Source organism: Macrosteles quadrilineatus, unplaced genomic scaffold (assembly GCF_028750875.1).
Source record: "Macrosteles quadrilineatus isolate MER2022 unplaced genomic scaffold, UCM_ALF_1.0 Scaffold_2__2_contigs__length_208266976, whole genome shotgun sequence".
NCBI lineage: Eukaryota > Metazoa > Arthropoda > Insecta > Hemiptera > Cicadellidae > Macrosteles > Macrosteles quadrilineatus.
Window position 1 is genome coordinate 17,924,630 of NW_026542595.1, and position 72,089 is coordinate 17,996,718.

General features: G+C 35.4%; 1 protein-coding gene across 1 annotated transcript; it reads left to right on the plus strand.

Moving 5' to 3' along the window:
* The first annotated feature begins 319 nt into the window (after positions 1-319).
* Positions 320-46,654, plus strand: LOC128985570 (heterogeneous nuclear ribonucleoprotein A1, A2/B1 homolog). The gene is made up of 6 exons (XM_054405180.1): positions 320-534; positions 13,343-13,488; positions 19,529-19,860; positions 36,590-36,754; positions 38,091-38,297; positions 46,199-46,654. The coding sequence occupies exons 1-6, from the start codon at positions 520-522 to the stop codon at positions 46,276-46,278; spliced, it is 945 nt and encodes a 314-aa protein (XP_054261155.1). The 5' UTR covers positions 320-519; the 3' UTR covers positions 46,279-46,654.
* Positions 46,655-72,089: the final 25,435 nt, after the last annotated feature.

Here is a 72,089-nt window from a genome sequence, read left to right on the forward strand (position 1 = left end):
AAACTCCAAATGATTAAAAAACTGTAACAGTAACAAAATATAATAGCATAGAATAAATAAACACCTTACATTACTTCATCTATGATAGAAATGTTTAAACAACTTTTAAAACATGATACAGATACGTCAAATCATAGTATGGAGAATTTATTCTGGTCAAATATAAAACTCGGGATTGAACAAAACAAAAATGCGGAATAAAACGGAATTTTTCACAATTTAAAAGCGGGATTAACCGGGATTTCTCGAACCAGTAAGCGGGATTATTTTTTGGTCGTGTGGACTGTGGAAAGGGTAACACTGCAGTGAAGCCAAGCAAGCAAGCAGTTCAAGTTGAAAGTTCAAGTCAGCCATTTTGTTTGGTACATTATTGTGGTGAGGTGAGATTCCGGCATTTTCAGTTTCAGTTGCCGTGCTCCCAATTTCTTTTTCTTTGCAAATTGAGGTGTTTAGTTGATTCAATCTACCTTAATTGCACAAAGTTAATTTATTGATAAAGTAAATTTTGAACTTCTAGACATGGGCACCGCAGATGTGAGTAATTTTTTATTTTAGTTCCAATTCGAACAAAACAATAGGCATGGTCAAGCGTGTGTTCAGTGAGTAAACTTAGACTGATTATTAGGCCAAGGCTTAGTTAGCCTAGGGATAAACTTTGCATTAGGCCTAAACGTAGTGGTAAATCGCTGCAAATGGTAGGCCCTAGTTACTTCAGTTAATAAAAATAATCAGGCATAGGCCTAGGCTAGTAACTTGAAGGATCAGAGCCTACACAAGCCGTATTTTGTAGGCTTACACAATGGTCTAACTTCTAAATAGGTAGGCATATGCTAAATGTATAGACTATGCTAAACCTTTTACAGGTTTGCCCGATTTCTAATTGTCGGCACTCTGGTGGACTAAGTTATTTGTTATAACCATTAAGTATTTAATCCTTTGAGATTGGTGTGAACCTGGCAATAACTCCAGCAATAAGTAGTGCGCGCGCCCTATAAAATCTATTCCTGGCCGTTTTGCGGGAAAATACGGTCGCGTACTATATTACCAATGATGTCACCAGATAGAGGACACTAACAGACACGTCAGTATCAATATCATGTACCTGGGGGGGTAAGTTAGGGGTGTAAAGTCAGCAATAAGTCGATAAAATCTATTGCTGGCCGTTTAGCGGAAAATACGGCCGCGTAGGTTATTACCGAGAGTGTCAGCTCATAGAGCACACATTAACCCTCCGAGTGTTATTTGTCGCTGCAGCGACACATAACACACTTTGTGTAGTGTTTTGTGTCGCTGCAGCGACTCACAAACACTGTTTAAGTCGAAGGCTCTATGACTGACAAAATCGGATTGAACAGGATCGAGTAAGGTTTCGTTTTATTTGACAGATTCAGAGCTTTCTCCGGAGGTCTGTCTCTAAGCGCTATTCATTTTAGCTCCGAAAATATTGTAGCAGACAGCTGACGTGCGTATTTGTAAACAGCTTGGTTAACCTCGGACCGATGACTGATGTGTTTTATTATGTTTATCATTGTTTTAGTGTTAAAAATCAAAAGTAGTGATTTACGTGGTTTATTTTAAGAAGATTTAAGTGATTTTGAAGGGCTGGTTGATGATCCTGAAGAAGTAGGTAGTGATATTGATGTAAATTATCAGCCAGATTCCTAGCTAAGGTTAGGCTATGCATTCTTAGCTAAAGGCTATGTACTGAAATCTGTTTTTTGCCTATAACTTATTTATTTGCAATTCTACTTCCTAATATTATTATATATTTGTAATCCTCATAAAATTTAAACAAAGTGCTAAATTTTCAAATATTTATAGGCATGTAATTTATACAATTTCATTGAGCGCGAACTAATTTTTTTTTTTTAAATTTTCCAAAGTAGCCTAATCTTTTTTAACCTAAAAAATTTTTTTGAAACAAATGTTCCTTATGTTCTATGTATAATATTGAAGCCCATGATTTTCCAAACAAAATGGTAGGCCTATATATAGAACAGTATAATTAGCCTAACATTGTTTTCAAGCTTCTCAGATCCGTTTTAACCCTTTGAGTGCCAACGTCCGCGGAACCGGACGTTTTTAAAACGAGCCAAAAGTGCCAACGTCCGGCCGACCGGACGTTTCGTAATGATCGATCAGTTGTCATAACAACCGAATGGATAGGTACTCGGATTCTTTTAACCCATATATTAACATTGAGTCGAAAGTTACTAGATGCGATACATCGATTTTCGTTGGTCGAAATATCGAAAATTCGATTTTTACGAAATTTCAACCTAAAAATCGCCAGATCGCGCTCGGGATTTTTAGCGCGACCTTCGGGAAAAATCATCGGCATTTTTTGAGCGTTACTTTTATTTCTCGCCTGGCACTCTAAGGGTTAATAAAACCTTGCAAATGAGCAAAAAATAGGCAGACATTAAGGCCAAAACAAGGGTCACTCGGAGGGTTAACGGACACGACAGTATAAACATCATGTACCTGGGGGGTAAGTTAAGGGGGGTTAAGTCAGCAATAAGTAGTGCTCGCGCCCGAACAAATCTATGGCTGGCCATTTTACGGAAAAATATGGACGCGTAGGTTATTACCGAGAGTGTCAGCTGATAGAAGACACTTTTACGGACACGACAGTATCAATATCATGTACCTGTGGGGTAACTAAGGGGGGGTAAAGTTGGCAAAAAGCAGTGCTCGCGCCCGAAAAAATCTATCGCTGAACCTGGCAATAACTTGGCAATAAGTAGTGCGCGTGCCTTATAAAATCTATTGCTGGCCATTTTATGGAAAAATACGGCTGCGTAGGTTATTAACGAGAGTGTCAGCTGATAGAGGACACTTTTACGGACACGACAGTATCAATATCATGTAGCCTACCTGGGGGGTAAGTTAGGGGGGGTAAAGTCGGCAAAAAGCAGTGCTCGCGCCCGAAAAAATCTATCGCTGGCCATTTTACGTTTTACGTTAAGTTAGATTAATAATTTAGTAAGACATTTTTGTTTTTCTTAGTTTTAGTATATCCTGTATATGACTTTATGTCCTGTCAAAAAATGATGTAATGACATGTAGTAAATAAATAAATAAATAAATTTACGGAAAAATACGGCCGCGTAGGTTATTACCGAGAGTGTCAGCTGATAGATGACACATTACGGACACGACAGTATCAATATCATGTACCTGGGGACTAAGTTAGGGGGGTAAAGTCAGCAATAAGTAGTGCGCAACCCTTAAAAAATCTATTGCTGTCCGTTTTGTGGAAAAATACGGCCGAATACGTTATTACAGATAGAAGACACATTAACCGTGTGTCAATCATCACAACTGTGTGTTAGTAATATTAAAATATAACTAATATTTTGCTGAAAGTATAAATAATTCTATTAATTTAGTAGACTAGGCCTACTTCAAGTATTTTACTTAGTAGGTCTAGTCTTTCTGTTGTCTACTCTACTCGCGTCTACTAACCATGTTATTGAAATAGTAAATAATTCAAAACTAATAGGCATTGGTCTGCTCAAACAAAACTATCTATCTACAAACATATAAATTTACAATTTAAACCATGGCAAGAGCTACATTTTTAAATAATAACTCACAACTCGCAATTATGTTGATCGCAGTTGCGTTGAAGTAGGCCTAAACCAGTGGCGTAACAGAAGAGCTCGCAGGGCCGGCAATGCCGGGGGGCCCGGAACCTGAGGGGGCCCGCGAACCGGCGAGCGGGAAACGATGAGCAGAGAGGCCCGTGAGACGAGTGGGGCTGAAAAACTGGAGTTCACTCTTATTTAAATGTATTATCAATCATTCAATTATTCTAATGAACAAGTAATAACATTGATGTTATTCATAATATGTTATTATCAATTTCAATACAATACTGTATACTGTACTGCTACCTACTGACTGTGTTTGTAAACCCACTTATCTTATTTTACCTCACAATTAACCAATACTAAAGACATTTGTTTTAAGATGGTACGCTTAGGTACAACATAATAAGACGCTTGAAATCCATACAAAGATAAAATAAAAATTTTAATATAGGCTTTTTTAGCCTGTGATAAAAGTACGTCAATCTATTAAATTAACCAGCTTTTAGTGTATGAGTTAATTATTACCAAAGTATAAACTAACCTAATAAAGTAATGCTTTCTCATCCTTCAGTCATATTTGGATTAAAATACGCACATAGTGGCGTTCCCCTTAAATAATTGATTGATTGACTTTAATACTTTACTTTGAAATGGCGACCCTACCAATGTAGGTATTTTAAGCCAAGAATTAATGGAGATGAGTGTAGGATGAGTAGCCCAACCTTTTAGTTTTGAAAGGGACTAAGGCCGACATATTCCTTTGACAAAAATGTTTAATTAATAGCCAATACAGCAAAAGACAATTAAGGGGGTTAATAGGGGAATTCGAACCACATTTCTGCCTTGTAATTAACGAATTAGTCTAATTATCAGGGTAATAAAAGTTAATAAGATGTGTGATCAATTAAATGTAAAATTTTTAACCTCCTTGATATAAACATTCTGATAGACGGATGGAAACTAAGGTTTTTTTATTTGATTTCAACACTTTACAAACACTAATATTGATATAATGATGTAGTTATGTAACACTTTCATCAAACCACGACTGAAATACTTAACACACCCATAATAAATTGTGTACTACTTTTTGCCTACTTTACCCCCCTAACTTACCTCCTAACTTACCCCCCAGGTACATGATATTGATACTGTCGTGTCCGTAAAAGTGTCCTCTATCAGCTGACACTCTCGGTAATAACCTACGCGGCCGTATTTTTCCGTAAAATGGCCAGCAATAGATTTTTCGGGCGCGAGCACTACTTATTGCGGTCTTAACCCCCCTTAAGTTACCCCCCCAGTGCATACTATTAATACTGTCGTGTCCGTAAAAGTGTCCTCTATCAGCTGACACTCTCGGGAAAAACCTACGCAGCTGTATTTTTCCGTAAAATGGCCAGCTATAGATTTTTTCGGGCGCGATCACTACTTTCTGCCAACTTTACCCCCGTTAACTTACCCCTCAGGCATATGATATGGATACTGTCGTGTCCGTTAATGTGTCCTCTGTCAGGTGACACTATCGGTAATAACCTACGCGGCCATATTTTTACGCAAAACGGCCAGCAATAGATTTTATAAGGCGCGCGCACTACTTATTGCCAAGTTATTGCCAGGTTCACACAAGTTCCTTTGAGTGCTGCGGACCAGGGCAAGGCAATTTTATTAGGCCTTAAATACAGTGTTGCCAGATTGACCGGCGTAAATGATCGTACAAGCAGTGGCGGATTTACTACGGCGCCACCCCTAAGCCCGTTCGGCCGGCCGCCCCTTTGTGTTCTGCGACTGGGGAAAGGTTGCAGCGTAAAAGCAATATTAAACTTCCTGTTGTTGGCATGCTTATTAATGCATTTTCCAGGAAAAACATAGTCACTATATGAGTAGGGCCTACTTTATATTAAAGTTGTATTAATAGGTTTTAAGAAAAACATATATTTTGTTGTTGAGACAAGAATAAATATGAATATGAATAGCCTAAATTAATCGCCGAACGCATCGCCGTTCTTGACTAAATTCAATTCAAATGTATTCAGCTTAAATTGGTTTTTTTTTGTTTTTCTTATAATTTATATGAAATTATTAATACATATAAATAAATATTTGAATTTAGGTGTTCACGTAATAGGGCTGCTGATTATATTAAATTACAGTAGTAAAAGTACAACAGAGAACCCTAAAAATTATATTTATAGTAGATATATATTCTAGTTAGTGTTATTATATACAGGGTCTTTTTAAAAGAATGCCGGGATTTTAAATTATAATTGCTTGGGTAATATTCAAGGCAACTAAACGTTTTATACGTAATATTGAAACTAAAATAACTAAGTTTTGTTTCTCCTATAGCAAGGGAGGAAATTTTGACCTTGACATGCGCAAAACAGGTGTGCGGTGGTAGGCCAATATTGTGACCCATACGCCAGTCGCTAGTATGACGTTTTTGACGTGTACGGTACAACAGAAGACACAAATTGTAATCTGAGGCTTTTAAATCTACCACTTGCACGTCTGTTTCACAATTATCATTACTTTTAATTTCAATAGCAACGTTCGAACCATTCAACCATTATCTTTGTATTTGTCAGTATCAGAGATTTCAACTGTATTGACAGTTTGAACTTGAACACTATCATTGTCTGTCGTATTAGTTATCACACTCGTACTTGGGTTAACAGAGAACTCGTCGTGTTTGCTTTCATTTTCTTGTTGACTATTTTCATTTACTTGTTCTTTTTTACAAAAATAACTGTCCACTTTTTTCACAGATTTTAAAAGGGAAGTCTCTCTCTCACGCTTTTCCTTTGACTGTTTGCGGAATGCTGCTCCACTTAACTTTTTTTGTTTTTCACTCATTATTGTTATTTTCTTCATGCATATTTACGAAATTAAAATTACTAAAAAAGTAAAAAAAATCAAAAGCGCCTACACACAAAATTAGTTTTTTCTTTTAAATTGAAAAAATACCGGTAGGGCCTTTTATTAATAAAGTTTACATTTTATAGATTAAACTATACTAGATAACCTGTTGCTCGAAACCGAGCAAAACTGCAGGCTGTAATGAAAGAATAACCAGTAAAAAAAAACAGCAAGACTTAATCAAAGAGTCACTCTTAAGTACTCTGAATGATTATATAAATATGAAAATATAATGTTGTAAAAAGATTATAAAAGTAGTATACAATATTTAAATATAGGCCTAGATCCGCTCTCGTAATGCTTTGGCTATCCTATCTGTTATGTAGGCCTACTATAGGTGGGTGCCCTCTATGAGAACGTACAGATGTCAACCACACACTACACACTGTAGTGAGTTTTTAGACTTTTTGTAGCAAGCTAAATCGCTCTTAAAATTCATTTCCATTCTAGCTCCTGAGCTGTTGAATTCAACATAATAAATAGGTTACATACCTTATAAATCCAACAAACAGCACAAAATTTAGCTGTTTGTCAGATTTATAAGGTACTATTTATTATATTAAATCTCTCTCTTTCACCAACCAGTACGACACGTACTATAGCATTGTTAAATTATTTGTACTACCTATATGTTGTGTTTTTAGGCGTGTTTAAATTAGGGGTGCCAACGAAAGTCTCCGGTTGGGAAAATAAGAGGGTAAGCAAGTGGATCTAACGACGGATCTAGAACGGATTCGCGTTTAACATTATTAGTTTTTGGAAAAGACCTAAGATTTATTTGGCCAGGCTGTGCTCTTTTTCAGCTTTAAAAATAGCTGCGACATTTATTTAAGTAGCATAAGTAAGCACATGAATCTCACTGTACTCATCGGACCTCTCGTCCCTTCTAAAAATCCTCTAAAATTCTGCCATAATTTTAAAAGATTAGGCAAATAGGTTGGCAATGTGACCCTATTCCCGCATATATTTTCCTGGCATTTTTGTTTGAATTGTGTTTCAAGCGCTGTTGGGTTCCAGTGCCAACGTCGTACTCAACTATACATCTGTGCGGGTTCACGATGACCTTCTAAAGGTATTAGATTATTTACTCGGAGATAACTCGTGTCATGGATCTTTAAATTGTAGATCCCCTGTGTGATCCTCTCATCTAAATGAGCTTCAGAGCTGACCATTGCAAAGGTGAAATTGAATTGACGAATTTTAGATCTAAGCCTCGCAGCCCTGTTTACAGATTGGGAGTTTCCAATAACTTCCTGAAAGTATAGTGAATTCCGCAGATGAGGTAAACGGGTCTTTCATTTATGGTAACAATGAGTGAAAATTGAACTGCTTCGGTCTTTCCTTTGCTTAAAATGTAAGCCACTACAATGTAAACATTTAACGTTCGTTTGTCTGAGGAGATGTATCCATGATGTATCACCACGATGGTACTGCCACTCCATGTTCCATTGGTAGGTTCATAAAAGCGGTAACGTCTGCGTTTCCTCCAGCCACTCACAGTTCTTCATCTTACTGGTGGCTTAATTTTAAATTGAGATAAAAATACGTAAGTTAACCAAACAACAGAAAACACTACAACGGAATTTTGATATACATTGTAAATTACGTGGTACGGTAATGCAATGGGTAGGTAACTGCACTAAGAATAATCACTTTCAAACATTCACTTGTTCATCTCACCGAACTGTAACCAAAGCTACATGGTAATTCAGTAAAATAAGAAGCAAGTTAAATTAATTCAAATATTACGAACAATGTGTTATCAAGTTTTGCTAGGAAACTATTTTATGAACCAGACTTATTTAACAGACGTTTAAATGAAAATAATATCTATTCCAGCTTTGCTCTGGAAGATTTAAGTCCTGCAGTCTGTGGTTAACCTTAAAAACTATTTCAAACTACGTCCATATGTTATTTGTAAACAAAGGGAAATGAGTTTGATCTAATATCAACAGATAGCGCCTCCTCCCAAACTTTAGCCCTTAAGTGTACTTAAGTGGTGCCCTTTCTTAATATTCTGAGACGTATTTGCACATCTACGTGAAAATACCTTTAATTTGACACCTCAAATGTTAAAATCCGTCAAACCGTTATTGAGTTATGACTGTGAAAAGAAACCTGCTTGCGTATTAATATATAGATTACATTAATTCGATTAAATTATTTAGATTATATATTGTTATGCCAAAACAAAAATAATTTTAACTGACCTTTTCACGATTTTAACTGATTAGATTCCACGAATCCATTCAGTTATTTGTTATGGGCCTACTATTATAATTTATGCATTTAAATTAACTAGAGGACCCAATCTGCTCTGCAGAGTTTAAATAAATAGCAGTTACCCATGGGCTTCACCCGCTTGACTTGTATTGTGCTCGCTACTGCTACTCGCAGTCTATTATGTCTGCATCTGCACGTCGGGACATGAACGTGAGTCATCTTCACTGATCGATAATCACCTGGCGCCTGCCGCCCGTAGTCGCGCCGCCCGTCACGTTAACCCGCTGCCTGCCGCGGCCAGGCGCCCTATTTGGCGGGCGCCCCTCAACGGCTGGCGCCCCTAGGCGCGTGCCTAGTGTGCCTTATGGTAAAATTGCCACTGCGTACAAGCAGTTCAAAATTATCGTATTTGGGGAAAATCATCATACACACAATTAATTTTTATGTAGGACTAACTGTATTATGATGTAGAACAAGCATAAAGGCCGGTCTACACACAAGGATTTCGCGTATGTTTTAAGTGAACTTAGCCTACCTAGTCAAGTTATAACAAAGAAATGCGTCCACACGGGACAGGTGTCAGCACCAATTTTTTATGTAGTTTTGTGATAACTTACAGTGTATGTGCACGTAAGATCATGGAAGATGTGTTAATTGTGGTCAATTTTAGCAGTCTTGAGTTGCAAGAAAGCAAAGAAATAAGTCTGAGCGAAGACGACACTCACTATGGTCAATATATTGATTATTTAAAAGACAAACATTTTCATAATCGTTTCTCTGTTCACGTTTGAGTCTACTGCTTTTTATTTTTTTCAACAAGATTCTTAAGTCTGATTCTTCTTGAATCACAGTCACTATATTCCTTACCTTGACCTTCCAAAAACAAGGAAAACTTCTGTGAAGTTCGATGAATTTGTCAATAAACCCACAGGAATATTGGCAAAGATCTGCCATCTTAAAAACACACTTTTATTCCTCTGACAGCACTTGAAGACAACACTGTGGACTTAAAAGATAAAGAGTGAAGACAATGACAGTGTAGCCTACACACGCAACGTCTCGTCTGAAAACGTTGTCAAAACTATGCTCTCCTCAATAGTTTTATTCCTCAGTCTTCCATCTCCGTGCAGTTCTCAAAAATGTACAGTTTTGCTGTCCACACGCAATGACTTACGAGAAATCCTTGTGTGCAGCCCGGCCTTGTCGATGATGATATGACCAAAATTTAACTCTAGGCTACTTGTTTCTGCCACCCACCGCTTTTTGCTCTACCAGTCTACCACTGAGCTAGAAAATATAAATTCTTCCGGAGGCAGCACTATCACACACGTACAGAATCTGCATATCTCCGCTAGAAAAAAAGTTGAAACGCTGTAAAATGTTGTTTTTTTTTTTTTGCTATTTATCAACTAGACAAATCAACCAGCTTATTGTTTTTTTTTGTTTTTTTTTTTTAATTTCATAACCTACCGTATCTAAAATTTATATAGCCTAATATTATTCCTTTTTTTTTTTGCTGAAACAAACTATATATAGGGCCTAATATGATATATTTACAAACGGTACTTTCCTGTTTTAAAAAGGGAACATTCATTATTATCGATAATTTCTTTTCGATATAGGTATCAATATTTTTGTTTTACTTCACGATCTGTATTCCTTCTGTTTGAATATCTTCAAACGCATTTAAATTAGGTACAAATTAAGAACTAACCTTGTTTAGGCAAACATAATAGCCTGATAAGTCATTGGATTAGGAAATGAAACTATTCTAAACCAACCTAACAATAAACAAACTTGCTGTTTCAAAATTTCGTTTGATAACAGAAAAGGCTTATGGGGAATATCGAACGAAATTTTGTAATGTTACACCAAGTTTGGTTGGTTTGGTTAGTTAAGAACAGTTTCTCAAAATAATATTTTTTTTTGCGAATTTCCCATATAGGGAATAAGCTATTACGGTAGTACTCATGGTAAGACCTGGACCCGGGACTGATTTACTTGTTCAATTTTGAAGTCCCCAGAGGCCAAAAACACCATCTGTTCAAATTAATATACTAGCCTAATATAAATGTGTCCGTTAGCACGATAACTCGAGTTAAATTGATCCAATATTGATGAAATTTGGTACCTATAAATGTGTAAACCTACATTTATTCGGACGAGTTCCCTAACCGGAATGATCGGACCATGGGAGCAGGAGCTTATGGGGGGTTTTATGGGGTATAAATTGATTTTTCCCATTTTCACCCTAAAAACGTATTTAATTTTGCAATTTCTTTGTAGCTAAACCATTTTGTAGAGCTTAGAAAAAACAAATAATTTAGTATATTGAAGCTTTATTATGACCTAATAATTATCAGAGAATAAGTAAACTGTTGTATTTTGCTTGTTTATGAACATATTTTGATCAAATTTGGAAAATGTATTCATTTCATACTAAACTACAGTAGACTCCCTCTAGTTCGGCTTCGGTTGGATCGGCCGCCGGATGGTCCGGCCCGGTCTCGGTGGGACAAGTCATATCGTCACGGGCGAATGACGTTCAACAGGATTCAACTTGAATGTTTAGTTTCCGGCCATAGGAGTAAACAATTCATGTCAGTTTAGTTGACGGGTGCTTTTATGGGTGAATTGTTGCGTATTACCTATGTAAAACTATGTTACACAACCTCTAAAGTACAAAGAACATTTTATAAATAGTTTTTCTTCAGTCTAATATGTTGAAATGCAGTGTTTAATTAAATATTTCGGACAATTTTTTTTATGCGGTAGGTTCCCCCATTATTGTTTTTGAAACACCACGGTTTATTTGACAAAAATAAATTAGGCTTAAGCAAAACAAAGAAATAGGCCATCGTTAGCTTCAAGATCCGCTTGCACTGACAATCATCTGCTCTTTACACAACTGATGTCTGCTGTGCGCTTGCTATCTCACAAAAGTTTGTGATTGGGTGATTAGTAACCATGGCAACTTGTTGAATGTGTGGATGAAGAGAAACCAAAGAAAGAATAGAAGAACAAAGAAGAAAGAATAAGCGTGTCATCCATTGTTATCTTTATCCTATTTTACGACTGTCGTTATTTTCTTTAAGACTAAGTACTATGATCTTATGCTGTTTTATGAGTTGTCTAATGTTTTTATCGACATTCTTATGTTCTGAAACAAAATGTAGTAGTAGCCTATGCTGACTACAGTAGCACTGGTAGCAGTAGCTTGCAGTACTAGACTTTCTATTGTTCTGTTCACGTGATTTATTGCTGTACGTACAGTGTTGTGTAATTTTTGTTTTGCTTGAGTAAGCGTGATTTTAATTTAAACGTTACAGTTACTACACCAAGGTTAATTACTAAAATAAACTACAACCGGTACCGGTAATTGCCACATAATTTTATCAATTAAAGTGTATAATTCAGTAAAAAATAATAAAAATATTTATTCAATTAACAAATTTAAAGGCTATGTTTTATAATTATCTGCTTCAAAACCCTTTTTATAGTCTGGATGATTATTTTAAACTGGGAGAAATTGTCCTTTAGTTTGGTTTTCATTTCGGTAAAGAACGTTCCGAATGGTGTGAATAGTGAATGTTGTAATATTTGGCCTGTAAGAGTATTTTGTTGTTTATGTTAAGACTTGGTTTGAAAACTGCTAATAGATTTTGTCAATTCGTATGTAAATGTATCCTTATGGCAAATAAAGATTGATTGATTAATTCTTGATTACGCAATACTATTATTTGTATTTTGATTATGCAAAATGTACTACATCCGATAAGTCCGGCTGTTTTGTAGTCCAGGCAGTGGTCCGGTCCCGAGGTGGCCGAAATAGAGGGAGTCTACTGTAGTAACATTTCACAAAAAAAAGTTATTTAGTACGGTAGGACTACTATTATTAGAATGAGCTTTTGCCACAGTAATATAGTTTAAGCGGAGTGCTCCGCCAGGCAGTGACCACATAGTACAAATGTACTATGTTGTTTGTAGGCCTACTATGCGGTCGCTGCCGCCGGGTAAGTATTATTCAAATTAAATAATATAATTTCTAATTCATTTCCAAGTAATTCTACTATTCCATTATTCCAAGTACGGTACTACACTCGGTACAAATATCTAAAGGTGGATAGAAATCCCTAAGTTTGTAATCCTGACAAACTACCATCAACAACTTCTAGATGGCTTTTAAGATGGCATCACTGCCATTGCCGCCGCACAAACTTGCGGCGCAGGGGCAGGGTATAAGAGGGGCCAAAGACTAAAGACAGATTATATGCACATGGAATTGTCTTCGTTCATTCTTATATGCGACTTCGGAGCGTACTCCTAGTGATATTTCCATAGGTACTCATACTTCACATGACTAAGTGGTGCGTGAAATATTTTTGTCCAATGAAGTGGTACACCAGTAAAAAAGGTTAGGATACACTGCTCTAGACCGAGTAATGGAGTGAGTACTAACTTACTTGACATCTTGTTTAAAGTATAAAAATGTAATTAATTAGTTTTTATCCTCTAATTAGATAATTTGCTCCAGACTGATTACTATCAGATTGAGTACTAACTTAATTTGTACTTAAGTTTAATTTAGTTCATTTTTCTTGTTACAGAATGACAAACGTGAGCCTGAGCACCTTAGAAAATTATTTATCGGCGGTCTTGATTATAGAACGTCTGATGATTCACTAAAGGCATTTTTTGAGAAATGGGGAGAAATTGTTGATGTAGTCGTTATGAAAGATCCAATGACAAAAAGGTATATGGTAACTGTTATTATTTTAAGATTGTTATGCCTAAGTATAAAATTTAGGCCTACTTAAGCTTAAAAATGTTAAAAAATCTAAATGACAACTCTGTTTAAGCTTAGTCTAGGATACCGTACCAATAACTGTATTGTTAGAAATTATTTATTTGAATTATTTTATTTTGTGTGTTTTTATGCTGATGGCATATTTTACGTTTTGAAAGGGACCTGTGTAAACCCTGGTATTATACCTATCTAATGTTAAAAGTTTTTGTTAGATAGCATCATTAATTCATAGCCCAATGACAAATGGCATTTGGGTCCAAAAAAATGGAACTGGGTAGAGGGTTGAAAATATCCAGTTTTACCCTTGTTATTCATCCTCTTTTTTCATTTTTAAGCGAATTTCCGCTATAGAGAAATTACTGTCCGTCTAATAAACTATTACTGTAGGTCTCATGGTAAGACCTGGACCCGGGACAGATTTACTTTTTCGTTTTGAGTTCCCCAGAGGCCAAAAACATCATCCGTTCAAATATATATATAAATACTAGCAGAGTACCCGTCCTTCGTACGGAATGGCATCTAAGCGTAAAATGCTTATTGCAGTTATACTCCAACTTAGCGTTTGCAATGGGGAAGGACATAGTTTGATAAAATTTGCTTCTTTAAGTTTATGGTATCTATTATAGCCATAATGTTCTACCACTTCACCTAAACAATATAGAAAAATAAACTATTAATAATTCGCAAAATATCACAAATTTTTCATGCAATTAAAAACATGAACATAACTGTAAACAATCCTACTTTGACAATTCTCATTGCCTATCTCAGTTTTTTGTTAATGCTTAGTTCAAATTAGGTGATTTCATAAATGCAAAAAAATAATAGTGCTGCACCCTGTTGGTAAATCTTGTAACTTTTTAATACTTTTGCATATCATAGAACCAACTTTTTTTAGTTGAAACAGCTGACTAAATTCTTTAATTCCCTTTAAATATGAATACTCATAAGGTTAACATGGGAAACTACAGAGACACTGGGGCGGAGCCCGAATGGATTTTTGAGATAAGCCATATGCCTATATATTTATATATATGAGATATATTTAATATGCCTATATGTTAATTGGGAATATGAGCTATCATCATGCCAAATTTCAGCCCAATCCGTCCAGTAGTTAAAGCGTGGTTGACCTTCAAACAAACACACAAACTTTCACATTTATAATATTAGTAAGATATGTGTCCGTTAGCACGATAACTCAAACAAAAATTATCCGATTTTGATGAAATTTTGTATAAACGTGTAAACCTAAATTTATTCGAACGAATTTGCGAACCAGCATGATCGGCCATAGGAACAGGGGTTTATGGGGGTTTTTATGGGGTAAAAATAAACCCATTTTTGACACCAAAAACATAAAATTTTGGAATTTCCTTCCCAACCATTTTGTAGAACTTAAAAAAAGAAATAATTTAGTATATTGAAGCATTGTTGTATGCCTAATGGTTACAGAGAAAATTCAAAATACAGTAGAGTCCCGTTAGTCCGAAATGGTTGGGACCGGGCCCATTTCGGATTACCAAATATTTTGAATTAAACATTTTTTGTTTTTTTTTTTAATTTTTTTTTGAAATTGTTTTGTCTTATTCTTACTACTTTTTTTTTCGGACGCAGGCACGAGCCCGGGATTGTTTTTCACATTACTTAAGGCTAGACCTATTGGCTGCAGCATTATCACTTAGTAAAATCCATATGTGATGTGATTTGGCGGACGAAAATGTAAAATGTTCCGGTAATAACAAAAATGGTGAAATATTAATCTACTAAAATACTCTACAAAAAAAGTCTATCTCGCCCAGCCGCTACAGAATTCTTTGACGAGGTACAGCTAACTGTGTCAAAAGTTAAATAAAAAAATTCAAAAACTTTCCGAAAAACTTCAAAAATTTCAGAAAATTAAAAAAAAAATTTTTTATTACAAAAAATTTAAAAATATATTTTTTGGTTTCGGATTAAGCGGACTTTCGGATTACCGAAGTTCGGATTGATTATCGAGACTCCACTGTAGTGCAAATTTAAAGTTCCCATGTTATTCTTATGGAGAAAATTAAAACTGTTGTAGTTTACTTGTTTATGGATGTAGGCCTATGTTGATCAAATTTGGCAAATTTATTTATTTCACCCTATACTATTGACGTTTGGTCAAAAAACACTGTTTACCTTCCCCGTAGCAGTAAACCTAAGCAATCGTTAAATCTAATGTTATTTAAATTGGGAATAAATATGTCTTATTTATGGAAATATTTGAGTAAATATGTAAGCAGACAAATTGAAATTCGCTTAGTCAGAAGGTTTGCTGCGGCGGGGGTATTGTTTTGATGTCCCCAGAGGTCAAAAACATCCTCCGTTCAAATTCATGTACCCCAATGCCCTTAAGCACGATAAATCGAGCAAAAATGATAAGATTTTGATGAAATTTGGTACGAACGCAAAACCCTAGATTTATTCAAACAAGTTCGTGAACCAGCATGAACGAACTAGGGTTTATGGTGGGTTTTATGGGATGAAAGTTGTATTTTCCATTTTTGGCCCTAAAATCATGAATTTTTGAAATTTTTTCTGAACCATTTTGTAGAGCTTAAAAAAAGGAACAAAAAATTATTAATAAATAACTAGTGTAGGCCTACCTGTTGCTCGAATTCGAGCAATTGCTAAGTATTACAGGTGTTATTTTAAAACGAATAACAGTCATAATTTCTGATGACTTTAAAAGATTTGACTCAAAGATTATGGGAAAACTCAAGATGTACATAACAGATCAATATAATAAACATTTCTTGTAAATAGTGTTTTCTACAAATAGCCTTACTCATAGCCGCATTAGGTTGTCCATAATAACGATTATAAATTCTTAAAAAAACATTATTTCTATTTCTTCTCCTTGGTGGTGTTCTATGACTTTCCTACGTTTCCATAGTTTGCAAATCGGCTCTTTCAATGATTACTAAGAAATGCAGCACAGTGTTAATTCAGTTTTCTTTTTGCTTTTTAGTATATCAAACTATCCTATCCAGGCTCTCGCTTTTTTTCCGCCAAGCCAAATTCAAATATTACATATTTCATTTCAACCTAGTCAGTAAATGTTTGTAGCAAACTCCTCGTTCTCACCACCACCTCTGGCTTAAGTCTGGGACTTATTTGCCAGGCCAATTCCCCATGAAAATCTTCTTTCATTTTAGGCTTCAGCCACTTTCAATCCTCGTCCAGACACATTATGTGTCCAAAAGCATAACAGCATGACCCCCTTCCCCATTCCGCCCTGAGTGATAGGTATCATTGAGATTCGCTCTAACCTTTCTACTCCCCTTCATGGGCAAGTTTTCATTCCTTTTCTTTCTTAGTTTTTGTTTGTTTCGTTTTAAAATTTAAAAGCCTGTATCCCTGGTTTTTCCTATTTCCCTAGCTACTTCTCTAAACGTCTCAATTGTTTCCTTGTCACTCATCATGTTTTATTTTCTCATCTCTAGACCTCTCTTATCCAAGACTTATTCCTGTTTTCTTCTATTTGTCTCCTAAAGTGAACAATTTATTAATACGTGACTCATGGTTTTTATTTCTCCACATCTACATACTTCCTCTTCCACCTGGTGAAATCTCCACAAATTCGCCTTGAAATTGCCCATGTCCTGTGACAAACTGCGTTTCATAATGGCCCATCTCCCAATCTTTCCAGTCTCTTTCTGATGTTAGGTATATATCCGAACGTTTACCTTTAAAACATTAACATAAAACACTCTGCTCCCAACGCATTATTGTCACTCATCTAATAACTCCTCTCTTCTGTTTCCAATGTAGTCCTACCCACCTCCTTGTCTTCCAAAATCAACAGCTTATGCAGCGATTATCCAACAGTCCTAAATTGATTGTGAAATCTTCAGGCGGCTGTTGGAGAGCACACTAAAACCCAACACGGAAGGGTGCTTGCTGTATTTGGCTATCAACGACAATAGTATTATTTGTATTTCGTTCGCGTCCATCAGTTAAAGTTCGTCAGGTACCTCCTATTGGCTGTCCTGGTCGACGTCTTGTAGTCTCCAAATGTCGAACGTTTTAGCGAATTTCCCTATAGGGAAGTAGCTATTACCGTAGGTGGCACGGTAAGACCTAGAACCGGGACCGATTTACTTTTTCATTTTGATGTCCCCAGAGGCCAAAAACACCATTCGTTCAAATTTATATATATGTATACATATACGTCCGTGAACGCGATAACTTGAGTAATTTTTGTCCGATTTTGATGAAATTTTGTTTAAAGGTGTAAAGTGGGATAAACTTGAATGAGTTCGCGAACCAGCATGATCAGACCATGGGAACGGGGCTTTACGGGGGGTTTTATAGGGTAAAAATTGGGTTTTCTCACTTTTGACCCTCAAAACACAAAATTTCCCAATTTCTCATTAGACCCTTTTAAAGAGCTTAAAAAACAAATAATTTAGTATATAGTATTTAGTATTTTTGTTCGGTTATTAGTAACGGTGAAAATTAAAAAAATTGTAAATTTAAAATTCCCATGTTATTCTTATGGAGAATATTGTCAAATGTTGTAGTTTGCTTGTTTATGGATATATTTTGATCAAACTTGGCAAATTTATTTATTTTGTACTAAGCTATCAATATTTTACTAAAACACACTTTATTAGTTTCCTTGTAGCAGCAAACCTAGGTACTCGTTAAACCTAAATACTGTAATGTTATTAAAATATATTTAATTGAAAATCAATTCAGACAAATGGAAATTCGCTTAGTCGGCAGGTTTGCTGCGGCGGGGGTATTTTTGGTTATGTTTTGATTTTGTGCAAATAAAAACTGGTTTAAAACAGTGAAACATCAATCTTTTCAACTAATCTAATAAATCCTTATAATAGCACATGTCTCCAATTTTTGTATAACCAGCTGTTTCAAATATTGTCAATTTCAAAGTATTCATCTGTTCAAATGTAAACAAACATTTTCTCCCTAAGAATAACATGGGAACTTTGAAGGCCACTGGGGCAGATCCTTGATTGAATTCCAATTTTTTTTTTTTTTTGATGGCAAAACTACATGCTAAGACCTTTCTAACGACACCTTGGACATGGTGATCGGTAGCACCACCGCTCCAAAACAATTATGACAAAAATATGCCTAGCGTATTAAATATATAGATCATCATGTTATTCTTATAGAGAATTGATAAATATGAATTTAAATCATATTTATTTTCCAGTACCACATGTATACCAGTTTTCTTCCTTAACCCTTCCAGGACTATAGGCGGATATATCCGCTAGCATTTTGTGCATAGGGGACGGTAGGCAGATATATCTGCTTATCTTTTTGGGCTCCTTGGACAGTACCGGATATATCCATTGATTATTTCGACAGTTATTTATTATAGCTATTATTATAGTTGACTGTCTATAACATCATTAATCTTTGTAAAAAGTTCTTTTATTCAATTATATCTTCAACCGATGTACAGTAACAGGAATATTTTTCTAAAAAAGTAAAAAATTTGATGAAAGAAAATTCTTTAAATTAAAAATTTTTTTGGACAAAAGTGCTGCATATAGGTCAACTATTTACAAAATTCTATAAACTATACACTTTTTTTAGTTTTTATTTAGGGAAATGAAACAATTTTGATGTCTACATACTAGAGGCCGTCTAGGAAGTGTTAAATATATGTTTTATAATACAATTTGGCAGTTTTGTTTATCTCATACTAAGCAATCAACATTTCAATAAAAAATACCTCATAGTCCCTGTAGCAGCAAACCTAAGTAGGGTAGGCTACTCATTAAAATCAATGTTATTTATATGGGAAATAAATCTGACATTTTGTACGAGAATTAGTTTTTATCCACCTAAATGTAAGTTAAATTAGTAGTTCATGATACACTACAATAAGATTGATGCTTTTTATTTGTTTAGCTAAAAATGCCAACAAATAGGGTTTTATTTAATGTCATAAAACTAATCTTTATTTTTTTTATTATTTCAGATCTAGGGGATTCGGTTTCATCACATATTCAAGCACAAGCATGGTTGATGAAGCCATGTCAAACAGACCCCACAAAATTGATGGAAGAGAGGTGGAAACCAAAAGGGCCGTGCCAAGAGATGAAATAGGCAAACCTGAGGCAGGCGCCACCGTCAAGAAAATGTTTGTTGGTGGCATCAAAGATATGATCGGGGAAGAGGAATTAAAAGAGTATTTTGGGGAATTTGGAAACGTTGTGTCTGTATCCATTCCAGTTAACAAAGAAAGTGGAGTTAAAAGAGGATTTGCATTTGTTGAGTTTGATGACTATGATCCTGTGGACAAAGTTATTTGTGAGTAGCCTTCTAATACTTGGATCCAAAACTAATGTTAGTCACATCATGTTGTTTAAGCTAAATGCATATAAGATGTAAGAAAGGTTTAAAATGAGGCTTTGTTATATAACTTTTGGAAACCGGTTACAATAAAACAGATAATGCGATGCTAGTACGGACATAGAATAGAACCAAGCAGATGATTTTACTCACCGGGTTTATGACGTTCTGTGCCTTCTTGATTGGCTAGCCAGCCGATTGGACCTTGACCGTGGTTATCGTTGTCTGTCTCTGTCGGTTGGTTCGCGTTTACATGCTCTAATTATTTGTACAATCTGATTTGCATTAACCAAGTTTAGGCAAATTGGTTTGAATAAGGCACAACCGTTTAAGACGCTAAGATATTTTATACTCAAACATCACTTCCTCCGATTTGCGATCACCAGTACCGGTTTTGATTGCTATGGAGAAGTTGCTGTTGTGGTGTGTTCAATTTTTTTTTTCCAAGAATAGTAATCCGGAAACGCAAACTGTCTTATGACGGGTCTATAATAAAACAGGTCTTGCTGCTACAAAGTCCAGTTTATTAAGGAAGCGTCTAGGCTAGTTAACAAGTGGGGTGGGGGACATGCAAGTCGCGCCCTTATCATGTTTGACCTCTGGTCTATGGAACTTAATTAGCCAGAACGAATTAACATAACATATGTATTACAAATTAAAATAATATGACATCTCCCTTTTCATATAAAAAAATAAAATCATCAACTTTGAACACTAGGCCTAAACAAAACTTATCTTTTGGCAGAAGCAACATATTAAAATACAAAATTAAAAACTCATCTAGCCTATACAAAGAGATCAGTTGGCTATTACATATTACATAAGTTTAAACTATAGCAGCATTTAATATTATTTTTTTATTTTTATTGAAGAATCAAAAAATCACAACACTAAATAAAAACATTTTTCAATTGAAATAAAACATTGCGACTTAGCCTATTTAAAACTAATAAATTCTTTGTGGTGCCTTTACTACCCTACCAGATCTAGTTCTATAGGCCATGTCAGTACTTTGGTTAGGTGATGTCACCTGACGGTCACGGTTAGGTGAGGTTAGGTTTCTGACAGGTGACCGTTTAATTAATTAATCTGATCATTTATACTATTTACATTTTTTGTTTTCCACTGATTTGCAAAGTGATTCATGATTCCACATTTACCACAACGTTTACCAAACGCAGGACATTTCCCATTAAAATTATGGTTGTAACCACACTTAAAACACTTTTTTACCGAACCACCTAACTTTTTGTAACCTGCAAAATGTGATCGTTGTTAAAACCTGCAGCCGACGTAGATGTAGTGGGAGGGGGACGGTTCCGATCAGCTGATGGAAATCCTCCAGCAAGCCCTGTCCGTTTGCGATGGTTGCTATGACGTATAGCATCTGACGTCATCGAGTCGCTGCCTTGTCGATTTGGTTTGCGTCTGTCGATGTCTACTTTATGTAGGCCCATGTTTGAACCTGATTCCGTGGAACATATTTCTTGTAACTGATGATTAGCCGTCTCTGAGGCTCTACAAATTTCTAATGCTAAACTCAAGGTCAAATCTTTAGTCCTTAATAAACGATCTTTTAGAGTCCTGTCTTTTATTCCTAAAATCAAGCGATCTTTAATTAGACTATCAGTCAAAGTACTAAACTCACATGTACTACTTAAATCTCTTAAGTCAGTCACATAACTATCAATGTTCTCATCTTGCTTTTGTTCTCTTAAAAAGAAAACATGTCTCTCATACGTGACATTTTTGCTAGGAATAAAATAGTTAGCAAACTTATCAATTACAACTTTAATGTTATTTTTATCTTCATCAGCTGAGTACGCAAAGTTATTATAGATCTTGAGTGCACGATCGCCTATCACTGATAATAAAAGAGCAATTTGATATTCACTATTTTCTTTGTTGCTTTTACTTGCAACCATATAAATGTCAAATCTCTGTTTAAAAAATGACCAGTTCTCGGCCATGTTACCTGTCCAACTCAACTCTGAGGGAACTTTAATTGACGGTGCTGCATTTTGTACCACAATGGCGGCAGCTGGTGACGATGAAGTCAATGAGCGTCCTTCTTGACCTTGTCCATCGCCCGCCGTCTTTTCTTCTCCCTGTCCAGGCTTCATTTCTAGATCACTTCATTAATTACGCACTCTAAAATACTTTCAATATCTCGCTCATGAGTATAAACATAATTGTCACTGGTTGTAGAAACAAAAATTTAGCCATTTTCGTACTGCGCCATGTCTTATGACGGGTCTATAATAAAACACGTCTTGCTGCTACAATGTCCAGTTTATTAAGGAAGCGTCTAGGCTAGTTAACAAGTGGGGTGGGGGGCATGCAAGTCGCGTCCTTATCATGTTTGACATCTGGTCTATGGAACTTAATTAGCCAGAACGAATTAACATAACATACAAATTATAATAATATGACACAAACCGATCAGCAAATGGTGAAGGCCTTGGCTTCTGAAACGAAGCAAGTTTTCCCACATGAGGCTCTTAAGCCAATTTTAACCAAACAATTGAAAAATTACTGGAGTATGACTGAAGATTGCTATGTAGGACTTCTAAACTTTTTCTCTCCACTCGTACAGTATAAAGATACCGTAGTGAGGAAAGCAAGAAATTGATTCGTGGGAACACTCATATTAGGTTAGCTTTAGGGGTGAACGAATATTTGAACTTCAAACGTTTTTGAATCGAATATCAGGATACTCGATTCAAAATTTTGAAATAAGATCAAATGAAATATTTAAATGATAGACATACCATTTAAAAGTAGGTTTTATTCAATTACTATTCCAAATTAAATCAATATTATTGTTTCATAGTTCTAAAAAGTAAATTAAATAAAGAAAGTCCAACTACGAATTAACTGTCAACGTCATGAGTACGTAAGATCGGCAGAATAGAATACAAACAACTGACACGACACCAGCGTAGCAGCTCAGATTTGAGTTGAATTCGAATCCACCAAATCCTAAGGAAAATTCGGATTCAAGATTCGATTAACGAGATCCGATTCTTGAATCTCGGGTCCGCTGATAGAATACGCCGACTCGCCGCCAGCTTTATAATATTGTGTAGCAGCAGTGTCGATCTACGCATAGCTGCAACAAACCCAATCTCGGTCTCAAAACTCAAGGCCGGGTCAATCCATTTCAAGTGGTCCAAAGGTGGTTGCTTCAAGATTTTTAAATTTTTTGATATTTTTATCCTTGAAAGTATATATTATTAGCAGTACCTACAAAAATACAATTATTTTATTTTTATTTGATTTTTCTACTGTATGGCGGCCATTTTTTTGTTACTTGAACGCCCGTTTTCAGTGATTTCAGAGCTCTGCGTTAAATTAAAAATATCTGGTTCTACTAATCCTAGAACATTAAAATAAAATTTCGACTCAAAGGATGTCTACCAATTTCCTGAACACAATCCTTTCACAGATTTTTACCTGTGGCAGACAACAAAGAGTGTTTTAAAATATCAAAATGCTTAAAATCTATGATTAAAATATAACATTGTAAAAAAATACATTGATAGTGTGTTATAATATAACATTATGCTTCCTACGCTATTACGGCTATAATGCTTATTTAGTACTTTTCAATGTTTCATAACTTTGAAACCAGTTGAGTCCACAAAATAAAATTATTACAGCATAATACTCTTACTTAGTATTATATTTTCAAGCCAAATTTGAAATTTTTATTTTCATGCCCAACAAAGATATTAAGAATCAAACTTTTGAAATTTTGAAAATTTTAAGATTTTGAAATTTGTTATTTCAAACTCTATGCAAGTCCACAACTTGAAACTTTGAGAATTTGGAGTACACGCCTATATAACTATGAGATAAAAAATAACAAACACATAGTCGATTGCCTTCATATAAAAATAAATTGTTAAAAATCAGTATTCGTTGCGTTAAACTTTAAACAGGTAATTAGACCTATATATTTAGTTTTAAGTGCATAGATATATTACCATATTAAAGTTAAGATCTGGAGTACACGCCTATATAACTATGAGATAAAAAATAACAAACACATAGTCGATTGCCTTCATATAAAAATAAATTGTTAAAAATCAGTATTCGTTGCGTTAAACTTTAAACAGGTAATTAGACCTATATATTTACTTTTAAGTGCATAGATATATTACCATATTAAAGTTGAGATCTTTCTGAAGAGATTGGTTTTTATTTTAATGTTCTAGGATTAGTAGAACCAGAGATATTTAATTTAACGTAGAGCTCTGAAATCGCTGAAAACGGGCTTTCGAGTAACAAAAAAATGGCCGCCATACAGTAGAAAAATAAAATAATTGTATTTTTCTACTTCTAATAATATATACTTACAACGATAAAAACATGAAAAAAATTAAAAATCTTGAAGCAACCAATTAATTTATTTCTGGACCACTTGATATGGATTGACCCGGCCATGACTTGAATTACATCCTAGTTGAATATTAATTGTATTTTAAAAGGGATAGGCCGATAACAGAATTTCTCGATTCGGTACCAGTTCTGAAATAATACTCACGAATCTCGATACCGATTCCATATTAAAAAAAAACTCATATCTTTAAGGAATATGCCATGGTCAATGTTTTGTTGTTAGTTTAAACTCTGAATCAGAAAACCGGCGTAGTTCATGCAGTATAACACCAGGAACGCTAGAAACCTCGACACCCCTCAATGCAGACTATCCAAATCCCTGAATAGCTTCCCAGTGACCGCAATTAAACTCTTCAATAGTCTGCCTGAAGAAGTCAAAAGTATGGATGTGGCTGGGTTTAAAACCTCAGTGAAGAAAAAACTTCAAAATAGGCCTATCTACTCATTCAAAGAATTAGATGACGTGCCACTTTTTTAACTCGCCGCCATCTCAGTTCAGTTTTAAAATTAAATTTGACGATAATATAAACATAACCAAAATAAATAATAGATTAGGCCTAATATTGATTGCAAGATAATTATTTGTACTTCTAAAAGGTACCGATAATTTATGACTCAACTGAATGAACGCCATGTAATTATGTTATCTAGGGCTGGGCGAGTACTCGAGTAGTAAAAAATATTTGAGGCTAGAGGTGTGCGGATAGTGAAATTTCATTTTGGATCGGATAGTTGAGGCTCGGTTCGGATCGGATCGGATATTGGGAGGTTCGGATTCGGATGGTTAATAATAAGCTGCATATGTATTTTTAACTTATAAAACAACGTAAAGCTATGTATATTAAACTTAAATGACGATTTTGAATTATAGAATTTCAAATTAGCCAAGTCCACAGTTTTCTTTCTCTTGAAAATCACAATTCACAACATTTATTTTAAAAAGTTGGTTGCTTGAATTAAGTACACTAGCAGCCGAAATCTTCACACAACACCTTAGCTGAGCAGGACTGATGTCAAACGTTTGGGCTTGTTTACTTGAGGTTATGTTTTATGTTGTTTCCTGGTTCTCACAAGACAAGGAGTTCAATCTCAAGTTTATTTTCACATTGTATTTCCTTACGTTTTTGGAACGGATTATTGGCCTTAAGTGGCATTTTGCGGGTTTGCCAAGTTAAGAAAACATCACTAATGCACTAAGCTGGGCTCTAGCTCACGATTTGATGTTGGGCAGTTAGGCTTTATGACTCTGTAAAAGGTGTGTATCCCTGAATTTATAAATTTCACTTTACACTTATTTACTGCCAAACATAATTCAGTAGAACCTTGATGAACCAAGAATTACACTAGCCTACATAACTTCATTACCCCAAGTAAAATACCAAGATAATTTTTATAATAGTATTTGAATCGTATAATCTTAGTTTGTTAAAAATGGATTGTATGTTCAACAATTGCAGTCCATTATTGTTATGCAGTATGGTCCCAAATTATTGTTTTTGATTTTGAAACATCACAGTTCATTTGACAAAAATATAGTTGAAGCAGCCCAATGTCAAGTCACGCTTGTCCAATAGTTTGTTTACAAGCTTTCTCCAGACCACTGGGTCGGGTCGGGTCTGATAAGCCGTCTATTGTTCACCCCAAAGAAGGTTCTACCCTCATAAGTGCCGCCCGGCTGCACTCAGTGGGAAACCCAATACCACAAATCAATCTTTTAAATGAATAAAAATATTTGATAATAATTGTTTTATTAATATTCACCTTGAAATTTCAATAAATCTGGTGTTAACCCTCCCAGTGTTACTTGACGAAAATTCGACAAGCAGCACACTTTGTGTAGTGTTACTTGTCGATTTTTCGACACGCAGACATCGTTTACGGCGAAGGCTCTATGACTGACTGAATCGGATTGAACTGGATCGAGTTAGGTATCGTTCTTTCCGTAATATTCTAAGCTTTTTCCAGAGGTCTGTCTCTAAGCGCTATTCATTTTAGTTCCGAAAATATTGTAGCAGACAGCTGACGTGCGTGTATTTGTAAACAGCTAGGTTCCCCCGGACCGATGACTGATGTGTTTTATTACGTTTATCATTGTTTTAGTGTTAAAAATCAAAAGTAGTGATATACGTGGTGCATTATAAGAAGATTTAAGTGGTTTTGAAGTGCTGGTTGATGATCCTGAAGAAGTAGGTAGTGATATTGATGTAAATTATCAGCCAGATTCCTAGCTATGGTTAGGCTATGCATTCTTAGCTAAACGCTATGTACTGAAATCAGTTTTTTGCCCATAACTTATTTATTTGCAAATCTACTTCCTTATATTATTATATATTTGTAATCCTCATAAAATTTAGAACAAAGTGGCTATTTTCAATTATTTATAGGCCTATAATTTATACAATTTCATTGAGCGCGAACTTATTTTTTTTTTGAAAATTTTCAAAATTATATTTTTTTTACTTAAAATTTTTTTTTTGAAAAAATGTTCCTTATGTTTTATATATAATATTGAAGCCCATGATTTTCCAAACAAAATGGTATATAGAACATTAGAATTAACATTGTTTTAAGCTTCTCAGATCCGTTTTAATAAAACCTTGCAAATGCGCCAAAAATAGGTGGACATTAAGGCCTAAACTATGGACACTTGGAGGGTTAAATTTGAAAAAAAAATCTGCCATTTTACTGATTATTAATACAGTTCCAAATACCAATAAAGTACATTCATTGGTAATTAAATAATAGGTAAAAATTAACCGATTTTCGTCAAGTTTTACCCCCTGCTGTGCGCTATGTCACAAAAGCTGATAAGGACATGGGTAATTAGTAACCATGGCAACTTGTTGAATGCGTGATCAAGGGAAACCCAAGAAATAGAAGTACAAAGAGAAAGAATAATGACTCAGTGTTGCCAAAAAGCGGGTAATTTAGTTACCTGGGGGTAATGCTGCGGGTAATGGCAAATAGGCGGGTAAAAAGCGGGTAAATGACAACTGATCAAATATTATTTGTTTTTCGTATAATTACTTTTATATTTCACTAAAAGAAAAATATTTCCCTGTATTTGTTTCCCATTAAAGTAATTTCATAGACTTTTTATTGTTTTACACCACTTCTCTTAACCTTCATCAGTTTGGTTCAGGGGCCCATTTCATAATAAAGTACAAACTAATATTATTAGTAAATCAGCTGATCGCCCAATGCAAATCTAATGGAAATTACAAGTTACAAGTTGTAACTTGTAACTTGTAGTTTATTATGAAATGGGCCCCATTTCTCACCATTGAGATATAGTTCACTCAGTGACTCAGTCACTCTAGTAGGCTACAGCGTTCAGTCGGTTCGTTCGGTTCAGTTTCAGTTTCAGTCAGTACGGTTGTTTGTAGTCCTTTCTTTTGGATTGGAGTGGAAAAACTTTTGGTAGCCTGGCCTTAATTTAATGCCTGAAACCATGGTGGAAGGAAAATACCGTACTAGTCTAGTCTCTAGTCTACTTCTAAAGAGGATGAAAAATATAAAACAGGGGAATAATAATATTTATTGGTTATAATAACTATATTTTCTCCCTATTAGTAATAAAAAATTAAATTTTTAACAGTACTTACTCATTACTAAATAATTATATCACATAGGCTATCATAAAAAAAACCAAATCATTGTAGGCCTACGTAACTTATGTAATTATTTTTTTAAGGTCATAAGATTGAAAATTTCATTATGAAGGTTAATTACAAGTCTCAGGTCCCATATTTAGTTCTTTACATCTTAATTTGTGGGATTACTCAAAACTAATTTATCAGGGTTTGTATTCGTTACTTTTAGCATAGATAAATCATACTCCCAGGGTGTTGCTTAGTCTATGCTTTTAGAGACAGGCAAGAGTGTCAATAGGGAATTTTTGGTTTGTTGAGGGTAATTTTGAGAAAAAGCGGGTAATTCTTTGCTCTGGAGGGGGTAATTGGGCCATATTGGATTGGCAACACTGAATGACGTTGTTATCTTTATACCCTTTTTACAATTTCTGTTATTGTTATCTTTATGTAAGATTTTATGATTTTGTTTTATAGGTTTATAAAATAATTCTTTTTAACTACGGGAATATCAATTTATAATTTATCAGCGTGCTTCTCTTCTGAAACAGCAATACCGGATGCATAATAAAGGTCAATGACCTAAAATATCAAGATTGTGCAATACAGTTGAACCTCTATAAGACGAATTTCAAGGGGTACGGGAAATATTCGTACAATAGAGGTATTCTTAATAAAGAGGGTCGTTTTATCGAGGTTTAATGCTGCTGTTATTCTTCTTATAGAGGTTTCTCCTTGCTCCAAGGTTTTTCCAAACAATGATTGAGGAAGGAGGAGGGATGGGTGGGGGTTTCATGTTGAGACAAGCTTCTGTTTGTTTTGAAAACTACGTACTATGGAGGTTAAGATTATGATAAATTCGTCTTATAGAGGTCACGTTCGTCTTGTAGAGGTTTTGTGCTAAGAATATTCGTTGTATAGAGGTTAATCAGTCCTAGCCCATGTCACAAACAAATTCGTCTTATGGAGGTTTTTAACTTAATTACTACGTTGTATAGAGGTGTTTTTAGCATTGACCTATATGAAAGTGTCAAGGGGATTAAAAAAAATTCGTCTTATCGAGGAATTCGTTTTAACGAGGTTCGTACAAACGAGGTTCAACTGTATTGTATTTTGATGTTGAAATTAAAATCAAGACAAAAGTTTGTATATATCCATGGTCCCTATCGTTTAATCATTTATTATGTACACTATCAATGCTAAATAATCGTGCGTGGTTAGTTCTAACTTTATTTTTTTATTATTCAAAGTTTCTACACAAAAAGACAATCCAAAGTCAAACCGGGCAATGAATACCCAAAAAACAACTATCTTGTCCTGTGATTGGAATACCACTCGCCGGCCAGTCCTTTAGGTTTAGGGAAGTAGTGCAAGTCTATATATAGCTTCAAGGTCTTACCCACCCCTTCCACTCCGGTCCTACTTGACTCACTACCGCGCTCCTTTCGAGGTCATTGCCCAACCCCTCCCACCCTTCTATTGTGTTGCCTTTCTATTGTTTCTATTCTGACTTATTTTCGGGAAACATTAAATCTATTGTTTACGTAACATCACAGTAGTAGGCTAGATTTTTCTACTTTGAAACAGTACTGTAAAAAAAATTATTACGCAGCGCCCCTAGTATCAGGAGCGAGACAAGCAGGAGTTGACTTTCATTTGACCATGGTAGTTCTTTTCTGCTTTATGTCTGTTCGTTCCAGATGAATCTAATCATAAAGCAAAACAGCCGATAACGACTATACTAGTTATCGGTATTGCATCATGCGGCTTCTTTGCCGTTTGCTGTTAGTTTGTTGGAAACGTATTGCTGTAATTTTGTCCTGGGAAACTAATGATGGTTATGGAGATTTAGTTTTCTGTCCAAAACGTCAAAATATATTGTCTATCCGAAAAAGTCGGATACATAACGGTTAGTGTCGGATATCGAATTTGGGCTCGGTTACGGATACGGATATCCGAACCAAACTGAATCCGACCCGATTTTTCGGATATCCGCACACCTCTAGATGTTACAGTATCTTTTTCGATAAAATATATATACAGAACTGATTAATAATAAATAATAGTTCGTTGATATTAAAATTTGTTTTTTAGTAGAATAGGCCTACCTCAACAACAAAAAATAGAATGTTGGATTCTTGAATTTGGTGGGTGGTGGGGTGGTTAGTGACGATTATGATGATGTGCGTGCTCAGTGACTCATAGCGACTGTGACTGATAAAATACCAGCAGCAATTTTATCTACGTTTTAGGGTAGGCCTATATCTGATTATCTGAATAGCCCAAAACTGTGAGTTAGCACTGATAGCCTATGTTTTTTTCATTTTCTTTTTCCTTCTTACCATCTTAATCTTAGTATATATTTTGAAATTTAGGTAGGCCTACTCCATCAGTTATTAAACATACAATATTTATATTTTAGTAGGCCAATCCTATTTATTCAACTTTTTACGTTTAGCTATCTAATGACAAACCTGAAAAACCCTTATAACTTGAAGTCAGTAATTTTTATGTGTTATTTAGTGATTATATCCAAGTAAGAACATCAATTTAACTAGGGGTGTGCGAATATTTGAAATTTCAAATCAAATTGAATAGTAAAACTACTATTCGATTCGATTCGTTCTATTTCATTTAATTTAATTTCAAACAATCTTTATTCTTTTAGTACATATTTACAGTACATTGAACAGTGTCAAAAAGTGATTCTTTATTATAACTTAAAACTGTTTTCTAACTTATTTCTATCATTTTTTACCATAAAAAGAAGGCTATTTATACTATTACAATAGAGATTCTCAACAAAACAAATAACAATCATAAATAAAATAAGAAAGCAGTAAAATATTCCAATTCCAAACATCCAAAAGCCCTTCAAGTCCCAGAAGGTTTTGAATCAAACTCTGGGTCAAGAAATTCTTGTATATTATACAATGCTTTAGTCGTTATAAAATCTTTAAGCTTCTATTCTATCTGCGAGCATTCGATTTTTTGAATAGTTCGACGGTGGTCGAATAGTTCGGACCTTTTCGAATACCTCGCATCTGGTCACATAATTAGTTGGAGCTTTGGAAAACATAAAACAAATCAAGTTGGCCAAAAAAGTGTTTCAAGTAATTAATAATAAATTACCATCGGGCTAAAATACGAATAGTAATCTGTTTCTATCGACTATCGAGTGACAACGTTTCATTTTCAACTATTGTGTAATCGTGTCGTGAGTTTCCGATGAAATAATGTCCTCCGCCATTAGCCAAATAAAGAAGGTCGGTAAAATAGTTCCGTTCTAACTTGGTTTGAAAATAAATAAAAACTGCTAAGCTGATTAATATTAAATAAAAATGCAATACAATATTTAATTAAAACTCACTTAGATATTTTATTTTATTATTTTTCAACATTATTAAACTCATTATGTGCTGCAAAACACTACGTTAGCATTCATCCGCCTTCATTGTTCTTGGCGATGGCGATCGGGTTCAAGTTACGTTTTGTTCTGGGATCACTGTAGACCTACATAAATCTAGCATACGACATTGTGTCTATTTCGAGTGAAGTAAAACTGAAAAGTGATGGCGAATAAGATACCGGAACAAATTATACTGAGTTCTCTTATACATGGTACCAAAACGCGCACCGCCACCTTTATAAACTTGAAATATGATTATATATAAATGTTGTCTGCAGAGCCGTCTTTATAAAATGCGAGGCCTGGGGCAATACATAATTGCGAGGCCTTGTTTAACCAAGCTCACCGGGGGGTCTGGGGGTCCCCCCCGGAAAACTTTTGTAAAATTATACTTGTAAAGTCGTCATTTTAAGCACTTTGACAAAAAAAATTAATATTTTACACTCTGAAAATGGGCGTGAATATTATTGCTAATTACACATATTATTGTTCCAATTCCAAAGTGGATATCATAAATATTGCACACGAAATTCTTTACAATCATTAATAAAAAAAAATTAACACTTCTCCTTTACTGTGGATTGTGAATTGAATTAACACTTTGTAAATTAAACAAAGTGGCGGGATGACAATAATTAATAGTAAATGCTTATAGGCTATCTTGTTTATTTATTTTTTTGTCAAGTTAGGTTTATTGTGTTTTCGGCAGTTGGTCTGTGAAGGGTGTTTTAAAGTTAAAAAAATATTACATAAATAATTGTCAATGAGATACTTGCAAATTCGTCATTTCTTTTACACTCTGTAAATGGCCGTTAATATCATAGCTAATTGCACATATTATTGTTCCAATTCCAAAGTGAATATCATAAATATTGTCCACGAAGTTCTTTACAATAGTTAATAAAAAAATGAACACTTCTCTTCACTGTGGATTGTCGTCCCGTCACTTTGTAAATAGTAAATGCTCATAGGCTAACTTGTTTATGTACTTTTTGTCAATATAGGTTTATTGTGTTTTCGTCAGTTGGTCTGTAATGGGGGGTTCAATGAGTTTTTAATAATAAATTAAAAGAGGTAGTATCATTACAGTGTAATTGATTCACAGTATTACTTTTTACTTTAATGACAAATATTGTTATAGGTTTATGTTTATTGTGAAATGCGAGTAGTTTACAGTCAGTCTTATCCACGCTGATTATCCATTCAATCCAGTAAACATTTACATCTGTAAATAAATTGAACTTAATTAATCATGCAATAGAACTTTAATGGCACCAGCAAGAGTAAGCGTATGACTCACTCACATTCACCGGGGTGGCTGCCGCGAGGCTCGGGTTCCGTCATCGCCGCCGAGCTGTCAAACGTTGTTTGATATTCTTTTGTGTTTTAAAAGTCGTTCGTAGGTTTTTAATCGATACAACAATTGATATAGGCTAATTCATAATAAATAAGACATATTTTAGGCACATGTATCTGTCTGTACTTTATTTTTTTATTTTCATTCCAAAACATTAACTTATTTCTAGCGATAGTAAGGCCTCGCCGGGCGGTCGCTCCACTCGCCTCCACCCTAAGGACGGCGCTGGTTGTCTGCTTGATAGATTTGCCGTGATCCCAGAGTAAAACGTAATTCGCACTACTTGCTATGGAAGTCTGCTTCTATTCTTCTGCTTCTCTAGTTAGTTCTTTCTTTTTTCTATTGCATTAGCGCAAGCTGTGTTACAATACAGTGTGTTGCAGTTTATTTAGCACGTCTGCGCTAAGTATTTCAGCTAAACTTAGTAAAAATTTTTGTATATTTTGACAACAGTTGCTTTTATACAGTTGGATATTGCCTAAAAGTTGTAGGCCTAGGCTTCATTTAAGTTTGGTTGAATGACACAAGATGGACTCAGATGAAGAAGCCGATTTAGGCCTAAATGTGTTTTCAACATCATCACAAGAATTAAAAAATAAGTAAAGGACAGGGTGTCTACCAACCGGGAAATCCGGGAAAACCGGGAATTGTACTTAATTTTTTACTGGCCATGAAATGTACGGGAATTGTCCTTAAATGCCAGACTATGTCCTTAAATTTTTAATGGGCCATAATTTTATCGATCGCTAGTTGGTTAGGAGCACATAAAAGGTTTATCAGATGTTTGTTTACATTTTCATAATTTATTACTAGAGTAATAAAAACCCTAATAAAAACCAAATATGCAATAAAAACCCCAGCATTCTCAAACCCATTAATATTTTATCACGACAATCAAGTGTCAAATCAAGTACGTCCAAGAACTGTTGATTCAGTAGTAGTTTAGCTCATAAAAGCTGTATCACTTTTATTCCCTTACAACATTTATTTATTACTAGGGTAATCATTATTAGATCCCAAACATTTTATCATGGCAATAATAGTTTTATAATGGTTGTTAAATTTCACTTCTTACTTGTACTTCAATTTGCCGCTGGCCATTGCCTAGGGCCATAAAACTGTTTATGGTTTCATATAAAACATGTAACTATAATCTTAAACATAACTAAATTAACCCCTTTTTTTATGGATATTTTATCTTTCAATTGACAAAACCAAAAGCATCATTGTTTGCATTACATTTTTATCACTACGTAGGCCTACTTGGTTTCAAATGATGTCATAGCATTTTCTGTATCTTTGTACATTGTTGGCAGTCAGGTTTCAATGTTTTTTATTTCCCATATTTATTTATTGAGTTGTATGCTTTAAGCAATCTAAATCTTATTAACTATTATTAACTATCTTTTTATCTTATTATCTTATTGTAGTGACTTTGCTGTATAACCTCATAGTTTGTTTCTCAGTTTATATAGGCCCTCTTAAATAATTAGGCCTAGGCCTGGGTATTTTGATTCTTTGAAAGTGCTGTAAAATATACTAAGAAAATGTAATTGAGCCTAAGATAAAGTAATGATTGCTATGTGTCGATATTAACTTTGCAGATGAAAAGACAATAATCTTACTCTGTGCTTACTGGTACCGATTTGTACCTAGAACCGAGTTACAATATATTCATTATGCATTAAAGATTTTTTTTTTTCAAAAGTAGTCGAGGACCTAACGTTGTGCCAGGGCGAATAATGCCAAATTAATCCACCTGCATCGGATAAGCTATGTTATGATGTTTCCGTGACCGATGGAGATATTTAGGATTTTGTCGCTATTGCAGGAGACATTGATTGCGTTTTTCTGTTAAACTATAAAAGCTGTACCTAAAGTATATGTTTGTTTACTTCAATAAGTTTCTATTTTGAAATTTAATTCTTGTCTATTATATTTTACTTTTCTCTCTGGAACAACCACGAAGAACAAGATTAATACAGTTTGACAAATCAGGAATATTATTCTGTAATCACACCAACAAAGGTCCTTAAATGTACGGGAATTGTCCATGAATTTTTTATCCAGAATGTAGTAGACACCCTGAAAGGAGTTTAATTTGGGATTTTTTTTGTCAAAAAGGACTCTGTTGCAGAATGCAACACGTGTAAAAAGTCCTTAAAAGTAGGTTAAAAGTTAATAATTATACATTTATGTAGCCTATATTAATAAAATCATTCTAAAAATGCCTAAGTTTAAGTTAGCCTACATTTAGGCTAAAAAGGGCTTTATTATTTCAATCGAAGATTTAAACTAGGTACTGTAAATGGTTAAAAATAGGGCCTAGGTTCTTGTACCTTCAAACCTAGTTGTCCAGTAGCCTAAGCCCAAGTCATGAGATTAGGCTATGTTAAGTTATGACAACAAGTTTTATTTTAGGCATACCTTTTTAAAGTTTATGTTCTAAAACATATACTTAGGGCTGACAGTAAGTAGTAGGCCTAAATCCCTACTTAGTAAAAGAAAACAATGTGCGTTTTTATGTGGTTATAATGATTATCACTACCCAATTGGTTGAATGTGTTTTACAAAATTTGTTATTGGTAGTGCTTTATAATTTTGACTAATAAAACTTGGTTCAGGTTTGTACCTTTACTTATTATCTAAGTTCAGTTACCTATTGAATTAAACTAGGCCTAAATTAAATAAACAAAAGATACATTTACAAACTACACTTAACTTATTCTGAAAAAATATACCAACAGTTTTAGTAATTAAGTTATTGAGAGTTGACTTGACATTGATTTTAAGTTTTCATTATTTGAGGGTTAAGTTAAACTTAGTATTCGGTTAAAAAATGTTCACTATTCGAGGGAAAGTATTCGATTCGAAAACATTCAAATTCAACTCGAAATTCTCTCTATTTGATTCGTATTCGATTCGAAAAGAAAAAGTAGTATTCGCACACCCCTAAATTTAACGCATATCACCTGTATTTTTAGTCAGGGAAAAGTCAGGGAATTTAAAGTTACTGATGCAGTAGCCACCCTGGGCAGGGAAAACTGTTCTACAGTACGATACAACAGTTAAGAATCTTCATGGTCGGCTGATTGAAATGGCAGCAGAAGCCTGTGTAGTGTGTAGGCCTACTGCTATTTACTGGTGTAAATAGAAGTAGGCCTATTAACACATTTGCTGCGAGAATCCCTTTGGCAGTACGGTCGGAAATGCGACGCAGCCTCGGCGCGCCAGTGAATCAGCGAACACAATAGCATTAAAATATTTCAGTCTTTGACAGCAGAAAAACAGTGGTGTTGATGGTGCTGTGTTACCCCGAGAGTAGACGTAGTTCACTGAAAAACTCACAGATAGCAGCACTGCCTGGATCCGTAGCCATTGTCTTTGTAATGTGGCTCGAAGAGAGAAAATCCCTGAAAACGGGACAAAAAGCGTTGCCAGACGGGATTTTACGGGAAATTTAAAGTATAGGGCCAGCACAACATGCTGACATAGTTTAGTTGATCCCCGATAAATGTGGAGGTCACAGTAGACCAACTTGTATAACACTGCACCGTGACTCGAACTGGAGTCGTACGCATGCTGTGCCAGTACGGCATGACTCCGATCGGAGTCATCAGCAGCGAACGTGTTAACTGTAGTCAACTTTTAAGTTTGTCACAGTGGTTTAAACTCAGATTCAGAAGTGACTTACAATCCATTTTGCTTAGTCGAGCTTATTTTTTAGGATTGTAAAGATCATCTGGAAAAAAGCCTCATTAAAAGTATTTGTGGCATTTGTTGTAAAATACTACTCTTGTACTCTTAGACTTTTAAGATCTCAGAACTTTTAATTGAGATTAATTTTACCCTGCAATTTGGTATCGGGGTAATTCTTCCTTAGTTTTGTTTAAACAAAAATATGCCATAAAGAATTGCTTGTTACAGTGAAGAAAAAACATGTAATCAAGGGCAGACCAGTGGATGTCAAGAAAGCCATGAACAAGGATGCAGTGGGAGGCAAGGGAGGAGCAGGGGGTGGCCGAGGGGGAGGCAGAGGTGACCAGGGGTGGAACAATAGATCAGCTCCCATGCAGCAGCAGAACAATTGGGGTAACATTAACATCACCTTTCATATGTTTAATTTGATTAAACATTTCACTGTTCAATTAACCTTTAATCAGCATACAAAAAAGATACATAATAGAGTCAGTTATCAAAAACAATTGGGTGTGTTAGAATTACTGATCTTTTCAGATAGCCTAATCTGTCATTTTGACAGTAAAAATTAGATACATTATTTTAACTTTGATAATTTCTAAACACATTTTTACATGCCATTTTTACTAGTCTTGGTTGTCTTCTGTGATCGTAGCAACATGGGTGAGCATATCTTTGCAGTATCTGCGACAGCAGTGATTATCTCATTTTCTCCTACGATAACGGCAATACCTGTGATCACATCTTGCAGTCCCGTTGTCACCGCTGATCAGCCTTTCAATTAACACTGATTCATCTAAAAGGGATGGCAAAAATTACTTTAAAATATACTAAAAAAATATTGAACAAAAATCCTTCAAATTATAATCAAACATAACTATTCAATGGCTGTTGAATAGGTTGCGTAGCAGGGTTCCTTTAGATGTCCTCAGCTCCCAAACGGACATTACCATTTTTCCTTTGAAAGTTTTCTGAACCCTCGCCATAGGCCAGTCCATACGTTTTCCATTGTCACTTCCTATCAGCACAGTTTCTCTGACTTTAACTTGACGATTTTTACTTTTAGTTCTATGAAGAATCAACTGACTTAAATATTCACTTCGAAATCTCTTCCTTAAAACTTCTTTCAATTTCAGTTGATGTTTCATATGGTGACATAAATCTGTTCTTTCGATACAATCAATATTTGCTACTCCATGTTCTTTTGCTTCAAGAAGGAACATTGATGGAGTCATCACTTATATATCACCACTATCTTCATAATACTGTTCTCAACTCAACTGTTCATAATTTAAACAAGATCTTCCCAGTACTTTCCTATATTGTTCAGTCCCAATTAGTTCAGATTAGTTCTACTCATTTGTTATATATTATTATATCTGTTAGTCTGGACTCATTACTTAATTTTATTTCTATTTACAGCTAATGTAATATTTACAATTCTAAGTTTGAGAAATGAATAAAAACAAGAATTTATTTTTTCTTCTTACAATTATGTGTTATAATTATTTAATTCAATAAGTATGTAACATCATTATTATGTTAAATGTGTTCGTTAATGTTACAAAATAATTACCGTGAATGTTCTTTACAGTATTTCCAGCTATTGTTGATTTATTTTCTGCGTACCTCTGAGTTAGTGCTATTTAGTATACGATGCATCAACACCAGCTGCTTATCAGTCTGAAGTTGCAGCACTGATGTTCTAACACCTGTAATAATATTACAGGAGGCAATGGTTATGGTGGGAGTCCGTGGGACGCACAGGGAGGAGGCCAGGGCTGGGGAGGTCAGCAGGCTCCCCAAGGCTGGGGCCAGGACCAGGGCTACGGGGCCTGGGGTAATCAGCCTCAGCAAAGCTATGGTCAACAGAGCTACGGTGGTGGTCCCATGCGCAACAACAACTATGCTGCCGGCAACAGGACTGCTCCCTATGGTAACTATGATGTGCTTGTTACCAATCTTTCCCTGTTGCCTTCTGTAAAAATCCTAAACAAACATCTGATTAACCCATAAAAAAAACCTGTCTGATAATTGAAAGCAATAATTAAGCTATAAATTGAGTAGCCTATAATTTTTTATTATTATAGGCTGTACTGAACCGAAATCGTACCATGCAAAATACTGTACCGAACCGACGGTGGTAAATAGGCCAGAACCATACCGTACTGACTTTTTCGGTGCACCGCAGACCCCTACTTTATACCAGTTCCAGTAAGTACTCTAAAAAATTTATACATCAGCAGTGTTTAAAGATTATTAAAAGACCCACAATTTTTCTAAAAATTACCACTGCCACCTGGAGTTGAAAATAATCCTTCGATAGAATAGGGCAAACAAAAACGTTTTTGTGACCGCGGGAGACGACGATGACGTCTACATGGCCGCCGGAAATATTCATGATTTTGCTGCAATCACGGACGACGACAATGACATTACCGTGACCGCGGGAGTACATGATGATACTACACGGCTGCATGAAATTTTCATGATTTTTCCACGATTGTGGACAGCGACGATGGCATTTCCATGACCACGGGAGACGACGATGACGTCTACACGGCCACGGAAAATATTAATTATTTAGCCGCGATCGCCGACAACAACAACAACGATCCAATTACCGTAGGAGCCAATGATGACGTCTATACGGCAGCAGAAGATTTTTGTAATTTTGCCGCTATATTTGCCCAGGGCGAGGGGGAAGGGAAGGGTTGCACCTTTGAAGCTATATTTAGGCTTGCACCACTTCCGTTAGTGGGCTGGCGTGGCTGGGTATTCTAACATCAGGACAATGATTCAAAGTTGTTTTTCGGGAATCCCTTGCACGGTTTGACTTTGATTTTCTTTATTTTTTCCATGTAGAAACTTTGCCCATCAAAAATATATTTTGAATCAAACCTCAAATATTTAGCACTAGCAACAGTGCCCGTTGTGGTTAAATACAACGGTCTCTAGTAAAATAATGGTTATGAAATCCATACACCACTTTACTCACTAATATTAATGGTATAGTTTAAGCACATAACATTAGAATCACATATTTAACATAAGGAACACACTTTAAACATAAATGCAAATTGTTAACAACAACATTTAACCAAAGAAAAATTAATTAGATAAAAATATAACAATAAGCTGTTGAATTATTAACACATGTTTCGTATAATTAGATTATGCATACTGGTAAACCAATTATTACCATCTATAAAAATAATTGGTTTTTCTTTTCCGAGTCGGGTTAGCTCTTCTACCCGACCGATTTTCATAATTTTGGCATTAAAGTAAAGGTATGGACGTACCACAGATTTGCCATCAAGCATCGGCTTTCATTTTGACGTATATTTCGAGTTATGCACAAACTGTGTGGCCGTTAGAGTTTGCATGGAACTGTTTGGTGCTTACTGATTGATTGAGGGTGTAAAACTATATTAACCGTGCTGATTTTGCTACCAAATTAATTAATGAAAGACGTGTTGGGGACCAGAGGACGGAGATCTTTTACCCAGACCGGAAGCTCGCATAGCCAGCTTTGATTTATGCTAATACAACTAATTTACTATAAACTATCCTTCCAAAACTTGTGACCTAGAAAATGACTGTTAATAAAATGATTGACTGGTTATTGAACTACTTAAATAGGAAATGCCAAACAAATTATTTAAAAGAACTATGGAAACTTCTGAGGAAAACGTGTTGCCCTAATCATGTTGAAAATGGTCGGAGCCTGAAGGGCTGGACCAGTAAGGTACCTAATTCCTACATTTTCGATGTCGGGGCGACCCTTGTAGGTCTCCCCCTTGTTTGCTAACTAGCCTGACATATTAATCTAAATATATTGTAAACAATTATCTAAGGACTTATCCATTTAGTAGGTTTTTCCTGGGGAACACTTGTTCTGTGAGAGTTCTTGATCGTGGATGCCGGTGAAGTGGGAAGAAGGTAGAAGGTTGGGAAAGGTCGGTGGGGGAAGCCGTTCGCTTGCTCGCGGTGGGCTGACGAGTTCGCCATGCAGCCCTGCCACACGAAGCGCTGACACTATAAGAAATATAGCGTGCCGCTATGCGTCACAACCACCCCCCCTTGGAGCAAAGAAAGGCCAAAAAAGACAGTTTTGCTAAAGGTTGGAGAAGGGTATCATAGGTGTGTTTGTTTGTTTGTTTTTTTTTTTGTGTGTGAGGGAACTTTCGGATGATTTCCTTCCAGATGTGGAAGGCTGGAGGTTCAGACCAGCCCGGCTGTAATTGGCACCTCGGACACCCTGAATTTCCCGAACCAACCACGGCAGAGAGCGGGATCCACCCCCCCTGCGAAAAGAGGAAGTTTTGTGGGGACGACAGTTCTTTTCCCTAGCCTACTAAATTGAGATTGTTGAGTTTAAATGCAAATTTATGAAAAGGGACGGACAACTGCACTTCCCAAATATGTATATTTTTTTTATTTTTGTTTTTATTTTATTTTTTTTTTTATTGAAATGTTTGAGGGTTGAGTACTATGGGCAGATGATGGAGAAAATGGTGCGGCTTCCGGTGCTATGCTGATGGTTCTGAGAGGTGTGTTGATGACATGGGCTAGGAGTTCGGCAGCAGTGTAGGTAATGATGTGTCGTGCCTTCGGCTGCTCATGCGGACAAGGCCGGAGCGGTGCAGGATGCAGGTAATGTATGCCGTAGGCTGCTCATGCGGACAAGGCCGGAGCGATGCTGGAAGTGCCCATGGCGAGATGTCACTCTCTCAGCGTATGATTGCGGGGAAGACTGTCAAACTGCCGTTGCTACTGGAGATGAAGGTCATTACTTCATAGTCTCCATTGCTGTCACATGTGTTGCGCACTTGATGAAGAATTTGGTTTTGGAATTTAGCTGATGTACTCTTTTAGATTTAATAAAATTTGTACTTCTTTGAATAATTTTTTTTTTTTTTTTTTTTTTTTTTTGGGTTGTGCAGCTATCTGGTTGTAACAGTTGTCATAGATTGGGGATCAAAAACTGAAATTGACCGCTGATGGTCATTTAAAATTACTGAACAAGGTGACTGTCGTTATGGATGTGATGAGAGGTTGGTCGCAAGGAGGAGGTCCAATCACTGACGGGTTGGCTCGGACTCAAAAAGATGAACCATGGGTTCGTTGGGGCCGAGCTACTCAAAAGCCAGACTGGTGGAACTCGCGAAAAACCGCTTTGGGGTCTGTGTGTTGATGGGGGTTTGGAAGGATATTAAAACTGTTTTTTTTTTTTGTTTTTTTTTTTTTTTGAAGAACATTTCGCATGCAGAAAATTACGCATGCAGAAAATAACGCATGCACATATACGCATCGATGAGCGCTAAATTGAGGTGAGGATAGGTGATTGTGGATTTTGGGGAATTCTCACTCATTTTGGAGTATTTTTGAAGATAAAAAAAATATCCTATTTCTTTCTCTTTTGCTCTGTGGTTCCTATATCTAACTGTACATGGATTTGACATTGATTGGTAACTAACTTATCCCTAGACCTAAATGCTACTACGTTAGCGACTACTTAAGTTAAGAAGTATGAAAATAAGACAGGGAAGGATAGGAAAGAATAGTAAGAGAGTTTGTCTCTAGACAAATGACTGTGCACAAGCCACCACAGAAGGTGCCATCACTGAGCCCTTTCCTACGGGGTAAAAATAACAAAAATAAAAATAAAATGTAGACGCCCGTGGAAAGTAATATTCAATAAAAAAATTCTTTACTTAACTCAGTGAGGGTGTCAGAGACGAAAAGGGAGGGGTAAAAGATTTGGCCGACAACGCACGGAGGAGGACGTGTAGGGCAGCCCATCCTAGGGAAGGATACCCTGAGACTCACACTCCCCCGGACGATGGCGGGGACAGTGACAGACAGAGAAGACTTAACCTAATATCACTTCAGCATAGCTTTCCGGCCTGGGTAAAATGGGTTGTTCTTCAGAATTGTGGTTGAAAAAATCTTTTTAAATGAGACACATGTGCGTTCCTAACAAATTTTCCGGTTGAGGGATTGATCAAACGTGCTGTGACGGGAGAAGAGAAAGCTTCAATTACACATGGTTGGGACCAAACAGGGAGTAATTTCTGATTGATGGCGTCGGCGGCCCTACTGAGGTGGTGTTCTCTGAACATTACCCAGTCGCCTATCTTGTAAGGGTTGGGTAATCTGTCCAGATCATATTTTTGTTGCCTGAGCTGCCTAGCCTTTGTGAGGTTCTCGACGGCTCTTCTCCACTCTTCATTGGAAGATTGTGGAGAAGCCTGATCGTCGATTAGCCTGTCCATATTCCAATGGAGTTCTAAGGGGTGTGAAATATTTCTTCCGAGGAACAAACGAGCTGGGGAAATTTTGGTAGAGTCATGCCGTGCGGAATTAAATGCCATCTGAAACCAATGTAGTTCCTGATCCCAGCGTTTCTGGTGTTCGTGGTGAAAAATTCTGATCGCGATCTTTATCTGCTTGTTTACTCTTTCGGCGTGGGAAGGGTTGGGGTAATAGGGACTGGTGTAGATGTGTTGAATGCCTAGTCCCATGCAAAGGTTTTTGACTGTTACTGACTTGAAGGAAAAATTTGTTTCAAAAACATTTTTTATGTAAAAAAAAAATTATTTTGGAAAAATTGAAAAAAAAATAAGTTCGTGCTCAATGAAATTGTATAAATTATAGGCCTATAAATATTTGAAAATAGCCACTTTGTTCTAAATTTTATGAGGATTACAAATATATAATAATACAAGGAAGTAGATTTGCAAATAAATAAGTTGTGGGCAAAAAACAGATTTCAGTACATAGCGTATAGAATGCATAGCCTAACCATAGCTAGGAATCTGGCTGATAATTTACATCAATATCACCTACTTCTTCAGGATCATCAACCAGCCCTTCATAATCACTTAAATCTTCTTATAATGCACCACGTATGCATCACTACTTTTGATTTTTAACACTAAAACACAAAGTGTGCCGTGAGTCGATTTTTCGACAAGTGACGCTCGCAGGGTTAAATGGTGAGGAAAACGACCAAAGTGGAAGGTGATATTCTGAAAGAGAATAAAATTTCCTACAAATTGATACCATGCACTTCTTGGAAATATACAAAAATGGCAGCTAAAAGTCGCACCCAAATAAAAAGTGTGAAAAACACCGTTTTCAATGTATTTCTTATGGAAAACATGTTTTCTTTAATCTATCACCATAAATCATAGGCCTAACAAAAACAAACTTTCAAAATTATTTGCAAATCTTCACGACTTAAGCTTTCCAACGACCCATTAATTAATAAAATTGGTCCAGTAGAGCTCTAGATTTAGTTGTACAAAGATTTTTAAAACTGAATTATATAGAATAGATTGATTTTATATGAAATGCTAGGAACCAAGAAAAATATTCAAATTAATGCCATGATTTGCATTTTTACATCAAAATACAACATTGTGCAATCATGATATTTTAGGTCATTGACCTTTATTATGCATCCGATTGTGCTGTTTCAGAAGAGAAGCATAATTATAAATTTATGTAGTTGCAAACAATTATTTTGAAAACCTATAAAACATTAGATAACTCATAAAGATAACAACTAGTGATGGGTCGGTACTTCACGTCAGATGTCGGTTCCGCCGTTTCTTGGCAAAAGAACCGGAACCGAGAACCGATGGTGAAATTTCGGTTTCGGAACTGATAATGCTGGAAAATTACCAATATTGCCGCGATCGCGCAAGACGACGATGACGTTTCCGTGATCGCGGGAGATGAGTTGGCCCGCGATCGGGATCGCAGATGACGACGATGACGTTACCACAATCCCAGGAGACGATGATGACGTCTACATGGCCGCAAGAGATGTTCATGATTTGCCGCGAAGCATAGATTTAATCTGCATAACACTGATGAAATCGTGGAAGTGTTTACCACCAAAGATCCACCAATACGATTTTGATACTACTTCCTCCAAAAGAATTCTTCATAACATATTCCTCCAAAAGAAGAGAAACCAGTTACATAGTAACAATAACTACTATGAAGAAATATGCTTCTCATTGAATGATCAACCATATTTTGTAACTAACGCAATAGTTATCTATTACTCATTAAACAACACTAAATGCTCAAATTTTTTAAAATTTCATTCTATTGAATCATTCTATTGCATTTAGATGAATTAGCGTAAGCCTTTAAAGCAACCATCGATTTCGACGGGTTTCACCTAGTGTTGTATAAAATATTTCGACATCCGCCAACACTTAGAAATAAAATTCAACCATACCACTTTATTTGATACATGTTTATGGCTTTTAACCCTCCAAGTGTCCATAGTAATTGTTTTAATGTCGGCCCATTTATTGTGCAATCGCATGGTTTTATTAAAATGTATCATAGAAACTTAAAAACACTCTAAAGTATACTGTTATATATTTAATTTTGTTTGGAAAATGATGAGCTTCAATGTAATAAATAAAACATTACAAAAAAATTCTCAAAAATTTTTTTGGGGTTAACTTTTCTAAAAAAATCTAGATAAATGAAAAAATTTTATGTTTGCGCTTAATAAATTTGTATAATTATAAGTCTACAAAAATTTTAAAATAGTCACTTCGTTCTAAATTTTATGAGGATTACAAAAATATAATAATATAAGAAAGTAAATTTGCAAATAAATAAGTTATGGGTGAAAAACAGATTTCGTACATCGAGCGAAAGCTAAGAATGCATAGCCTAACCATAGCTAGGAATCTGGCTGATAATTTACATCAATATCACTACCTACTTCTTCAGGATCATCAACCAGCTCTTCAAAATCACTTCAAGCACAGCGGGTGTGTTGTGCGTCACTTTTTCGACGCTTAACACTCGGAGGGTTAAATCACATAAGTAGTGGAATCCACCATTTTTGTTTGGATTAATTTTAAATTTTGTATATGATTATATAAGAAAATCTTACCAAATTTTCCAATAACATTCATATACCCTCCTAAATAACAAGGTCCAGCTAGGCCTGGGTCTTTTGATTCTTTGGAAGAGCTTTTTAAAAATACTAAGAAAATTGAATTGAGATTAAGATAAAAGGAACACCCAGTTATTGTGTTTAGTCCTAGTGCAGTTGGAAATAATTTACTAGCAGTTGTGTGAAACTATCTGATCAAATTGTTGTTTCAAACATAATATTTACTTACTTACTTACTCCCAGGGCCATGCATATCTAAGAAGATATTTGGCCGCACCAACAAAGCCTCTGCATCTTGCTCTATCCTCTGCATCCTCCTCAGTTGCTCCATGTCTTTCTTTACTTGGCTTCACAATTTTTGTTATGGCCTTCAAACATAATATTTATTCCTAAAAATTGTTAACCTAATTTTAAAAACCTCTACGACTATGCCTTATCTTAATAGTAACATAGGTAAAGCCATCTTAAATGTGTTTCTTTCTTGACACAATCCTGATGGGAGTAGAGATTTTAAAACGGGTGGTACTGTAATTTGTTGTTAGAAAACCATGAATGTAGCGTACTATTCATTTCCATAGTAATGTCAATGTATTAAAATTTAAAATATTGGTTTATATTATATATTATACAATAATTCTGAGAAGAAACTGAAAAATTAATGGTAGCCTCTTGTATCATACTGATTTTGTACCGAGAACCGAAGTACAAAACATTGTACAGTACCGAACTGTACCGACCTTAAATTTTCTGTACCGCAGACCCCTAATATAAAGTAATGAGAAAAAGAGAATTGAAATGAAAGATTACACAATAGAATAATGCGATTTGAAATATAGAGAGCAGATAGTTGAATCCAGCTGTCTCCAATGTTAATATATATTTTTTGTTTGTTGGTGCAGGATCAGGAGCAGCAGGAGGTGGCTACAGTGGTGGATATGGAGGGGCAGCCAACAGTGGTGGCGGTGGAAGAAGATATTGAAAACGTAAGTTTGGTGGTGCATCAAGACCTACTACCTTCTCAGATATGCCCATTGTATGAAAAGGACATTTTTGAATGTGGATTTTTAACTAATTAATTTTTTCATAGTTTTAATTTATAACGTACGGAAAAAAAACTTTGTCGAGGGAGAATTTTATAAGTATTTTGCTATCGTTGATTTTTAAAGAAAACTTGTTGTACATGAAATATATTACACTGAAGTATAAATTAATTAGTTTGTGTAGTATCATTCTTCTGAATTGTAGGCATTCACTTACACTTATCAATTTATTAGAATATCAATAGTCTTTTAGATTTTGTACCAATGTGAACATTATATAGACATTTAATATAAAGTGTTTTCCATTTATGTTAAGCTAGATAGTTTTATTTCAGACCCCTTTCTAGAAAACTATCTTTGTCTTTCAATTTTCCTAGGTTCTTTTTGTTATGTGTTCAAAAGGTAATTTGAACTATGTTTTAACAGTTTTTAAATTTACAATATTGTGAAAAACGATGGTGTTTACATTTTATTTTATTGGGGTCATTTACATTTATTATTATCTTGTAATGACAGTCTACAGAGATTGTTGTTTGTCACAGTTGTTTGCTTGCTGTTTGAGAATTAGTGTTGTGTCCTAGAAGCTTAAAGTTTGTTTTTAGGGTACTTGAAAAATTATAACTAAAAATACCACCACATCAAACCTGCAGACTTGGGAAATTTCCATTAGCCTGATTTGATTTTCACAAAAATATTTCTTTAGGTTCAATGATTAGGTCTAGTAATTACGTTTGCTGCTACAGGAAAGGTACAGTAATAAAGCGTGTTTTTATTAAAATGTCTATAATAGAGATGTTTTGATACCAAAATGTATGGATTCTCGATACCGATACTTTTTTTTATAGCTTTACAAAATTTTATAAATGGATTGGTTCCCCGTCTTAACGTCCTTCCATAAAATATTTATGAAGTAATGGGGTGTTAAGTAAAGAAAAAATGTATGCAGCAATGAAAAATTCTAACCAGCCTATTTAAGTTTAATCCTACTTAAAACAGTAAATAACTACCATATTAAGGGTAAATGAAGATCCAACAACAAAAATCAAAAAGGAAAATGTTATTGTAACTATAGATGTGTCAGCCAGATATTTTCAGTCAGGCCAAACTCGAGGTAATATCGTGATCTTCTCCCGCGGTTGTGGAGACATCATTGTCGTTTTCTGGGATTACTACAAAATACTGAATGTCTTCCTCAGTCTTGAAACATCATCGTCTCCCGCGGTCACGGAAACATTAACATAATCTCCTGCGATCGCTGCAAAATAAAGAACATCTCTCCCGGTCATGTAGGAATTATCAATCTTCTAATATAGGAAAAACCTATGATCATCTTCGGCGGTCGTGTAGACGTTCATGGGGGTGATATAGGCAAAATTCTCATAATCTCTGGCGGTCATGTAGACATCTTTCTCATCTCCCGTGGTCCTAGACATCACCATAATCTTCTGCGATGCAGCAAAATTCTGATAATTTTCCGGGTCTTGTAGAAGTATTATTGTCTCCCGCGGTCGAGTGGATATTATCATCCTCATCCATGATCGCGGCTAATGCAATAAAAGTTGTTTGACTGCGTAAAAATTATCATTGTCTTTCGCAATAGACATAGACATAGACATACTTTATTTGCACAAAACATTCCATACACGTCATAACATTTAGAATAGCCTAGGTGGATTGTCAAAATTAAATCCATACATAAAATATATTTAACATTCAAACTAAACTTAAAATTAAACACTGAGAAAAAAATAAAAAGTTATAAATTAAAGTTCTGTTGTAAAAATCTTCAATTGAGTAAAAAGCCTTGTCAATAAGTAAATTATCTATTGTCTCTTTAAATTAATTTGGTTTTGTTTAATGAATTATAGCATGGCGGAAGCACATTGTACAATCTCAGCCCAGCATACAATGGAGATTTTTCATATAGGGTCAAACGGTGTCTGGGTAGTCTAAATATATTTTCATTTCAAGTTTCCTGTGGTTAAAATGTATTGTTTCTGGTAGCTCATTTTTAACTGAATGTATGTAATTTAATAATTCTAGAATATACAACCCCGTTAATGTCTGAATTTTTTAAATTTTGTAAATGTTTCTTACAAGAATTGCGTGGATGAGAGTAGGTGATAATGCGAATAATACGTTTTTGTAACCTGAATGTAGATTTTATACCAGTAGCTGGACCCCATAAAATTATGCCATATCTTAATACAGACTCGGCATAAGCATGATAAACGAATTTAAAAGTGTCTCAATAGAAACACAGTCCCTTAAATGTATGAATAAAGATGATATCGACCTAATTTTGGTATGTAAAAAATTGAAATATGAATCCCATTCAACTGCATCATCTACATAAACCCCTAAGAATTATGAGCTTCAACTAAATTAATAGAACAGTTTTCCATATTTTTAACTAAATTAAAAGAACAGTTTTCTATATTTTTTTATCTAGTAGAAAATTTAATAATTGGCCTATTTGTTTTATTTTTACATTAAGAGTCCTTGGAGACTAGACGTTCTAACTTGTTACACAATTAAAAAACTACTAAGACAATTTCTGATCACACAGTATAGGCTACTAGATATTTAAATTACAATCACTCTGGTGTTTGAAAAAATATTTTAAGATGGCAAATAACTCTTCAGCGGCTGTTTGAAATTAACAAAATTAAGATTGCTATTATGGCAGGCAAATCCAAGATGGCCGCTAGCTTCTATGGACTCCCTTGTAGAACGATCAAAAACTACAGTGAACATTTCTAATCCCACAGTATACTAAATATTAAAATTATGATCACTTTGGTGTTTGAAAAAATATTTTTGGACAATAAATAACTCTTTAGCAGGTGTTTTAAAACATCCAAGATGGCTGCTAGCCTCCAAGGACTCTTAAGTTTTAATCCATTTTCTAAAAACCATTGCTCCATATCCTTTACCACACCTTGCAGATAAGAAAACATTTCAGTTGTATTGTATAGTCGCGGAAAAATTCTGATGATCTCCTGCAGTTTAACAAAAGTTTGTAGTAAACAAATTTGGTAAATTTTAATTGTTGTTTCATCACTCAATTGACAAGTATGAGTAGAAAAATTCCGTTTTGCCTGTATACTTGCAGGAACAGACTCCCGCTCATGTAGTCATGAGTCTGTTTCCGTTCGTCTACCGGCAATGTTGCATACTCGTGATAGGCCTATTAAACTAAATATGTTGTGTGTTAAATGTGTTTGTCGAAGCTATTTAAGCGGAATTAATGTATATTCCTGGAATGAAGTTTTTGGCAATGACAGCTCGCCGAAACACGTAACACTTTAATGGAAATTAATATTGACACTGATAAAAGGTAATGTAAAACCAATTTAATATATATTACAGTTCTGGGGCTAAAACAATGAATTTTAGTTTATTCTCTCTTAAATTATTCCTAAATTTGAAGATTTACATAGTATATTCCATTATTGAATGATAACACAATATTACAAGGAAATTTGTTTATAGATGAACTTAAACAAATATATTTATTGCATTATGTATTATTTCAACAAACATTGGTGTAGCTATTAAGGCTATTGAACCTTCAAGTTTGCATTAATTTTATGTTCGTTTCTGGAATAAAATTAATGTATACTAAATTAATCTAGTGCTAACTCACAACAATAGGATAACTTGAAATATATGTATCTAGATACTTACAAAAAAGAAGAATATGTGCTCAACATACACCAAAGATTTAAGGCACAGAAAAGGTGAAAATAGGAGAAATTAAATTTCTTGACGAGCATGCATGGTAGGCCTATCTTTGCCAATTGCAAGGTTTAGGGCATTAACTAAGGGTTCTACATCTGGACTTTGCATTCCATTATAACACAATAAATGTATACATCCAGTGGAAAATTGTTCTTAAAATATAGTTTTAATATAGGTTAAAGTAGTTCTAACATTTGTTAGGTTAGAAAGACATGCTTAGTAAAGAGAAAACACTCAACAAATGAGGGACAGAAACATACCTTAATATTGTCTTCAACATGATGATTAATCTAAAATGAGAATATTTATTCTATCTAGATACTTACAAAAAAGAAGAATATGTGCTCAACATACACCAAAGATTTAAGGCGCAGAAAAGGTGAAAATAGGAGAAATTAAATTTCTTGACGAGCATGCATGGTAGGCCTATCTTTGCCAGTCCATTATAACACAATAAATGTATACATCCAGTGGAAAATTGTTCTTAAAATATAGTTTTAATAGGTTAAAGTAGTTCTAACATTTGTTAGGTTAGAAAGACATGCTTAGTAAAGAGAAAGCACTCAACAAATGAGGGACAGAAACGTACCTTAATATTATCTTTAACATGATGATTAATCTAAATTGAGAATATTTATTCTATCGTAATACTGTTATAAATGTGTGTGCTCCAATCATAGTAAAATACAGATAGTTTGAATTTTTATCCTTCAGATCACCATTATTCAAACCCTACTGGTTTGAACTTCCTTCTAATCCAACTACATTGGATTACCCCAAAAACAACACTTAGTTTGGTTTTTTTTAATAGAACTTTAAAATGATGATTTATTTATTTTTGAGTAAAAATTCATTTCAAGAAAGGTTTGTTTGATTTACCAAGAATGAGTCTGACTCTGGCTGCATTGGAATCCACAGGCATGACCATCATTTTTTTTTATCGTTTTATTTAGTTTTATTCTTTGTCGTATGAGCCGAAACTCCCCGACGACTACCCGGTACCTAGTTACTCTTAACCCGGGACCGATGGCGTAGGCCGGAGCTTACGCACCAACCCTTAGCACACCATGGGTGGATGGCTTAAGGCCATCAAGCTCACTGGCTGCCAAACGGCAAATAACCCATTTGAAAGAGGGTTGCCCCTCAATTCTAACCAGGGATACCGGTTACATTATTCGCATGTCCACCCCAATTGGGTTCCACCAAGGCCGAAGCCCTTGGACCATAGAGGAATGCCCTGGACGCATCACAGTGCAAGCAACACCCGGGACCTATCTAATCCCTGACAGGCCGAAGCCCGCCATCAAAGCCAGGAGGAAGGGGACCAAACCACCCATTTCCACCACTACCCGATCGAGGCCATCACATTGCACAATTTTCTGAGCTTGCATTGCAGTGTTTTATTTTAATTTTACCATTAATTCTTGAACAGTAGTCATATTTAGTGTGGGCACGCGGCCGCGATAAGGCTCGGGGTGTAGGGGGGAGTGTTTATTGCTCATTTCCAAAAACATTGGCCACACAGCTCTGGGGTTGTTTAGCTGTCTTCATGGCTAGGTGTGGTGGAGGGGGTGGGTGAAATGTATACAGGACCGTCCTGTATACATTTCACCCACCCCCTCCACCACGCCGTCCTGTGCTAGTAGAGACAAAACCACGTGCCTAGACTGCTTGCACAGCATAAAAGAAACTATCAAAGCACAGCGCAATATTAAACAGTTCTTTATCATATTGTTCTTTAATATGAAACTAGCTGTTACCCACAGGCTTCAACCCGTTTGACTTCATGAGTATTAATTAGGTGGCGTTCGCAGAGGCATCCACAAAATTGAGCGGAATCATCAAGGGTTTATATTATATTGTTTTGGTCATACTTCAGTAATACCAGTCGTTTTTAATGCATGCGTTGCGGGTCTAAAGTAGCATTTTTACTCTTTAGAAAGTAAAAATAGTTTTTATCCTCTAAGGAGTAAAAATCAGCTGTTGTCAACTCAGTTGTAAATTACTATTATAAACGATTGCATGTATAGAAATATGTATCAATTCGTGCTTCGTAATTATTTTAACCTACAGTCTACAGTCTCTTCCCATAGTGTTGCAGATACATTAATCCATTCCCACACTCAACACGCTCACCTTTACTACTTCCTTCACCACCCCCTACGTCGTGGGCCTATTTCCCTCTCTTCCCATAGCATTTTAGGATTGCAGATACATTAATGTAATTGCCAAAGACAGTTCCCACACTCTGCACTGCAAACCTTACTACTTCCTTCACCATTTCCTACGTCATAGACTTGTTTCCTTCCCTTCTCATAGCATTTTTGGATTAAAGATACGTCAATCTAACTGCCATAGACGGTTTTCACACTATGCTCATACTTTACTACTTTCTAAGCCATTTCCTACATCGTGGACCTGTTTTCATCAATTTCCATAGCAATTTAGTATTTTAGATACATTAATCTAACTGCCACAAACATTCCCCACACTCCGCACTGCTAGCCTTTACTACTTCTTTCAACATTTTCTATGTCGTGGGGATGCTTCCATCCCTTCTCATAGCATTTCAGCATTGTAGATACATTAATCTAACCACTACAAACGGTTTCCAGTTCCCACACTCCACACTGCTCACCTTACTACTTCCTTCATCTATTCTCACGTCGCGGAAACGTTTCCCTCTCTTCCCATAGAATAAGATTGTAGATACCTTAATCTAATCGTCATAAACAGATCCCACTCTCCGTACAGCTCACCTTGACTACTTCCTTCACCACTTCATACGTCTCGGACCTTTTCTCTCCCTTCCCATAACATTTTAAGATTGCAGATCCCATAATCTAATCGTCATAAACAGTTCCCACACTCCAGACTGCTCGCAATTAACTACTTCCTTTACCACTTCCTACGTCACGGACCTGTTTACCTCCCTTCCCATAGCATATTAGGATTGCAGATACCTTGATCTAATCGTCATAAACAGTTCCCACACTCCGGACAGCTCGCCTTGACTACTTCCATCACCACTTCCTACGTCGTGGACCTGTTTTCCTCCCTTCCCACAGCATTTCATAATTGCAGATACCTTAATCTAATTGTAATAAACAGTTCCCACACTCCAAACAGCTCGCCTTGACTACTTCCTTCATCACTTCCTACGTCGCGGACCCGTTTTCCTCCCTTCCCATCGCATTTTATGTTTGTTGATACCTTAATCTAATCGTCATGAACAGTTCCCACATTCCAGACTGCTCGCCTTTACTACTTCCTTTACCACTTCCTACGTCACGGACCTGTTTACCTCCCTTCCCATAGCATATTAGGATTGCAGATACCTTGATCTAATCGTCATAAACAGTTCCCACACTCTGGAAAGCTTGCCTTGACTACTTCCTTCACCACTTCCTACGTCGTGGACCTGTTTTCCTCCCTTCCCACAGCATTTTATGATTGCAGATACCTTAATCTAATTGTCATAAACAGTTCCCACACTCTACTTCCTACGTCGCGGACCCGTTTTCCTCCCTTCCCATAGCGTTTTATGATTGCAGATACCTTATTCTAATCGTCATAGACAGTTCCCACACTCCGGACTGCTCGCATTTACTACTTCCTTCACCACTTCCTACGTCACGGACCGGTTTACCTCCCTTCCCATAGCATTTTATGATTGCAGATACCTTAATCTAATCGTCATAAACAGTTCCCAAACTCCGTACTGCTCGCCTTTACTACTTTCTTTGTCACTTCTTACGCCACCGACCTGTTTCTCTCCCTTTCCATAGCATTTTATGATTGCAGATACCTTAATCTAATCGTCATAAACAGTTCCCACACTCCGGACAGCTCGCCTTGACTACTTCCTTCATCACTTCCTACGTCGCGGACCCGTTATCCTCCCTTCCCATAGCATTTTATGATTGCAGATACCTTAATCTAATCGTCATAAACAGTTCCCACACTCCGGACTTCTCGTCTTTACTACTTCCTTCACCACTTCCTACGTCACGGACCTGTTTTCCTCCCTTCCCATAGCATCATAGGATTGCAAATACCCTTATATAATGGTCATAAGCAGGTCCCACACTCCGGACAGCTCGCTTTGACTACTTCCTTCATCACTTCCTACGTCGCGGACCCGTTTTCCTCCCTTCCCTTATAGTTTTTGGAATGCAGATACCTAAATCTAATCGTCATAAACAGTTTCCACACTCCAGACTGCTCCTTTAGCACTTCCTACGTCACGGACCTCAAGCTAGTGTCGTCATTCGATTATATTTATGATTCATACCGTTTATGTTCTAATATCTGTGGAATAATGCTATCAGCTATTTCTTTATCTACTGCATTAAAAAGTCAACAGCTGATCGTATGTCTTTGTTTATGTGTCAAATACTGCTTCCATAAGGATTACATTGAAACTTTGAGACCCAGTGGGGCGGATTCCTGAGAGTTATTTTTAACGCCATATAGATGTTGGCACTCACCGATATGGTCTTTATCACCATCCAAAATTTGAAAACGATTGATTCAGCCGTCCAGGAGGAGTTTGCGTTTTACGAAATTCATAAAAGTCGACGTATAAGAGCTTTGCTCGCTCCGCTCAATAAAACTATTGATTGGTTAAGTTAAGCTGAAATAAACAAAAAAGAATGCAGCATTACAAACAAATAATCACACCAGATTTTAATAAGGTAATAAATTGAAAGAATAACATACAAATAAGAACAGCTGAGGTATTTTTAACATTAAGTATATGGAAGGTTCCCTTTGGAAAGCAATTATGACCTTAAAGGGCAATTTATGAAAAAATGGATAGTGTTGCACAAAGTTTCTTGTCATGACGAACATTTCAAGTATATGGTTTATGGGGGTGTGACTTGTAATTTTCTCCAAAGTTCATGGGTACTTTAGGCTTTATATATAGATTACCTACATTAATTACTGTACCTGACATCCAATTATTGTTCAGTAGGTTCAGTCGTTATTCAAACACAGCTCTGAACTACACTGCTACAGTACTGGCAAATGGGGACGAAATACAGAATTCACATACACTTGCCTCCACTCTCAATAAGCTCACAAAAAAGGTTGTCACTCCTACAATGTCAGTTCAGTTGGGCAGATAGCATTCCCGTCTCAAATGTACTTAAACTTAACTCTAATTAAATAATTTAAATGTCTCTTGATGGCAAGGCCTTCTCCTAAATCAACCCTACCAACCACTCATTTCAGCTGTATTATTGAGATTCTATTGAACTAAGTGGAAACTGATGTATCATTGACTTGAAGGAGGGATATAGCTTCAGCTCAATTTTCTGTCGCTTGGTACATGCAAATTAGAGGTATAATTTATAAACTGGGCTAGGGCAGGTGTTTGGACCATCTCTATGGTACCGCCATTGACTATTGGATACTGAAGTAGACATCCCATCTATGTGGACCAGCTGTCACCAAGTTTTTTTCTAAGAAAGAACGTAGTTGTGTGAGCCAGTCACAGAATGCACTAGGGTCAAAAATTCTATTTTATACCTTATTTGTTATTGCTGACCAGGTTGATGGGTCATAACAGTTGCTATAGCTCACCATAAGTCATTCTCTAAGTTTGACTTCGTAAAAAAGTTTGTGTACTCGACAGAATTTAGTAATTTAGATCAGCTTAATCTGTAGGTGGTTGACATCTACTACGACAATTTTGATAAAAAAACCCAAAGGTACCGCCCACTTCCTGCTGATCTAGTCAGGTTAAACCGATGTCCTGATAAAAATTGTCCGGTTAAAGAGATGTCATTTCTGCCAAGTGTAGTCTACTGGCGGTTAAAAGGTGTCCGGATAAGAGGGAGTCTACTGTATATACACAAACATATAAATATAAAACCATGTTACAGTGGAATAGATAGTTCGACACTTTGTGGACTTAAGGGATGTCGAACTATCGAAATGTCGAACTAGGTATAGCGAGTAAATGGAGATTAATATACAGCAAAGTTTTAATATTTGTGACCAATATTTGGACCACGTACTTCAAAAGGTTGATCCTGCGCAAAATGGCAGATGTTCAAAGATTTCTTGAATCCGCCATTTTGAATCTTTGAACGACTGTCATTTTTTACTCAGGCATTCTTTTGAGCTTGAATTTACGGCATCGTAATCTACTAGTGAAGACCTTTAATTTGATGTGCCTATCGACCTATGCTTACGTTAACAATTTTCTTCCGATTCCTAGGGCTGTGCCCCCTGTGGAGTAAGCGTATAATAGCAATGTAAATTAAATGAATCTTTGAACAACTGTCATTTTGCGCAGGATCAACTTTTTGAAGTGCGGTTTGCGGCATTGTATTCTACTAAAAAAGACCTTTAATTTGATGTGCATATTGACCTATGCGTCCATTTAAGATTTTCTTCCGACTCCTTGTGGGCCGTCCCCCTGAAGAGTTATTGGATCACTGAATATGTGTTAAAATAGAGTTTTATGCCCTGTAACTTTGTACCAAGTATTGTAGCTCAATCTGCATTATATTTTAAAATATTAAGCCGTACCCAGACTTTTCAATCACCCTGTATAGTTGACTTGAGACTTAACTAATGAACAGTGAAATTAATTGTTAAGCTTTAAAGTATTTAATAAATTTGGGTGATTTTTATATAAGACTTGAGTTTTTACTTTGCTGTATATTAATCTCCATTTACTCGCTATACCTAGTTCGACATTTCGATAGTTCGACATCCCTTAAGTCCACAAAGTGTCGAACTTTCTATTCCACTGTAACATGGTTTTAATTTTCCCTGTTACCTTTAATTGTACATCAACACTTTATTATACAACATTTTGTTTTTTTAAGCTCTTCACGATGGTTTTATTACAAATTGGACAGTTATATGTTTTAAGGAGAAAAAACTTTGAAATAAATTTTTAAAAATTTAAACTCCATACATACCCTGTTCCGATGACCTGATATTGCTGTTTGCGAACTCATTCTGTTTAGATCCCGCCCTACTCCTCAAATCCAAATTTAATCAAAATCGGATCAAATATATACACAGCCTATAAATATTATATAGGCTACACATTTGAACTATTATTTTGCCTTTGGGGACATTATATGGAAAAGTATTCGACCCTGGGTCACCTAGGGTAAAGGCTACTTCCTTTTAGGGAAATTCACTAAAAAGGCATACAAACTTAAAGTTGTAGTATTTATTAATCAACAACTATAACTACTCAGCTTGAAAATTACTACTTAAAACTGTTACCTCTACAAACAATTAATTATTAGTTCAAATATTCATGTTATAGGCATTTTACACTACTTTTCATGGTATTTTTTTCTCTTAAGTGTATGTTTGATGATTATCACATTATATGTCAGTTCCAGAAGTAGGCAGATGAATAGCCTAAAATTTCTCACGGTATGCAGTATACATATCAGTTTATTTGGAGTTTTATAGGTATTGGAAGGTGTCACTAAATGCTAGGAACCTGGTATTTATGCTGATGTGGTAGGTAGGTAGGTTTATTATCCAACATTTTAGATATTTATTGTTCCTTCAGCTAGGTAGGATTTTAAAATAATTTTAACCTTAACTTTTTGTGTGTACCTAATTGATTTAATTTTATTACAAAATGATGCAGGAAAAAAATGTTAAAAGTCAGATACAGTACACTCCCGATTGAGGTTGTTGGGACCGAGATTACCTCAGATACCAGGAATCTCAGATAGCTTGGAGGTCGCACAAATTTTGACCTTATTACAAAGTCAAACACTTGTAAAATATATCTTTAAACAACACATAGCGAATGATAAAGATATATTAAAGAAAAAAATAACACAACAAACATGTTCAACACTTCTTTAATCGTCTTGAATTCTTTAAACATAGATTTATTATAATTATGATAAACCAATGCACTGAAGTTTTTATAAAAAAAAAAAAACACTAATGAGGGTATTTCTAGTTCAAAAAGTATAAAATTACATTTTAAGTTTGACCTGATCTATAACTTGATACACTCATGTCTACATCAAAACATCATAATGACAAAGACTGACACTGCTATTGTTTATGTTCTACAGAGAGCTCGTCCAGTCCAATTTGCCATCAGCAGGCCAACCTAGTACCATGTAATTTTAATTTTTAAGGTTAAAATAATAGATAAAATGGAAGAATTACCTTATCCAACCACAGTTGCTGGTATGACAACTAGTTTCGTTCCTTAGAACATAGTCAGGTCATTGTATGCAACCACATCATCAATGTATTAATACATTGTGGTATGTCAAAAGATTCTTTAAAACACTGTTAGAATCGCAATAGTAAAACCTAGTCATGTCGATCAAATTATTAAAATTGAATAAAAGGTGATAAAACTGGTTAAAACTGTAAAGGCTGGCCAGCACTGTCTTATCACTGTCACTGACTAAATAAAACTGGATTCTGACAGCATTTTAAAGAATCTTTTGACATACCACAATGCCGTGTATTAATACATTGATGATGTGGTTGCATACAATATATATTATGCAATATAGAACCTGACGATGTTCTAAGGAACAAAACTAGTTGTCACACCAGCAACTGTGGTTGGATAAGGTAATTCTTCCATTTTATCAATTATATATTCCAACCAAGGGTCACAATAAAAAACTTAAAATAATACCTCATGGCTATTCCAAGTTCTGTACTCCAGTCAATAAATTGAAAATTAATTGCATTTTTACGTTTCATTGAATATAGCCTAAACACACTATAATAAAGTAACTATTGTTTCCCTACTGAAAATAAAAATAGATATATTTAGACCAAAAACGGGAGTGTACTGTACAACCATTGCCTTTTTTCAATTCGTTTTTTACAAAAACAATTTTATGGTAGTAATGGTGTCTCAGTTTCAATTGTTTTGAATGATTCTTCAGCACTTTAAATTTAAAAGGTTATCATTGCCCTATCATCATAACAAGGTAGATTTTTAATTCAACAACTATAATACACATTTTATATTTTAAATGTTTGATCATCATAACAGCGTTTTATCTTTCCTCTCTTTCAATGTTTATTTTAATTATAAAAAACCTCAAAGCTAAGTCCTATACCTAATAGCAAAGAATCACAATGTGCATAGTATATTGGAAATTTATGTATTCAGTTTGAAAACGTACCGTAATGATATACTTGTAATATTCAAAACCTTTATTCATAGTCACAATTATTCAACATTTGTTACAAACACTTGTACAGGTACACTATTTTGGTTCGATAAAAGTTGTAACATAAGCACTAATAATTACGATACAGGAGGCAACATAAAGATCTGGCGGTTTACAAATGTAAATCCCTCAAACGTTAAAAGTGATACAAAGTGTTTTATTGCAATTACAGATTGGCATTTATGAACATTTATAAAAATAACTAAAATAGTTTATTCTCTATATGGGAAATTCGCTAAAAGGGCGAATTTGATCCGTTTCAGATTTTAAACTGTCCATATTGGGCCATGCATTCTTTCAATCTTCCACTGAAATCGTCAAACAATTTCCCTAACAATGCAGGAGAAATGTTGGCTATTTCTTGGCGCATTGCTTCCTTCAGGCCATCTAATTTGCGGAATTCGCTGTGTAAACTCTTGATTTTAGCAGTCCCCACAAGAAAAAAATCACTAATGCTGAGATGCGGGGAGCGAGCTGGCCGCGCTATGTCCCTGAAACGCAATGTGACTCGACAACGGAACTTGCTTCTTAAGAAGTTCATTACCTCACTGGCTGTATGGGCAGATGCTCCTGCTGGAACCAAATTCTGCTGTGGTTTAAGTGATTTCTGGGTAGTTCAGGGATCAGGAATTTTAACATATTCAGGTATCGATGCGAATTTACAGTTACAGTTTGACTGATCTCTTTAAAGGAGTATGTGCCTATAACACATTTTTTTTTTAACCACACCACATAGTTACCTTAGGACTATGAAGACAACGTTCATACAGTTCTTCTTGATTTCTTTCTGAACAATATAGAAAATTCTGTTTATTCTCATAATCATTCAAATGAAAGTGTGCTTCGTCTCTCTTAATGAAAAGTTTGTAATCTGTAAGCAAATCAATCACTTGTTCTGTTGCACTTTGCATAACCACTTGGCTTCAACTATGGCACGATAGTAATTTTGTATGGATGAAATTGCAGTTTGTACCGTAATATTCTTGTTACTGAGCAGTCAGACATGTGCAGAGCTGCAGCTTGTTTACGTTCAGGCCGCCGAAGACCGGCTTCCACAGTTTCCCTCACTCTCTCAACATTCTCTGGTGTCCGGGCTGCCCTTGGATGGCCTGTTAATTTTAGTTTCAATGCTCAATTGGTGGCTCTGAAGTTACCCACCCATAGCAAAATGGTGTTTCGAGTTGGGACATTTCCTTTTAGACCTACATTGAAATGTCTACGGAACTGCCGCTGAACAGCTAGGAATTGCTACTTTTAAAAACACTTCCACTACAAACGCACAGCGCTCAGCAGTCCACAGCTCCATGGCTACAAAAAATGTCCGCACGTAGGTCTCTGAAATGCCCCTATTCCCACGACCCTCACCCACTCACTTGCTCAACAGGGAAAACCGTCAGATCATTTTGCCGCTCCCTGTATGTTATATTTGTGTTTTCTTCACTTTACAAAACTTTTTAATGGAAGTAACTTAAAAACATGTTTCAATTTACTAATTTATTATCTCTTTAAATAGTGTATGAAATAGTAAAACAATTCTTTTGTTTTAACCACATTGTATATGTTTAGTTGGAGGCATGAAGAAGAAGGTTGAGTTTATTCTATTTTGACCTAGGCGTTTAGTTTGGAGAGGATATTGAATTGGTAGGTAGGTAGACATAGTGTTGGGGAAAGTTCTAAGTATTTTTAGGCAAAACAGATTTGTTTGTTAGACAAGAGATAGCAATTTTCATCTTTACAAAATTATTTAAATTGAATTTTTAGTCTAAAATAATAACTAGGTAACCTAATATTATTTTATTTCCTGGGATGATTTAGGCATCTTGGTAAAAATGTACTTTTTTCTTTTTTCAAAGTGCCGAATTCGATAAAACAATCCCGGTAAAGGATCTGATGACCATCAATTATCTTAAAAAGGTTAACCATAATTCCTAAATATTTTAGAGTTTTACTTCAAATACATTTTGTTAGATGTGGCTTGAAATCTGTAACCAGGCCTGTTTTGCATTTAACAAATTTAACCTTATTGATGAAACAGGCCCCCATTTATACTGAGCTTTGATATTTTTCAGAATTAAGTACTTTTGGCAGAAATCACATTTTTACTGATACTTTTCTCCTGTTTTCCAGGACCCCATGAGTTGACTGCATATCATCTGGTACAGAGGATCGTCTCCTCCTCTGATGCACAATTGAGGTACATATTATGTACAGATTTTGTATGTAGGCTATTTAATTATAGCACATAAGAGCAACTATTAAAAGGCCTCATAAAAATATTATTAAACTTGCAGAGTACCCGTCCTTTGTATGGGGGTAGCCATAGCCGTCTCTAGTATTAGGCTGCGGCCTTAAATGTGGCAACGCCGCGACTCATCCCCACCCTGATCCAACTCCGGGTATTGCCGCCAGTTGTAAAACGTGCAACATTTCGTAAAAACTCCGCTTATTTACATTGAAAGCTATCAAAATGGAACCAGTTCAATAGATTCATGTTTAGCATGAAATGCCGCTTACAATGTTTCAGATTGTATTATGAAATATTAATTAATACATGTTAATATAAACTTATATTCACCACTTAATTTCAACCCTGAATAATGTGCACATGCGATATGCATTTGTAACTAAACGGAACCATTTTGGAACCTAATGAGTTTGTGAAAAAGAAATACTATTAAAAATAGGCCTAGGCTTCACCTGACATTCTTTTAAATCTAATTATGAACTGGTCGTCCAGTGGTCGAAAACTCAACCAAAAATATGTAATGTACAGACTTGTCTATTTTCAACCCACACTGTATAATAAATCATGTGCTCGGAATTTCTTCAATTTGTTTTGATTTTCTGTTTATTTTGTTGTTATTTCGTCACCAGCATGGCAAATTGGCAACCCGTAAGGCCCATGTAATTTTTTAAAATTTTTAATTCATTTTTTGTGCTTATTTTTGAGTCTATTTAAATGTACTGTATTATAATTTCAAACTTAAGTGTGAGATGTGCAAAGCTGTTTTATATCTTAAATAAATGTCATTGAATGTTCATACAGAACTGTACTGTGGTAGATATTTAAAAATATTGCTACACCTCTGCATGGAAAATGCCTTATACTAGAGACGGCTATGGGGTAGCGTATAAGATTAACATGCTCATTGCAGTTATACTCCCAGCTACCGCTGAGTAAGAAAGAACCATCAGGATTTATGAAATAGGTAGTCTAAAAGTAAAGTATGATCACAAAATTGTAAAGCAAATGGTGTAAATAACTTAGTATTAATTTAAACTAGTGGAACCCCGTCGAAATCGACGGTTAATCTTGAGGTTTTATGTAAATTAAGCTAACTGCGATGGATAGAGTAAAAGTCATTAAAATCTTAGTTAAATGAAGGGAGGATAAGCAATAATAAGTATGACGATTGTGTTCCCTAAAAAACGTAATTGATGAATTCGTTTAACACAATATTTCCTCTATCAGCATATTAAATCAGTTTTTTTGTAATTGATAAAAATATCTGATTCTCCAGAAAGCAGTAACATTCTTATCCCAGCAATTTTAATTCCTTCTCTTGCCACATCGACCCATGTATTTAATCATCCTGTTCTTACTTGATAATTCATTAACTTATGGGGTAGTTTGCCTTGGACATATCGATCTCATAAAGCTGTGCATGTATTTCGTGGATTGAATGAACCGTAATTGTAGGAAATTTGATCACAAATCCTGAACATTTGTGGAACCAAATCCATAACCTAGTCCAGCCTTGGTAACAAATTATGCAAATGCATGCGATGAGATGTGATGAGACTGTTGTGTTTCCGAATGTTTTGTATGTAGTGAGGCTTAGATGCGTTGTTCGACCTAGCTACATTTGTACATCAAAGTAAAACCCGTGTACACATTTTTTTTAAATACCTGAATTGACATTAGTTCACCTACTTCACCAAAACCATAGATGAAACATACTCCGTAGTTAGTCTATTCCAAAACTTGAACACAGCTCTCATCCTCAACGTACTCATCTGTGACACAATTTTCATCCCGATTATCAAAAACCTTTTTACCAATAAATGAATCTCTGGTGTTCTTTCTTGAATTTAAAAATAAATGGTGATTGAAAGTAGGAAAAAAAGGCAATTGCCAACCTTACAATATATATAAGCTAACCCGATAAGGAATAATTATATGTTCCTTTAAAATTGATATATCACACTTATTTCATAATTTAAAATTTTCTAAGAGCAATAAAGCATAGACAAAACATTTAAAACGTATCATAAATTCATCATTTTGTTGAAACTATAAAAAAACTTGCCATGCAGTGGAGAATCCATTTAAAATCATAAATAATAATGTAAACATTTAATTTTGACAGTTTCAGTAGACCTTTGAATACAATTTTAATATTAACAGCTGGTTCATTAAAAGTAGTGTAAAATTATCCTTATGGTCACAATGTAAACAACATTGCAGAGTAATTTTAAAGGCCTCTGGGACAGAGCCCCAAGGAAATTCACCTCGTTTCTCTGTTGAGGGCTCACCTACAGACCAATACCTTTCTTTAGACACCCCTACCAAGTTTCTACGCCCAGCGGTTCTCCCAAATTAGCTGTAACAAAAACCTCGTTTTCCTCCATAAGAATAATATGGTATGGGAATTTAAAGGCCACTGGGGCAGAGCCCCGAGGGAATTCTCCATGTTTCTCTTTTGATGGCTCATCTACAGACCAGGACCTTTCTTTAGACACCTCTACCGAGTTTCTACGCCCAGCCGTTCTCTCAAAATAGCTGTCACAAAGAAAAACAGTTTCAAATTAATATATAGATTGTAAAAATATGTGCATAAAGTTTTTCCTTTGGAAGAAAAACATCTACGTTTTATGGCCTATTCCAAACACTGAAATAAACCTCTTTATATTTGTTATTTTTATAATTATTCTAATCTTAGCTAAATAATAGTAGAAATGATGAGGGACTGATGTTTTGAAAATACAATGTTTAATGGGAATTAAAAAGTTATTAATACTAGGTTTACAATATTTATCAGGGGTGGGGATTTGTGTCTAGACTGTTGAATCAAAATATTTCCTTTAGGCCTAATATAAAATTCAAAAAATTAAGTTGTAAATTAAATAATAATTTGGAAACAACAATTAAGTAAAATGTTGATTTTGGTTAAATTTTCTTTCCTTTGGTTGATTTTAATGAAATGGAGGTAGGTCTAGTCCAAAATGGATGCTGGAGGAGTCTATAGGCCTATAAGACAGTCTTTCAAAACCATAGTTACCTTTAGTTAAAAAAAAAAAAAAAAAATAGTTATTAGTTTATAAGAAACACCGACACACATGATAACCTCAAACGAGCAAAACCAAAAGGAGTGCAGAAAACTGTTGGAACATTTACACACCGACACCGATGTCACAACGACACAATCTCACGGCGAGCACAAAAAAAAAACAACCCCACCGGGGGGAGGATGTAGCGACTCTCTACAAGGCAATAGCGCAAGTCACGTGACACAGTTAGGTGCGCGCGCAGTCTCCCCGAGGCAGGCACGCAGGGGCGGACTACGATACGACTTCTCAACATTCCAATATTTGCGCCCTCGTTTAAGGAAAAATTCATAAAAATTTTAAAAAAATGAACGAGATGTGTTTTTAGAAAGCAAGAGGAAAAACTTAGAGTAAAAGTTTCAGCAGTGAATAGCAAAACATAAAGTCGGGTGTGAGACCTGAATAGACACTGTCGACAAGCGAGAGCAAAGCAGCTCTTCTCTCTCGTACGTGTAGGCCTACTCCGATTGGAAGGCACTTTACTCTGTGGTCTGAGCTACTTAAAAACAGCTGTCCTCTTCCCTCGTCATTTTAGGCCGAACCTGAAAAAAACTGCACTGTGACCACGAGTTAAGAAAAATACCGGTATGGATCATAAACATAAACAAATTACGTTTTTGGCCGAAAATAAACATTATTTAACATTGCTTAAATGGAACTGCCAAATCATATGTTCAATGCTTAGTATAGGATTCGGGCCAACAACGTCATTTGTTTATGTTTGTGATCCATACCGGTATTTTTCTAGTATTCGTGACTGCGACTGCATCCGACATCGGTCGGTGTCACAATGTCGTCTGTGGTCAACAACTAGTGAAGATAATTTAATATTATTCATATTTGTTATAATATTTAATTATTGCTCACACTATAACTATTTCACTTTAAGTCACATTTAATTTTTATCAATGTCAACTCAACTCTCTTGTAAAATGGCGTTTGCCGTGCATGTAATAAATAAATAAAGAGTGTGAGCTGCCAATTAAAATGTGTCTCCCTTTAGTGAGTGTCTGATTTGTGTCTCTGTGTCGAAAGCTTCAATTTATTTTTATTCTTTAGAACGAAAGTAGTATTGTTGAATCACTACTTTTACAAAATATAAATTAGATTTAGTGACAGTGTATTTATTAACTTAACAATTACACAGTAAAGGTTAAACAGTAAACAGTATTTTAATATGTGGCTACCGCCTATTAATTAATGATTTCAATATGCACTATGGCACTAATTTGGTCAACTTTCCTATTTTACTTACAGATAGCCAGCCCAAAATACTTTTTCCTACAGTCACCCGACAAAGTTGGCTTCCTTGTACTGTTTATAGTACAGAAAGCTGCTAATTGCTGCATATTTATACTTTGCCGTACGGTTTATACTTTGCCGTACGGTTTATACTTTGCCGTACGGTTTATACTTTGCCGCACATCAGGATTCCAACGAAACAACACAAAACAGCGTGGTTCTATTATGCACGTAATCCGTGTACGCTTGGAAATAGGTTGGCAACACTTAAAGATAATAATACTATGAGCAGCTGATTGACTATTATAACTACGATTTAACCTGTCATTTCGTGTTTATAGTTTAGGTATTTCTGAACTTTCTGGACTTTTCATTTAAACGTTTTTAAACCATTCCTACGATCTTAATAAACAAGAAAATACCTTTAACGCATTTTTTTAGGCGCGGAAACCACTTCAAATTACAAAAACATACGGATCTATATTCTCAAAATGCGGAGCACATTTCTTGCCGAGGAAAAATAGCGGAGTGATACAGACCGCGGGTACTACTTTCTCTAGGGCACCTATTTGTGTTGCCAGCTGAACCTAAAAACGTGTTGTATAGTGTTTGAAAGACTAATTATTTATATGCTTTATAGTGACTGTAGGAAAAATATAATGTGTAACACGAGTGAAAAAGGCCTTTGCTGCACTCGAGATCATTCCGCACTCGCCTGCGGCTCGTGCGTAAACATTGCTCTCGTGTGCAGCAAAGTGCCACTTTCACCACTAGTTACACAAATAACTATTGTAGTTCTCTCTACGCTATGGCTTCCATTTCGTTTGTAGAAATAGGTTAGGTAGGCCTACTTTAGGGTTACAGTTTTGACTTAATGTAATGCTAAAAAAGTTTAAGTCAATAAATTGGTTTTGTTCACAGTGAAAGTGAAAGTCAAAGTCAATCATTTATTTTCACAAAATGTTCACAGATCCAGCATAGCTGGGAAACAGGTGAAATGGTCATATACATAAAACTATAATAACTAAAAAATATGCTAAGAAATCAAATAAATACATCATTTAAAAAATCATTTACTTTATAATACGAGCTTGATGAACACATTTGAGTTTTTAATGAAAAAACAAAGTTGGATCATTGATGAGTCAACCAGTGATGTAGATAATATTTTTAATACTTTTTATTCCTCCTTTTTATATGTTTTTGACGTGTGCTTTCCCAAGGCCATATATATGTGTAAGGACGACTCACATGTTAGATGGATAAACCAAGAAATAATAGAATCCCAAGAAAACTTGAAAGAATTGTACTGGCGTACAAGAGACAAAACTGATGATAACAACAAAATAGTATATTCCAATGCTAAATACAAACACACTTTATTGCTCACTAATAGTAAGAAACAATATTTCAAGAATAAAATTGACAATGCAAAGAACATCAGTAAAGAGTCATGGACTATTATTAGAAATCTAACATGTGATGATTATGTAAATAGTTGTAATATATGTTTGAAAATCAATGACGAGCTCATCACCCATCCAGGTAATGTGGCAAACATTTTTAATGACTATTTTGTTTCTGAAATCATCAAACTGACTGGGCCGGTTAGTGAAACAAATATAGATTTTAATGATAATTTATTGGAGAACGATTTCCATTTGTGGCCTACAAGTGAGAAAGAAATAGCTGACATCATCATTAAAGTAAGCAATAAACATAGTGCTGGAATAGATGAAATACCCTGTAGTTTGTTGAAATGCTGCAAGGACATCATTGCTAAACCCCTTGCCATGATAATTAACAAATCGTTTGAACAAGGTGTCTTTCCAGAAAAAATTAAAACCTCAAAGGTTGTGCCTATCCACAAAGGTAACGAAAAAAATCTCGTTAAAAACTTTAGGCCGGTAGCCGTACAGAGTGTATTCTCTAAAATATTCGAAATTGTATTTCTAAGAAGATTAATTCCCTTTTTGGATGAGAAAAACCTGCTTAATGATCATCAATTTGGTTTTAGAAAGAAGAAATGTACTACTGATGCGATATTTGACTTAATCATTGATTTGTATGATAATCTTGACGAAATAGGAGATCAGCTATGCATCTTCTATGACATGACTAAGGCGTTTGACCTTCTTTCACATGAGATACTGTTAAATAAATTAATCAAAATTGGTATCAAAGGCAAGCCATTACAATGGATCTCTACATATCTCAAAGACAGGAAACAAGTAGTCAATGTTAGACATTCAAGTCAAGACGGGCTATGTCGCCACTACCGTTCAACTCTATCACCTAATATTAATACCGGGGTTCCTCAAGGATCGAACTTAGGCCCTGTCCTATTCCTCCTCTACGTCAACGACCTGCCTGATTCAATAACGACAGGAAAAACCTGGTTGTTTGCTGATGATGTTTGCCATCTTGTAAGAGGTAGTGATGCTCGATCCTTAAGAATCAACGCCCAAGAAGGGCTTAACGAAATGAGTAGTTGGTGTAACGACAATAAACTGTTACTGAATAGAAGTAAAACAAAGGCTCTTCAGATACACAATAGGAAAAAACCAGATTGTTGCCCTTTACTGCGCTCAGGAGGATCAACCATTAACATTGATAATTCCGTAAAATATCTTGGCCTAACCATCAGTGATGACCTGAGATGGCACAAACATATCGACAACATATCTGTGAGACTCACGGCAGTTTGCTATATGGTTCGAAGGCTCCAACCACTCCTGGAAAAAGAAGTACTAATGAAGATATACCATGGCTGTTTTCACAGCATCATGAAATATGGGATCCTACTATGGGGAAACAGCCCAGCTGCCCAACGAGTACTTCTCCTACAAAAAAGAATAATGAGATCTATTTTCTTGGAACCATTTCTCGCACACTGTAAGCCACTGTTTGAAGAAGCCAAGGTCCTTACCATGACAGCACTTTTTATCCTGGAGTCAGCACTGAGTGTAAAGAAGAACCCACAACTGTTCCTAATAAATGCAGCATTCCACAACTACAACACAAGGCAATGCAAAAATGTCCACCTAACCCAAGTAAACTCCACTTTAGTAGCAAATGGCCCTAAATTTATGTGCTCCAAAATCTATAACAAGATCCCAACTGAAATAAAAAATATTGAAGAAATAGAAAAATTCAAGATGTTATTCAAGAATTATTTATTGAAGAGGCCATACTACTCACTGACAGAGTACTTTGAAGATAAATGAAAAGGCCAATATTTTTTGACGACCACGGCGCAGTGACGCTTCCAGTGGGAAATCTTCAAGTATCAAGTAAGTATCAAGTATACACTCTGTTAAGCAGCGATTTGACAACTTTTTTTTTGTATTTTTCAAATGAATCTAGTGATTTAATATTTTCAGGCAGTTTATTATATAATTTTTTCCCTAGATATTGTGGAAGGGTTTCAAGTGAGGTAAGTCTGTGAATGGGCAGTTGTAAATCGTTTCGGTGTCTTGTTAAATAATTATGACTATGGTTTTCATTCATAAAAGATTCAAGGTTTTTTTTTATCAAGATTAATGTTTGCAGGATATAGATTGAGGGGAGCGTTAATATTTTCAACTCTCTAAATAAGGATTGTCTGGGTTTTGAAAACGTCATAATTCCAAGGATTCTTTTTTGAATTTTAAAAATGGTTACAGCATTTGAGCAGTTGCCCCAGAACTCTATTCCATACAACATGTTTACACAAACAAGGCATAATAAACGATCATCCTTGTCTTGAGGTCAGTAACATGCTGCAGGACAGACATCTGGAAACAGACTGTATTAAGTTTAAGCACTGTTTAAGTGAAAGCATATTGTTTGTGTTAAAATCATTTCATAGAAATCTAAAATATATAACTTCTGTTATTTACAGTGCCAAAAAATACAACAGTTGCAAGTTCAGGTTGTAAACAGGAAGCAAATGATTTATATGCATGCAGCCAAGTCATGCAAGGGAAAATAGTGAAAATACACAAATATAATACGAAAGAACCTATGAAAATCATTTGTATTTTTATTTTTGTTATGATATTTACTGTCAGAATAGCACCAAGTCGTGTGGGTAAATAGTCTAAATTTTGTAAACCAAACATTGACCAATAGTGTCAGTTATCAGATTTCTGATTTTCCACTGTTAATGCCTCTAGATTGCCTAAAAATGTGAGTTTACAGGTATAATTTTTTTTTAAATTTCCTGGGGGACGACCCCCGAACCCCCCTCTGTACAGGGGGTTATTCCATACCCCCAGCCCCCCGGTTGGCGCCTTCGGGCTGGTCAAGGTTTACGCCCTAATAGAGTACCCAGTCCGCCCCTGCAGGCACGCGCGGCGAGAGTTAGAGTGGTAGTGTCGTGTGGTTGTCGGACGGACCTTCAGCTTTCGGATAAGTAGTAGTATTAAGACTGAGTAGATAATTAGTTAGGGGTTGGGGAAGGGTGTAGGCAAGGGTAAACTTATTTTAATTATGTAATTTATTAGGTTCACCAATGGTCGTGGTCTAGTAATCAATATCCCAAATTTAGAATTCACATTTGCTAAATATAGTTACTTTTTATGAATCAGAATAAGTCCAGATATATAATTATTTCTCATCAGCTGATTTAAGACAGAATAATATGTCACACATATCACTCCGCTATTTTTTCCTCGGCAAGCAATGTGCTCCGCGACTTGAGAAAATAGTTCTGTATGTTTTTGTAATTAGAAGTAGTTTCCGCCCTAAAAAAATGCTTTAAAGGTATTTTCTTGTTTATTAAGATCGTAGGAATGTTTTAAAAACGTTTAAAAGAAAAGTTCAGAAATACCGAAACTATAAACACGGAATGACATGTTAAATCATAGTATAATAGTCAATCAGCTGCTCATAGTATTATTATCTTTAAGTGTTGCCAACCTATTTCCAAGCGTACACGGATTACGTGCATAATAGAACAACGCTGTTTTGTGTTGTTTCGTTGGAATCCTGATGTGCGCCAAAGTATAAACCGTACGACAAAGTATAAATATGCAGCAATTAGCAGCTTTCTGTACTGCGTGGTTCTCAGGGGCGTCATTGGGGGGGGGGGGGGGGGGGCAGGGGGGGCATTTGCCCAGGGCTACAGATATACAAGGGCTGGCTCACTCCTTTGATGTTAGTGGTCGCCGCCTGATCCTACTTCCCCTCCCCCGCCACTCCTCAGTGACGTAGCGGAGATACATCGGCGCGAGGCGTGACGGTAGCCTAGCACGGCAGTGCATATGTCGCCCAATTAATACGGCATCTATGCGCATATTAATAATTGTGTTTATAATAATGTAGTTTTATAGTGTGATTTTTAAAGCGGGTTTCGTTAACCCTCCAACTTGCAATGGGCGAACTCTGCAAGGCATTTTTGGCGACTTTGCAGTCATATTTTCGAAAATTCATATAAACTAAACCAACAGATCAAACCTATGAACCGTATTTATTATTTCAAACTTTAAGTGTTCGTAATGAAATGAAGAATTTGAAAATGGCAACAAAATAAATATAAAAATATTGTAGAAAATATTGTCAGTAGGTAGAAAAATTGCTGCATGAACCAAAAATGTTTCATAAGATATACAAATTGTTTGGAATTTATTTCCCTATATGGAAATGTAAAAAGATTCCAATTACCATTTATACAAAGTTATGGCCCAAAAGCAATAAAATGACAAGTTTCACGATTTTGCACAACAAATTTCAAATAAAAACCAAATAAATGTATTATCAAGAGATAAAGTAAAAATAAACATTTTTAGGCAATAATATTGGAGATCAAATGAAGTAAGAATTGTTTATGTATACTGATCATTTAAATAGATGTTTATGACTTTTAATAAATGTTTATATTTGTCTAGAAAAACATTTTGTTATTCACACGTATTTTTAAAACCCCACAAACCAACCATATAAAATTAAAGTAAACTTATTCCCCTACATGAATATACATAGTTATAAAGGCAAATATACAAAAATAAATATTTTATAGTTTTTTCTATAAAACGCTGCTGTGCCTTTTTCATTTGGCGATTAAATTGTTTGTTAATTATGACGAAATGTTTCAAAAACGGGCTAAATGTAATGTCCCAGACCTCAAATTAAGAAAGTATATCCACATAAAACAGTTTATAAACTAAATAAGTACAATTTTTACAAATAATAAACACGATTAAAGTGATAGAGTCAAACCCTCAATATTCGTTGTTGGTAAACAG

What these genes read in the sequence shown, in the direction of transcription:
- LOC128985570 (XM_054405180.1), top strand. An exon ending in GCAGCAGCAGAACAATTGGG is followed by an intron (nt 36,755 to 38,090) that starts GTAACATTAACA and finishes ATAATATTACAG; the next exon opens with GAGGCAATGGTTATGGTGGG. An exon ending in CAACAGGACTGCTCCCTATG is followed by an intron (nt 38,298 to 46,198) that starts GTAACTATGATG and finishes TTGTTGGTGCAG; the next exon opens with GATCAGGAGCAGCAGGAGGT.